At 42.6% G+C, this 71,589-nt stretch overlaps 2 protein-coding genes across 4 annotated transcripts; one reads left to right on the forward strand and one right to left on the reverse strand.

The window, feature by feature from the left end:
• Window positions 1–3,739: 3,739 nt before the first annotated feature.
• ZDHHC7 (zDHHC palmitoyltransferase 7) lies at window positions 3,740–26,387 on the reverse strand. 2 transcript variants are annotated; one of them, XM_082320231.1, is made up of 9 exons: window positions 26,289–26,387; window positions 20,150–20,235; window positions 17,568–17,823; window positions 17,026–17,348; window positions 14,080–14,204; window positions 8,941–9,037; window positions 8,391–8,472; window positions 7,035–7,165; window positions 3,740–5,970 (listed from the first exon to the last, which is right to left on the reverse strand). In XM_082320231.1, the coding sequence occupies exons 4-9, from the start codon at window positions 17,329–17,331 to the stop codon at window positions 5,794–5,796; spliced, it is 918 nt and encodes a 305-aa protein (XP_082176357.1). In that variant the 5' UTR covers window positions 17,332–17,348; window positions 17,568–17,823; window positions 20,150–20,235; window positions 26,289–26,387; the 3' UTR covers window positions 3,740–5,793. The 2 variants fall into 2 exon arrangements, with proteins under 2 accessions (XP_082176357.1, XP_082176356.1); XM_082320230.1 differs by lacking the exon at window positions 17,568–17,823.
• Window positions 26,388–31,194: 4,807 nt separating this feature from the next.
• On the forward strand, window positions 31,195–42,921 carry LOC309594680 (uncharacterized protein). 2 transcript variants are annotated; one of them, XM_082320913.1, is made up of 11 exons: window positions 31,195–31,469; window positions 33,872–34,006; window positions 35,305–35,429; window positions 35,736–35,804; window positions 36,272–36,385; window positions 37,219–37,334; window positions 38,242–38,297; window positions 39,787–39,839; window positions 40,495–40,622; window positions 41,145–41,301; window positions 42,409–42,921. In XM_082320913.1, the coding sequence occupies exons 1-11, from the start codon at window positions 31,266–31,268 to the stop codon at window positions 42,509–42,511; spliced, it is 1,260 nt and encodes a 419-aa protein (XP_082177039.1). In that variant the 5' UTR covers window positions 31,195–31,265; the 3' UTR covers window positions 42,512–42,921. The 2 variants fall into 2 exon arrangements, with proteins under 2 accessions (XP_082177039.1, XP_082177040.1); XM_082320914.1 differs by lacking the exon at window positions 31,195–31,469 and adding an exon at window positions 33,190–33,243.
• Window positions 42,922–71,589: the final 28,668 nt, after the last annotated feature.

Genomic DNA, 71,589 nt, shown 5'->3' on the forward strand with positions numbered 1-71,589 from the left:
CACGACCCTTTTAAAGCCTCCGGCCGCTATCCTCATAAAACCAAATGCCTTACACAGCTCCTGGTAATCGTTAATGAGTACAGCGTGTCTCGAATTGTCAGTATGAAAAGGTCTATTCCCATTAAAAATTTAATTACACTCCCATTTCTCCTGCTGCACGTTAAGCTTTAGGAAGAATATCTTCATAACCCTTAGCAGCCCAACGCTTTCCTATTCCACACAGATGGGTCTTGTTCCACATCGAGCAGCTACATTTAATGCTGGTCAGTTATTATCTGTCATCAGGAATGCCAACATTTGGTTATTTTCCATAATTTCCAGTATATCTAGAGTTGTTTGACGCATCCTCTGCCTGGGGTGCACATCTAACGCAGCTCCAAGAGGGCAGCAAGGATCTCTGCATCAGACGGTGGCTGCCGGCTCCGGTAAAACCCACAGCTGGCAGCTCAAGCAGCTCTTGACTCACCACATCGCTGCTTCGTATCTTCTGCAAACATATTTAGAAGAAACAAGTCATAACAAAAATGCCAAAAAAAACTTTTCCCAGTACACAGATATGATTTTGCTGTAGTTTTAGCTATCTTTGTAATGTCTGCAACCTGAACTTCAAAAATGAGAAAAAAAAAGGGAGAGGCAGGTCTCCTGCGAGGCATGTATTTTTAAAAATGTATTTAAAACACGAGGTGCTTCTGCACTTAATGTAAAACTTCATCAGCAGTAGGTGACCAACTATTAACCATGTTACAACTATTTAAACCCCCCCCCCAACAGATGACCATACAACCTCAAACTTTCCTAAAGCGCGGTCACTGTGGCACGGTGTTTGTTTTGCGTAAATATTAGAAAGCGGACCGCTGGACTTCTCCAAACCTGCGCTCATCCGCATACAAGTCCAACGACCTCCGTCAGGCACCTCTTGAGGGGCTACGGGCGGCCGTACCGAACCGTAGGACACGGTGGAGAGCGCTTAGTTCTGCCACGTGGCACAAATCTCTCAACCCACGTGCGTCCCTGTTCGTGGCAAAAATGAGCTGAGGGTGCCCAGCGATGGCCCTGGGAGGCTTATTTCACTAAGGCTCAAGAAGCACTTTGAGATCCTCGGATGGAGGACGCTATGGAAATGCGATCTCGTTGACTGAAAGAGAAGTTGGGAAGAGCATCTCAACCTTCATCAGAAGGGGAATACTTTGTACTCAGGCTACCTTCCATTCCTGGGGGAGATATTTTAGAGTTGCCATTGTACAGCACAAGAGAGAGCTGAAAACCATTGAAGATCGGGTTGAATTTCACCTAGGAGGCCAAAGTTTTATTTTTCTACTGTCTATGATGAATTTGATCTGACATTATATGCTGATAACTTTGATTTGAAACAGCTACATCTGGAAACCAGGTTCCCCTGCAAGCATTCCTGCTGCATGGCAAGTGCAACTGTACTTTCCTAACATTGCTTCCAGTTGCTCCATCGTGTAGATTACCTTACTTTTCTAGAAATTAAATGTACATTTATACTCATTAATGGTAAGAAAATAAATCTATGGGGGAAATAAAGTCCATATTCTTATATTTCATATGGACAGTTTGCCTTTTTTCTTTAATTCAAGCCCAAGTTTTCAAGTTTGCCTACGGATTTCTCCAATGCAAACACCTCAGGGATTTTCACCTTCGGAATTTATTTTTCATAAAAAAGAATCATCTATGGCTGCAAAGTCCAGCTTTCACCTGAGACTGTTGTAATTAACAAAGATATTATCTGATAGAAGAAAATAAAGTTGTCCAGGAACAAGTAGATATCGGACTCAGCCTCCAGTGTTTAGCTACTCTGGTGAAGGTTTACAGCAAGAATAATTTACTGTCCTACCAGGGGCCTGTATTAAGGGCCAGAATAGCAAAAATCTCTTTCTGCCTTCCTTATATCAAACCCCAGTCTAAATTAAACCAATATTCTTAGACAAACATACTTGGGAAGAGACTATGTTATTAGATTCCTGCTTTATTGGAATCATGATTTTGTTAACAAAAGATGTTCAAAGCCATGGTTTAAAAATATTCTCGTTGTCCGGCAAGGTGCCAGCTGCTTTGTCAGAACAACGCGGATCGCGCACCTCAGGGAATACCACGTCTCTGTAAGTTATCCATTTCCTGGCCAATTATAACATCGGCTTTATTAACATCGAATCTAGGTCTTATTTTAACTTTATCCTGCACTACGGGATTAAGAGAAACTGCAGAAATATTTTGGAGATGCAAAGTTGCACTTATTAAGAAACCGAGCCTGTGATTGCTTTGATGCACGCTGGCTCTTTTGCAGAGCTCTATCTGGGCGCGACAAGGAAAGCGTGCCTTACGGCAGCATATACGCTACCGCAATACAGTCAGGGAACGCTGCAAAAACTGAACGATAGTATTTCTCCATGAAAAAATTCAGAACAGAAAGAAAAAAAGAATAAGTGACACAAGCAAAAAAAATTCAACCACCTCATCATTCAAGAAGCACCAATCCATATTCAACCACAAAGTACACCGCATGAACTGAACCGTTACTGTGTTCAGAGGAACAACGCTTTAAAAAAATACACAGAACTGTAACGCCGGTGCATTTTAGTGTTATTAACAGATTGAAGAATCATTTTACAGTCCGATTTCTGTATTTCAAAACCTCTTATGCCACCTTCTTTCTCCGATAGCACTGAACACATCCACGTATTAACACAGCGTCAATAGAAAGAAGCGAGAACCATCACAGGAACGCAACGCTTCGGCACAGGACAGGCATAAAGGAGTCCACAAATGAACTCTCGCTTGTCACTGCTGCTGTCTAAGACTTGAGAGAGGGTTCATGAAACAACCTGACATTACCAGCGGAAATTAGACAAGAAAATAAAAGGAGATAAATTAGCAGGATCCATCTGCAGAGACATCTGTTCCATTCGGAGAGTAAACAAGCTCTTCCCTAAAATATATGTAAATACAGCACGGTCTGGCTGTTGTGGCATACAAATATAATCAAATCATTAACCTGCTTAAAAATGCAAGCAGCAGTGGCGCAAAGTTTACATGAATGTATTTGGAGCTATTTTCTCCACAGAAACAGCAGTGTCCAAAAGTGTGATATCACACCCAGGAAAGGTACCACAGTATTTTTTTAAGAATTGTTGCAAATGGGAAATAAACTGCTTCCAGTCTCTTCGCCCTCGACTGCTTTTATAAACCTCGTTTCTTCCTCACCCTTGTTGGGTCAGTTGTTCTGTTGACAACTGCCTGAACTGCTGCTTTCTAGGCTGCATAATTGGCTGTCTTTGTACCTGAAGCTACAGAATCTAGTGCAAAAAGTCAACATTTGCACAGAGAAACCAGGGAGTCCACACCTGTATTTTACACAAACGCCTTGAAGTCGCAAAGCCTGAGATACCTACCCTGTTAAGAGTTTTCAAGTAGGAATTATTCACCGCATGTTTTCCCACTCACCTTAGACAAACAGGTACTAGTAAGATAAGCAGTTACACCAGAGGATGCAGAAAAGGAACTGCCTAAGAACAGCCGAGCAGTTAGCATAGCTTAAAACCCTTAGGAAGCAGAGCAGCATCTTTAATTTGGAGCAGTATCATCTGTTACTTGATATACATGTACATATAAATTACAAGCCAAAGTTGTTACCCTGAAGTTGTCGTAATCTAAATATATGCAAATGTACACGTATATGTGCAAAAAAAGTGACATATCAAGCAGAAGTTAATCAACTAAGACTTCATTACTTTATTTTCTTTACATTAAAAAAATTACAACGTAACAAGGGTTTGAAAAGCCAAGTAAACCTGATTCCACACACGCACACACTTGCTAAGTCACAGGGTTCAACCGCTTGAAGTGATATTTTTCTGATTTTCATCAGGATATTTTATTAAACAATATACACATTAAGAGCCTCATGACAAAGCCAGACACATTTTTTCCCAACCTTTAAGATGTGCAACTGAATATGCAAAGATTCTTGTGGAACTGCCAGCTCTCCCCTCAGTTACACGAGACGTAGTTTTGTTCATTGACCGCAATTTCCTTGGATGTGTCCGCCTAGAAATCGTCCAGCGTTACACACCATCTCTCCCAAGCAAAGTGAACGTATTACATAGTATTGCACAGTTTTGTTCGCAGGGCCGTAAATAATAAATGGATGCCTTAGTAATTTCACCCACCCAATGGTATAAAACCTGATGGAGCTGGAATCAAGATGCCACGAACAGTTACAAAGAAATGGAGAAGCAGGTCACTGCAAAAAGAAAGTATAGCTTCTGTAGTACGTAAATTTTATAATGCAGGGTTCTTCAGCACGTTGAACTGCTTGAGGTGGGACAGATCATCAGTGCTACTGGCAAAGCAAAAGCAAGAACAGGACAATTTTAAGGCAAGTCCCAGAACAGGGAGCTATTTACTTTTCTAGGCACGATTTCAAGCTATGCATCAAGGCTCCTGCTTTATCCTTTATATTGTCAGTAATTTATAGAACAGATTAACAATACAAAAAATAGTCTAAATATAATTTTTAAAGAATTCACTTTTAGCTGAATTTCATTACCTGCAGCTTGTATTTCATTACTTGCAGATTTATAAACATTTCTTAGCACTACTGTAGTTTGTCAGGCCCACATAAAGCAGTTCTAGATCTATATTGCTCTCATTTCTTGAAAGTAGTTTTGCCTGGAAAATGGTCAAATTCAAAATAATTACTTCTACCGCAGATCTACACTTCAGATCTGTCGTACTCGAGAAAAAGGCAACCGCCCTCGTTCCTCTGCTGTCTTTGTTCAAGGGATTGTTAAGTTAACAGCTTTTCTTCTATGAAAAGTCTGTACAATAAAAAACAGGGGGCAGAGCAAGACCTTACAAAGACAACTGTTTTCAGTCAGTTAACTCCAACCTGCAGTACATTCATTTTAATCTCACACAGGAGGATACAGTCACTGGTCCCACTTACCCCTGCACAGGGAACTAGATACAATCCTCAGACACCTACACTTAAGTTCCCCCAGAATCAATGCATTAAGAATTGGAGACGCGTATCTGAGGGCAGAAATTGGCCCACAGCCGTTAGTTAAGTGTGTTGTTTACTGAAGATTTAGAACTTACCTAAATGCCACATGAGATTAATACTGCCAAACACAAGACATGCTTTTGTGAGCCTGGGAAGACATTTGGCAGGGGTGTAACAGTGCCTCTGATGTGTTATGCTGTTGTGTGCACCAGTCCTTTGAATCACTTGCATATGAGGAATGTGTGCCTGAAGTGGGACACAAGAGTACAGCTCTGTTTATTAGGACAAGCTGAAATATAAATTAAAACTGAACGAACCACTATTCCCTGAAAACTGGATTTAGAAGGCTAGGTCTCATTTGAGATCAACTTTCACCATAATGCTCCTCCTTATGATTGACAACTGCACCTAAGTATATACTTTTTATAAAAACACACAGGTAATTCCCCAAACATTTATCAAATAAAAAGGGTTTAACAAAAACGGATAATTAATCTCATAAAATAAATTACAGTAGCATGACATTTGGCTTCTTTAGTGTGACCACGTGCTTTTCCTTTGTTATCTTGCTGTTAAGACCATAACAGATCCAGTTTGCATCTCTGAAAGTTAATGCGATGTCTGTGACGATAAACGTATAAAACTCTGCTTGCTACAAGCAAATGTCTGATATCAGTTTCACCTGGTCACAGATTATATGTAGACAGCCTTCTCTGGCCCCAAATAAATATTATGTAGTATTCTTGCAAGTTCCAGCATAATTAGACTCAAACAGAAAACTCAGGTCCTCCTTTCTTTGCTCTCAGTAGAAGTCGCCTGATTCGAAATCCTGCAAAAGGATTGATCCACAGGAGTGAAGGCTGACCGCCAAAAACTGATTTCATTCCTTCCCAACGTAGTCTTCGCTCCCATGTTGGCTTTTCACTCTTCAGTCTTTCAATCTCCTGTATATAAACAGACATGCAGTGACGCACTGTTAAGTCTGAAGTTTACTAAAGTCTAACAGCAATTATCAAAACTGACGACTATTTCGCATTCTTTTAATTTATAGCTAGTGAGCTGATTAGTGTCTTACTGTTATTTATTTAGTAAGGAAGAAGTAAGAATGGCTGATTTAGCCCTGTGGGTCCAGGGCACAAGACTTAGCACACAAAATGTGTAAAGAAGGTTGGTCTACCTCTTCCCCCCTCAAACCAAAAGACAAAACGACCAGAAAAGCTGATGTTACAGTAGAGGATCTGCAGGCACTATACCTACGCTAGAAGCTGTTTACTCAGTTAATGAAACCAGACAATAAGGCTTCCAAGAAGGCTCTGGTACCGCAATTACTGAAGCTAGGCTTACTCTCCCAAATACATTATTTTGATGATCATTTTTTGTACTTCCCACTAACGAAGGCTGGATATTTACCAATTGTTTTTCACAGCTACTCTTCAGTACAGAAGTACGCTTTTAAACAGCCTCACATGAGAAAATTCTCAACAGCCACAAGATTCAAATTCCTTAGGTTTAGTCAATTATCTGTCACAAAACGGCCTCTCAAGGCTTAACATTGCAAATCTACGGGCAAGGGAGCCAAGAGTCCAGACTATGGTTATACTCTAATAAACTGTATTGAAGTAGAGGACAGTGCGAAGGGTTGATACTAGATGGCTAGTTTAACTGTAAACCTGAGAAAAGCAGACATTTCTTCTCATGACACTTATCATGAGTTTGTGAGAGTTGAGAAGTGCAAGTCCAAACTGAAGATAAAAGCTGTGCAATCCTTGTAATTGAAAACCTAATTATAAAATTTATGTTAGAAAAGCAAATAATGCAAGAATTTCTGTTAGAAAGCAAACCCCAAGAAAGTATTTCAATCCTTGCAACTCTAGAAAATATAAATGGTAAGCTATTTCAGAGTTGCGGTTTTCTCCAAAATAAGAGCCTCCCCTCATGCAAATAAAATAACACCTAATCACATCTTCCTAGAATAACTGTTATAGCGTACAGAAGTAGAGGTCTTTACCGTTTCATCATTGCATATTGAGTGGATTTGGGTGCCAAACATGACTGCAGTGAAAGTGAGAAACAGAAAACCCTCAAGGCACAAGAAGATCATCAGGATCACAGTTACAGGTGGGGAAAAGTCACTGCATTCTGTGAAAACGACATACGTAGTTATCAAAAAATTCCATACTGCATGTTCATACTGAGACATCCCCTCTCCAACAAACAGCTATAAAAGCTAAATATCTGATACCTGAAACAACATTGCACAATTAGAATAGACTTCTAATTTCTAGCTTTATTTGTTGCCCAAGGAAATAAAGAATTTTAAGGAAGTACCACTTTTGGATTCCTATAAAGCACATGGTACTGCATTACTGCAATCCTGCTTCAACATTTCAAGGATATCAAATAAATGCACGAGACAATTTAAGTACTTGGAACTGCACGTGTATAAAGATGGGAGCAGCTTGAAGTTTCATGCATGACAAACGTAAAAGCCATCACCACTGTCAGCTCTGATGTGCTCGTTAATCCAGATGTTCCATTTTGCTGCAATTGCTTTGTTATTTTTTTTTAAATTCGCCACACAAAGCAATCGGGTTCTGACTGACACTTACAGTCACATCTCTGGAGATCCTCTGATCAACTGATTAACTCAATTATAGTTAAACAAAGAAGGAATGGGACAGTACACAGGAAGCAAAATCTTTCAAGTAAAAAAAAGGACTAAGATTCCATCCATTTAACGGAATATTCAGCAAAAACCAGTCACACGGATTCCCCTGTTGCTTCAGGTACCAGGAAGAACACATGATCAACCATCTTCTCTCAAAAGCACAAGAGCAGAATGAGCTCTGGCACACTGGAACATTAGGAACTGCAAGTCAGAGCCCTAAACAAACAACTGGGACAGTTTAGGAAATGTCTTTTCTACAGGAGCCCCACAGTTGGCTGCAGTAACACAATGAGGGAGAAATGTGTTTAAGTTTCAGCTGTCGTCCACAGAACTGTGGTGGGACACACAAAGCCCAGCTGGCAGCTTCAGGTAACATAGTGCTAAGGCGGTCTGAGGACCAGCTATCTGCTTCCTTCCTATTACAGAGGTGGTAATTTTTTACTCTGTGGAAAGGGAGGGAGAATGCCCTTGAGAGCCACAGCTCTTACAGTGAATGACTAAAGGGAGGGAGGGGGGGGGGGGGGCGAAGAAAAAGAGAGAGAGATGGGTAAACAGGTATGAAACATTTTCAGGACCTCACTTTTAAAAGATCAAAGTCCTGTAATATTTCATACATGGGACTGAAATAGGGGGAATGCTGTGAATTTCCCTTAACATCTGCTAGATTATGACAGTGAAAGTTAAGTATTTGCTTACCAGTCCACTGCCCTCGGACACAGGAGAAAAACTGAAACCCACACAGTATGAGCGCATGAGCTGAAATTAGGGCTATATACATCTGGAAATAAGAGAGAGCGCTTACTTTTGACTGCTGCCAGGTAGTAAACGACACATTCCTTTCAGCCAGCCTTCACCACTGCACAGCAAATATACTTTCCTATTTCAATTTTTAATTCAATACAATGATATAAAACCAAATTCTAATTAAACTTGAATCTAAAAACATGGGCAACAATGAAAGTTTAAGGATTAGCTCCCTAAATCACAGTACCATTTCACTAATTGTTTCTATATAAAACACAGCAAAATTAAGATAGTTTAAAATAACAGCACTTTACAAAACAGATTAAAATGAGTATGAGTAGAAATATCTTCCTGCTTGGAGAATATCTTGCATAGAAGGAAAAAAAAAAAAATAAAATCAACACAAGACATTTGTGCCATTAGTCACTAATAAGCACAACGAAAATGGTTATAATCAAGGTAGATTCATACTGAGATCAAGCTGCTGTTGATTTTCACTTACCGTAAACAGAACAAAAAATCTCTGATTTTTCTCCCCCACACAATTATTCACCCACGGGCAGTGGTGATCCATCTTTCGAATACATCGTTTGCAAATACTAAAGGGAAGGAGAAGAGACTTCTGTTCAGAAACAATACGTTGCATTTTAATATAGAAACAAGGGTATCCAGTGGTCAGAAGATGATGTGCTGAAATCTTCCTTGACAAACTGCAGTCATTTTATTTGCATTTCTTTAAAGAAGCTATTTGCTCACTTGCAACTCAGCTTTTGGTTGTTACAAAGCTGACTGTGTAGGTAAGATCTTCTTCACATAAGAAAAACAGTATTAATATGAGAGTGATTGCATATCCAAACACACAGTCTGTGTGTGAATACAGTAACTTGTTTTAGACACTGGTGGCACTGAATGAGCAAAGCTTCAGTTCTTTCTAGATTAAGTACTAAAAAAAACCCTTCCCTTCTGGAGAAGCTTTTTCAGACAAAGTAATTATTTCAAGTTTATAGACTTTCAAGTTGTAAATTTAGTTTGTGAATCAGAAAAAAGAAGAAATTCACATCTTCAAGAGAGAAATTGTCACTCTTGAGGTTTCAACTGGCCATACAACTCCAAACGTATGCAATCAAAATCTCAACTAAAGAACAGCTTACAACCTCGCACCTCACTGCCTCAACATAAAACAAAAATATTGGAACTACAGGCAGCACACCTTCCTTGCCTACTTGTTAATGAATACTGAGACACTACTGTTCTTTGCTAGTTCTGCAATTAATTGCTTAGTTTCTGCCCAGTTTTGAGTCAAGGTTATTTCCAGAAAGAAAACTCAAATATTTCAGTAAGTCCATTTTACATCTGCTTGGCCGCACAGCGCCAGAGGGATCACTTCTCTTACATTCAGGTCCATCGGCAGCCAAACATGAAGTTATACAAGAGAAACAGAACAGTCGCAACACGTGTTGAAGTTCTTCTGTGAATCAATAGCTTAAATAATGCTGATATTTCATTTTCCTAGCTTTGCGCTTAAGATAGCCACACACTCAAAATGTTCCAGCTTTGCCTGCAGAACAGCCAAAATATTAAGCATTTTCATTTCAGCAGTTACAAAGCCAAATAAGCCTAAAAAATGCAGGCACTCTTATTCAAAACCCTTTGTTTTTAACACAGGCTTATTTATGTATGGTATCTACGAGTGCTGCAGTGACAAGCCACGAAGCAAAGCTCGATGATTGTCACTAGAGTGAAGAAAGGGGTGGGGAGTGAGGGGAGGAGGGGGCGGAAATCAACGCTCCAAGGCATAAAATAATTTTGAAGTCATTGCATATGCATGACTACAAGGTAATTCAGCAAGAGGCAGAGCATACTCCTGTGCAGGTTATATGAGAGAATCCCAAATCTCTCACTGCTCCTCCGAAGCTCCCTTTGCCCTGAGCTATCATAACCCAGGCCCTACGTTCCCACTGCCTCTTGTTTTATGGACATTAAAGACGATCCATCCTCCGATGCAAATTACTTTTTAAATACTGCCAGTTACACATGAAAATCCCAGTATCATAACTAAACCCTGCAACTATTCTCTAGTGCAGAAGAAACGGGCATCATTCAAGAGAAGGCATTCAGAAGGTTCTCCAAAAGGTTTTCATTTCACAGCCTGCTGCCTCTAGGTTCAGCCCCTCATTAATTTCCCGAGCTCTGTGGGAAGGTGAGCTAACTCCAGTCACCACAACCACGCAAGCCTCCTAATGTAACACGGAATATATACTGTCACTCTAAAAAAGAATATTAATGTGAACTACTGAGTAAAATCATATCCAGACTCAATCAAGCCAAACACTGGAGGATGTGAGGTGGGCAGGACACACTTCTGCTCATTCAGTATTTCTCACAAGCCCACACAGAGCTCTCCAAGACATCAGATGTCTGGAACCCTGCCTTCATTTCTAATCTCACGTCGCGATTCAGCCAACACTTCCAGCCAACAAACTCACAGCAATGCTGAAAACAGCGGTCCTGCCTTCTGCCTACCCCCGTCGCTTGTATTCTTTTCCTTCCCTTGTCCAAGCACAGATGTTCATGCGGCAAGAGTTTGGGGAAGTCACTCCATAGCTGCACCCTGGGTCATTCCACTGTGCGTGACCACGCACGCCTACGCAAGAGGAAGGAGCAATATGGCCGGGAGAACAAAGAGCTGAGGACAAAGCAAGGTCTTCTCCAGCTTGCTGAATGCACTCAGGCAACAGCAGGTGCAACTACAGTTTTGAATGCCAAAGACAACATTCAGAAAGACACAGCTAATGGCTTAAGAGAAGTTGGTCTGGATAACAGAAATTTCACAGGAAGACTGATGCAAACATCTCAGTGACTTGGTTCTGAACAAGACCTCCCCACACACAAACACGGGCACTCAGAATAGGCTAGAAATAATGACAGCTGTGCTCCTTCAGTGAAAATGAAATCGCATTCACTCAGGATAAGCCTCTTCCTTATGCCGAAAGTGTTAACTGCTTAGCAAAATCTCAGTTTCATGTATTTCACTGCGGCTAGATATTTTGCTGTAAATAAAGGTTTCTTGTTCTTTTTCCCATCACTAATGTGTATTATGAAACTATTTTTCTTCCTCAAGAGAACTTCTGCTGCAGTGTTGCACAACAATTTTCATAACTACATCATAAGAGCCTCTTCTGTTAATAATTTACTACTCAAAACACGCACTGTGGCTTTGAGCGTAACTATTTCCCAACAGGAATCAACTTCAATTTCCATTTTCAAGTCTCTTCTACCAGCAAATTGCCACTTCGACTACTTGGGACTAGACCATCCTTTTAATGGGTTTGTAAGCCAATAAAATGTTGGCAGTATAATCAAACAAACCTTTTTTCTGTTCGGTACACTTCTGCAGTGCTAAATCCATGGCAAAGAATCAGATGCTGGTAGCTGGTCTATGCGGTATGTATTCAACATTCAAAAAATTACAGAAAAATCCTTTGTTTTACTTACGAAAAGTTAGCAGCAACTACTAGTAGCATGTATTGTATAAGTAACAGAGACAAAGGCAATTAAACCAGATATCCAACTGCTGAGAAAAACAGAGAGGAGGCTTACAAAAGGATAGCACATACACTTTCAGGCTCTGGCTTTCTCCTTCAGATGTTCTGTGAAGCCAGTCATGCACCGTGCAAGCATTAAAATGCATCCTTTGCCCTTATGCGGAACATCTCACTGTGTATCTTACCAAGGCACAGAAAACCAAAACAATTCACAAGAAGTGCAAAGCTAGGTCCCTGAACCAGTGGTTAGTGAAAACAAACCCTTTGAAAGTTATCCCAGATTTCCTTCGCTGCAGACACTACCCATTCTTGCTCTGCTTTAACAATAAATGTCACTCAAATTCTTGCTATAAAAAAATGTATTCAAAGTCCCTACTTAGCTTATTTTTATTCTTCTTCCACAAAGAAACAATAATTTTTCAATCAACACCACCTTATCTGGGATCACAGGCTACTGGAGCATCCAAGATAATACAGTGCCTGCTGGGGATGATGGCCCAGATGTAGCCAAGGGACTCTGCAGGGCACAGAGCTGCAGTGCCGCTAGGCCCTCCAATACTCCAGCTTCTTTACCTGTATGTAGAGTTCAACATAAGAGGCCTTCAATTAGGGCTACTTCCAAATTAGTAAATCACATCAGGACCGAAGATGTGGGAAACACTTTACAAAGATACCTGCGAAGTCTCTGTAGCAGCCAGCCTAAATCCAAGATGAGAAAAGTAGCAAGATCCAACCTACGCTCAGCAGCAGCTCTCCAGTGCCCCTTCATCACATCCCATGAACACAATGCCAGGATATCTGAACAGACTGCACAAAGCTGTTTTGGATCCCCAGAGATTAACAGCTTATATTCTGCCACAAGAAAGCAGCTGCACTGCTTCCACCCCCCGGCCCAGCGAGCAATCGGTACAGCTGCGTTCCTGTAACACTCTACTAGAGCTAATAAAGCCAGCCAGAACCAAACTCATTGCACACGAAGGCAGGCCTGGTATCTGCATCCATGCAAAAGCTAACTTACAACACAGATAAACTAACTGAAGATAATTCTATACTTGACTATTTATACATGAAACTTTTCCCTTCACACTCCAGATAAAAAAAACCCACTCACATCTGAGAAGAACAAGATTTCAGTGCCAAGGCTGAGTATTTATAAGGGAAATAACTTCGCAGCCGTAACTTTCACACAGATAAGTGACATACACTGAGACATTTAATTTAGAAACCACAAATTTACAGAATAATTTGAGAGTCCTGACAAGACTTCACTGTGTTCTTTTGATGGGCCCTAGCTCAGAGACTTAAATTTAATAAGCCACACAATTCAATACACAGCACTCCTCACACCTAGAGAGAGCCACCAGAAACATTTACATATTTATGTAAGTCTTAATTATGCAGGCATATCTATTTTCAACTCTCACACAATAAACATTACAAATGCATACCCACAGTGCCTGAAAACTGAAAAAAATGAGAATTAACTAATAATGGATACATTTACTATCTCTTCCATAGCATGCTAAGTTCAAATTATCATCACTTCTGTCCTTATTAAAATGACTCTTCAATAAGCAGAAGTGCATTTAACCAATTATACATACAACTTTGGGAAAATTAACTGCCAATTCACCTATAACTTCAAATGATGCACTATGAAGACAAGACGACACAAATTAAAGTGATTAGTTTAAAACTAATCTATGTTTTCTTAACTTAAAATTGCAGGAGTTATTTCTTAAATCAGCTTCTATCAGAAATTTCCTTGAGATTCTTCCCTTTGCCCTGCGTTATCAACAGTACAGCACAGTAATCAGAATGATGCACATGAAAAAATATTCACAGATCAAAAAGTATTGAAGACACCACAGTATGATTATTTTTAAAAACTCTTCAGTCTCTTGCTTCTTTCCCCTCATCCACATTAATTTTTGGCCATGGTATATTATATTTATAAAATACTCTGCAATGTGTGAATTCGACAGTTTACTGGATACCAAAAGAAATTTGTGGGGAAAAACGTTAACGCACAAATATCAGGAACATTATTCCAAGACTCACTATGCATAACTGCTTTAAAGAAAACTATGGCATACCTGCAATGGTGCGCACGTTCAGGCTTGATACTACAGCACTTTGGACATTTGTAGATCACTTCTCCTGGTTTCAGTTGCAAATTATCCATGTATTCTTTAGTGGCATTTCCTTTGGGTACAGCCCCCTGAAATCATTTCAATTAAAGGAGAGAAAGCTTCTTAAATGGTATGAGAGCGCTTAAAAATACATTTTATAGACTTCATACCAGTAATCTCAGGATAACTGCTGAAATAAGTTCATCTACTCAAAGCTAGTCTGCCATAAGCCAGAATCACTTCCAAATGAATAAATTACCCCTGCTTGACCTCAAATTCAGTTTCATTTCAGCAAGCCTCATCTATGGCCAAGTATTAGCAGAATTCTGATAGTATCCGCTCTCACCAGCATACATAAAATGAAGACACATCTTTACATGCAGGCACAAGCACTACAGGTACAATATTTGCCGAGAAGTCACTCTGAATGAGCACTACTAAAAGAGACATGCTTTCTTACGGCAGCATATGTTAATTGTCGTGATGTTCAATTATAAGGCCAAGCCATCCACAAAAATTAAATCAGCAACAACTACTTGAAAGATGTTATTTCAATCCTCCGAATCCAAGATTTAGCCACCTGCCCCATGTACACAAGTTTTTGAGAATGAATAGTCATTCTTTTTTCCTTTATGCTTAAGCTTTCAGCTTGGACACTGTCACCATGAACCACCAGTGGCTTCTTTATTCTACATCTTGTATCCTCTGCTGCTTTCTGCTACCGTGAAAGTTTGTGTAGCTACATCGTAAACAGTTGAAGGAACTGATCCAGAAGAAAAAACAACCCATCAGGAGAAGAAATTCTTTTTTAGTGATTAGTTCTCTGAGTTCACCACAGAGCTGCATTAGCAGCTGTTTCAACACAATGAGGAAGATGATGAACAGACAGGAATAGCAGGCAGGATTGCTTCTTCCAGTAATGATATTAATCTAAAGCCTTGTAAGATCAGAAACCAACTTTGGATTAGTAAGAAGAAAATAATGGAAAGTACCACTGTCACCTTGCTTATTTCGAGAGCTAAAGGCTTATCTGTGACAGGAAGCGCTTGTGAAATAAACCGGGATGTGAAATGAAAGTGCAATGGCCTTTCCGTACCACCTCCTCCAGGCCAGCACTTCACCCAGGGATAGCCTTCTCCGCGTTGGCTTAAATCATCTGCAACATTCTATAATGATTTCTCACTCAAAAAAAGCTCTCACTGGCAATATCATCACTTTACGCAGACACCTTAAGGAAGTTTTTGGGACAGAATTGACAAACCAGCAGGCACTTCAGATTCAATTGCAAAACACCTCTCTACTTAGGCAGAAAGTTTTTGTTGCCTATTGCCTGGAATAACAATCTTGTGTTTGTATTGCCCGAGACACAGCCCAAGTTCTGCCCCAGATGAACTCTCTGGCTAAGTGGTGCTTCAAACTTGAGCCAGCTGGCCTTTGCAGGGACTCGAACTGAAAGAGAGTTTCTCAAACACTCGTGTTGTATTGCTGAAGTGTTGTTTTGCAATATGAAAGTTCTCATTGAAGTTAATACCTCAGTGTAAACACGGAATTATCTCAGAGAGAACTCCTAAAGCACAAATTTATCTTGTTCCAGGTAAATTGATGCTTATAAAACACATCTCACATTCACCTATCCACCCATCACTAAGGACGACAACTTCAGGCCATGCTTTTAGCATTTTGCTGATAAAAATATGCTCTATTTCAAAAACATCTTTCATAGTCTCAGATGGTCACCAATTCCTTTCGATGAAAAATCAATTTTTATAGTTATAAGAGTAAATTTAATTCACATATGTTTTGAGGCAATTTATTCCTTTTTTCCTTCAATCTTAGTTTTTATCACACAGTCATGTCCTCCATTCTGAGAGTCAGCAGGAAAGGAGAGGAGAAAAAAAAGGTAGTGATTCATCTCAATTGCTATCATGTTCTATCATAAAGAAAAACACAGGTCTAGAAAGACACACAGTTTTACCAGGACATATTTTTGAGCAATCTGTCCTTAAACCATTAACTTTCTTAACTGTCACAGTCTGTAGAAGTCATAACATTTCATCACTGGGTGTGGGCTCAGAAGTAAATCAAAGACCTAGAAAACCATTAACTACAACACCCTGCTGTTTTTTTGAACACTCCCATAACTTCTAGATACGCTGTTACTGTCTCAAAAATCCGGAGCAAATAGATGTTTTTCCCCTCACCCCTCTCTCCCCAGACTTATTCCCTAAAGAGAGTAATAGATTTTAGAACAAAATGAACAATTTAATCTCTTGAACTCTTGAACTGAAGAGTAAAAGTCCTAAGAAACGAGTACTTTCAAAACTTCTTATACCTACACTGTTCCAATGGGGGTTCAACTTAAATCTTCCTTCCCACTGACTCCAAATACCTAAATACAATAAAGCATGAATCATGTAGGACAATAGTTCTTACTTTATGTCAATATGTGACTGAGGTTTTTCAGCATGTCTACCTCTAGAAGTTCTTTCACGTGCCATAAATGGAAGATACATTTCCAATAATACAACTGAATGAAGCTACATCATCTTATGAAGTTTTGAAAATATATCTGACAAAAAAAAGTATGGAAAATTGGGAATGAAAAGACTAAAGCTTTACTAGCTTCTTCAGAACCTGGGTTAATATTTAACAAATAAACTGTATTTCTCATGAGCCTACCTCTCCCTTACAAATTAATTTTATACTGCCTGCTCCTCAAGTCAAATTATTTATGGATTCATTAACAGAACAACAGGAAAAGTACAGATATCATCCCTTCAACTTGAGGGTTCTGCATCTAACACTACTTTTCTTAGCAGGAGGAGACTGATACCACTTCTCCAAATTTCTCTGCAGACGATGAGCTACACGAGAGAACAATCCAACGTCAAGGAACGATCGCATACTTACTGGATCGGTTAGCATAGTTCTCAGATGCGATGACAAAGCTAGTACTGCCAAGCAGTTAAAGAGAACACCGTTGATCACAGAGTACCAAAAGTCTTTGGAAGGCAGCAACATGACAAAAGTCACTACGAAGTCTGCATAGACAACCAGAAGCCATGTCATTATAGCACAGACCATACCACAGCCATCTCGGATGAACCAAACCCTCTCTGCCATGTCGGCCTCTGAGGAAGAGGAATCGTAGCTGTCATTTTCAGCAAGAAGCGGGTGGTGCTCAACATCACGGAATCTGTGCCCTGATGACTGCATGGTTTTCTGGCCTTGCCCTGCAGGAAGCGAAGATACCATTATTACGTGTGAGGAAACTGGAAATACAGGTGGATCTTGTTTTTTATTTTGGTAAGATAAAACATATCCAAGTTCAAAATAGATTACTGAGATTTTTTTTTATCAAAACCTGAACAATTCTATGACTACCTAAAGACAAAATATTTCTGTAATCAAAAGATACTCATTTACAAAGTTTCATCAACAATTTTGCAAACCATTTACTGAGTTCTATAATCCCATAACTTTTTTTCTTTATCATGCAACTTCAATGCTTGACAAAGGGATTTTAGAATGGTTTCATTTCCATCTTGCTGTGTCCATAAACCATTCTTCCCCTTTTGTTAAAAATGCAACGTCTTTCTTTTATCTCAAACTAAAATGGCAAAGTCTTCTTTAAATTACAGCTCATGTCCCTCAGAAAACAGCAAATTATGGCACCAGACTGTTGACTTTTCATACTGCTCCAGCAACCTAGGGAAGAGCAGAAGGAAAAACCAGAACGGAAATAAAGCTGTTCTAGTACATTGTTCACAACAAAAAACGGAGCAAGTTAGAAAGCAGCTAAATTTGTTGACAAAAGTGCTATTGTGTTGAAAAAAACCCCAAACCTGTTACAAAGATATACTGGATAACTTACAAAATGGTCTCAGATTAGACCAAACTTAAGGGAAACAAATGGTAGTGGTTAAATCAGCATGGCAACGGATTACATGAACCAGATTTTCAAAAACCACATTAACTAATTTAATTTAATGAAAACTTTTTCAGGGCTTTGTTGTTGTTCCAATGTGGAGTAAAAAAACCAAGACTTGAAACCTTAATAGTTTTCATAAAACCAGAATTACTTTCCAGAAATCTCTAACAGGCAAAGATAGGGAATGGCAGAACTGAAGCGCTATCAACAAACAGGAGACAAATTAAAGCTTAAACGTTATGCATCAAGAATAGCCTGCTACTTTAAAAGTATATTGTGTTCTAAAAATCATATTGATTCATGCTATTAAAGGCCACGTCTGAGATAAACTTGAAAGCATTACATTGACTGATGACAGTCACGCAGAAGTCTCCATTTTCCCCCTTATTAATGGTCACCTATATATGACTGGTAGGAATTATGGCACGTCCATTTACATCCCGAGACCTTGAATATAGGATCGCTTTATTAGTCTAAAAGTGCCCGTTACAGAGAGACTCACACTGAGATAGGTTTCAGGTGAAGCTATGTGTTTCTAAACCCTTTAAAAAAATCTCAGTCCTATCTACTAGGAATCAGAGAAACATATTCCACCCAGTAAATCTTTCTGATTCTTAAGCCTTAATGCTAGAACTAGGCAGGAATAATCCAAGAGACTAGAAATGAAAATAAGTATATGCAGATTGCAGTGTAGAGATCCCAGAGCAACAGTTAAAATAGCTAGCTGAGATAGTCATAGGACACAGTTAAGTGTGGGCTTCATTCTCTGGTTGTGAAACAGAACAAATTGAAATACAGCTCTGGTGCTTGCATTTAGTCACTAACAGTGCAATATTACAATTTCCAGTAGTTACACTGCGTTTTCTATCCACGTTGGGGGTTTTTCGTTTGGTTTTTGTTTGTTTGTTTGTTTTTTTTTTTTTTTACACGAAAGTCCCCTCTCTTACCAGAATGTGGCTACTAAGCCATAGATGAAGGTACTCACATACTAGAAAAATACCTTAGAAAAGAATAAATTTCACCTCCCTTAAAAGCAATTCAGGCTTAACCTAACATAGATAAGGCCGCTTTAAGTTATTCCACTCTTTCTAAATGTTTACAGTTAAAATTACAATCTATGCCAATCAATTTCAGTAGCACTTTGGGACATCAACCACCCCTTGCAGTCAAGACTTGTAAAAGAAAAGTCATGTTTCATGAAGCCTACATAATTAGCAGCTGGAACATGAAGATAACTAGGCAGATCACCTATTATTTATTTCACCTTTTTCTCTCTCAAAAAAAGGACCCACAAAAAAAAGTTTGTACAATAAACTTTCAACTAAGCCTTGAAGTGTGTGAAGAGCTGACAGCCAAGCAAAGTTATCACACACACACAAAATACTCAACAGATGCTCTGAAGAGCCAAACTTCTTCTAAAGACATAAGTGGCCGTACTCTAGAAACAGTCAAATACAGTGCATTCACATGTTAGTATTTTTGTCAAAATATTTTTTCACTGGCAAATTCTGGTTTTGTTAACTCAAATTTAGGGTAAATTCAACCAAATTCACAATGGCAAAAGTACTAGCTTTTTCCATTTTTTTCTTTTTTCCCCAATTTTATCTTTTTGTTTAAAAAATGTCAGTACATAAGTAACTTGGAACATTTTGTTTGAAAAAATGTCTTCCCCCCCAGGACTGTTTAGAAACCCCACTCCTTCAAGACCGCCTGCTGCACAGATGTTTTGAAGTGTTTGAGAGGAATCAATGAATCAAAACCAACCTCCCAATTCTGAAACTTCCTATAGAAGACAAATTTGAAATTCCTTCCAGCTAAGGTGCAATACCTCAGAAGAAGAAATATACAATTATTTTTCAATCAAGGCAAGTTTTCAGCTGCTTAAATCAACAGGTTACCTTAAATCAGAACAGACATCAAGATTCAAAAAACAAAAATCAGTATTTGTGTATGTCATGAAAAATGTGAATTTTAGATCAATTCTGCAAGCAACTCCTTTAGCATACGAATGAAATGGCATAAAATTACTGTATTCATTTTGTTTAACTGTATTAAAGACAACCAAGAATTTTTTTAGCACAACAGGAAAAAAAACCTACATACCTCACAAATGTTTTGTGTGTTATTCTGACATCATGTCCTTCCTTTGGGCTATCCTAGGCTATTCACATAGTCATATCTGATGTAATCTGAAAAGACATCATCAACAAACTGATCAGTAAAGCATTCTTGCTTCATCAGGAAAATAGTGTTAAGCACAAATAATATACATAGATAGTAGTACTTTGAAATACACTGCATGTCCTGACAGCAAACAAGCTTCTGATCAAGAGGAAAAAACCTTTAGATTAAGCTATCAAAGAACAAACTAAAAGACTCTGAACAGTGTTTCAAGTAACATTATATCTGTCTTGCTCATTGTTTTTTAAGATGAGTTGGATATCCAGATTTTAGCATTACAAATTAACGTATCCAAAGACCTACTTCTTTTTCCTGTTTGCCACTCCTGTATGACTAAGAGTATGCAAAAAATAATAATCTTACTTGATTGTCTTTAGAGCTTACAGCAAGGTTTCTGGTAGCAGGTAATTAATAACAAGCATGCATGCCTACACTATTTTTATAATTGTAAGGTAAGATACAAAAAAAAAATTGTCTTCACTCTAATTATTAGACCAAGCTATGGACAATTTAAAATAAAGAAGCTACTCATTCCAGAATCTGTATATAAAAGAAAATGGCCCATAACTCTCCAAAGGCAATATGCACTTAGAACGTTCTCCTTGCTAGAGCTCCACCATATAGGCAAATAATTACCACATGACTTGCGATATACAAATCAGTGTAAGTACTGAAATGCTACCATAAGCCATTCTAACCGTGTTTAATTTTACAATACAAATATTCCATGATCTTGAATCACAGTCCTCCCTTTTCACAAGGACATAATACTCAAATCCAACACAGGCTGTGCAAAGTAAGAAAGCATCAGTAGTTTTACAAGTGTAGATTTCCTTTTTCATAATGAAAGAAGAGGAAGAACAACTTATTTTATTTAGAAAAACAGGTGCTTCAAAGCTTGAAAATTTTAGCAGTTAAGTTTCGGAAATCACCACATGATATGTGGAGCAGGACTGCAGCACAAAACCTTGAGTTAGATTTCTGTTTGGGAAAGAGAACAGAAGAGGTGTGGGCCTGAATTTCTGACTGGAAAAGTTAGTGACCACGTGCACGCTGCACAGAAAGCGCTGCTGCACTGGTTTCTGGCAAATTAAGTTGGGACCGCTGTTCTGCACAACAACATTGACTGCCATTGCTGTGCTCTCACCCGGTCCTACTGCTGCAAACCGTAACATCTGCCTGGCAATTAAATCCCCAACACGTGATCAAGGAAGATTTTCTTGCCTTTTTTTTATATAGTACAGAATAAAATGACTAGCTTGGAATATGAATTTCAAATTTATGTCTGATTAAAGTTGGCTAAAGAAGTACCTAGGTATATTTCTTCAGTTGTTTTACTTTCTAGTATTTAAAACAAGCATTGTAACATGCAAGCTTCACTCTTTTATTTGGAAGGTTAATTTAAATTAATATATTTTAAGAGTAACGTAAGGATTCTGACATTTAACAGCTATAGAAAATATGAAGCAACTTACTTCTAAAGGAAAGCTTCTGAAACTAGCTTGTTACCAAAAACTATTCCAAATACAGCATCACTCATGGAGTTCTCCAGTACACATTTGCAAATTTTCCCAGTTCAAGGGGAATGATACCAATGCAGACTTCCTCTGAAAACAAGAAGCCTCTTGTCTTATTCAAACTCATATATTCTATTGCAAGCCTAAAAGGTAATGCAAATGCTTATTACGCGCACATAACTGCATGAAGCTACTGATTGCTTTCTGTTTTGCTTTATAAATAAGCTTTTATACTTTTGTTAAACAAGTTTTCACAATATTGTGAAATCCACAATCATTAAGTTGTCATTGACATGGCATTTTGTGGAAGCTAAGCAGAAACACACAAGAAGACGACAGGTTGAGTGTATCACATTAATTTGCAATGTCACCCACCCATTCTCTGAGCCGAAGATGACAAGCAATAGAAGAAGACATGCTAAGCCTCTGCAGGTGAAACATGAAAGTCAGAGTAATCACTTGAAATTGTCAACAGAGAATTCATGGACAAGACAGGGACATGATTTGTTCAGTCAGTTCTCTAATCCTAAATTCAATTCTGTGCAAAATTTCAGTGTTTACTGTAGCCTCCTCACTTATTGGTTTACGTGGAAGTGCCACCACAGCTCAGCTTTGGCGCAAATACTAGATTTAATCATTCTCATGTGATTTCTCCCTCCCCTTCCATCTCCCCTGCTCCTGTATGTTGTTCTGCTCTCCAGCTGCCTACACCATTATCCCCCACCTCGGTCCCCTTCAAGGGGAAGAGGATCAATGTTTGAAAAGCACTTAGACTTCATGAAGAGCTAAGCGTCCCCACTGAGATGCTCACAGCTTTCCTCTAGACTATTAATTTATTTGCTTCAATGCCTGTCCTAACCAAATTTACACCGAGTGTTTGTTGTATACGTAAAGCACAAGCTTCCAGGACAAAGCGTGACGCTTTCATCTCTAATATGCCAAGCAGCAGTTTTTAATTTGACTGTTTAAAAATTTTTATCTAGCATTGGAAGATAAAACTAAATTATTCAGTGTTTCATGCAAAATGTCATCTGTTTACACTGGTGATTATATTAAACCTAATCCGATGCCATTCTGGTCTTAGGTGTTATTTGAAATCCTCAGCTTCAGAGTGTCTCATCCGACCTGCACCTCATTGTTAATGAAACGTAGGCCCAAAATGCAGATATATTATTGGAATAAAAAAAAAAAAAACTTTTGAAGAATTTACATTACAAACTCACGATCACTGCAAAGATAGACTTGTAAAATGACTGTCCCGAAGATGTTTGTAGTTTTCTAATGGGACTAAAGAAGACCCACTGCAACAGCAAATCTCCCTTCTCTAAGTTTACTGGAAGAAGGTTACCAGGGGCATTAGGAAGATGAATGATACAATACAACTGTTGTATAATGAGGCCCCTGCGCTGTCAATTAAATAAAAAAAAGGGCACTTCAGGGTTAAGCACAGTCCTTTTCCCTGCTATTTTTTTAGGAAGAAAGGAAAAACATTGTTGTAGGAAAAAAATCTAATTTTTTCTTTATTTTTTTTTTTAAACAGATATACAGATACGAATTTATATGCAGGCTAAAAATCCATCCGTTTTCAAAGCCTAAACTTCTTTTGGTTGCTTTTTCCTTCAAGCTATACAATGGACAGTTCCTAAGATTCCTCATATTTCAATTACAACACAGTAAAGAGAATGCCTTTATTCCAAAATTTCTGATTTACAGAGCCTAGCTCTGTACAAGGAAACTCAGCCAGCTACTAGGGCATCAAGGCTGAACTTTCTCAGCAACCATAACACGTGTAAGAACTGCCAGAGTAGCACGTATTCAGAAGAACTCAGCAACCATAACACGTGTAAGAACTGCCAGAGTAGCACGTATTCAGAAGAACCAGTCCATCAACTACATATCCCAATTTAGCCCTGACAGACTCAACTTTTGCTATCTGTTGAAATCGGGCATATCTCTTTGTAGTCACAATCTGGGACATATGTAACACGGTGCACACAACTCTGAAAAGAGCAGCTGAAATAGCTTGTGATGGCAACCCATGATACCACCCCAAAGCGTTATTATTAACTTATCCCCAAATCTACCCCACACCCTCAGTGACACAGCTCATCATCTCTCTAAAGCCGTTTTGCTTTTGCTCTAACTTAATATATTTTGTACCATATTTATCTCATGAATTTCCTGTTTATGCCTTGTAGCCCTTCTTTGTACTGACCCTTATCTGCTCTACTGCAGGCACACAGTGACACTTTACACTGGAAACACGTAACTAACGTGATGCTTTTTACATACAAACACCTGGCAACAAATTCAAGAGACAATCTTCATAAGTACATATTTAACACAGTCAAGTTTTAAGCTATTGTAGTGGTTCCCCTTATGCCCGTCTCTTACTAAACAGCAAGTGCCAAGCCATAGAAAGACACTGGAATTGTTTCTCTGAAAAGGGAATATACTTCTTCTAAATAATATCAGAAAAATGGTATATAGAAGAAATACTTAAGCATAAGTATGGATGTCTTACTGGGAAGCTGGTCATCTAATTACTTGTGTCTTTATGCCGGTAGCATCTTTATAAACATCCTCAAAAATAAGCAATAAGAATTCAGGGTAAAACAAGTTATGCAAAATGAAAGAAAAAAAACCTATGCATGTCTAAAGAACACATATTTATAAGAAGTATTAAAGAGTTTTGCTAACAGCAATAAACCAAATACATTTGTGATACCAAGTCACTTTTCCATAAGCACAAAAATAACATCCGAGATGTTCAGCAAGATATCTTTTCGATAACCAATCTTCTCCCCCACAGATGTGGAAGTCAAAGAAAATACATTTCACGAGACTTTGGTGCCCAGCAAAGACACACGCTACCCGATACACGAAGAGTTCACTGAGCTACAACAGCAAGGACAGAGCACTTCTGGATTAAAGAACAACCTTGACTTCAGGGAAGGACGTGAACACAATCTATGGCTGGGCTTTGTATCTTACCCCTTTTGGAATAGGGCCACAAACTCAAATTCAGATTAGATTCCAGAAAGGTACATGCTTAAACCAATATTGGTACTGTTGTGTGGAAAGTAAAAGTTTTACTCCTTTGCCAACGGCAATTGTATGAATCACGTTCTACTTTAGAGTATATTTTTTTAATTCTAATTTTTGCATTCATCAATATACGTTATATCCTCACATTCAATTGAAGATAGCTTGGGTATCACATTTACTGATTGCACTGTGATATCAGGCTGGTAAGCACATTTTTTCCATCAGTTATTATACCCATATCCACATGTGATTCTTCCTTCCCGGTTCCAAAAAGTAATGTTGTAGATCAAAGATGAGCTATTTTCACTAGCCATTTTCAATATCGATTAAAGGAGTGTTAAAGTCTTTGTTTCAATGGTTCCCCACATCAGACACATATAAAGCCTCACATTTCCACTACATTCTCCATCTTCAGCCTTTCGACTGCTACAGAATTCTATCAGTTTACTTCCCTTAAAAGTTCTGCCTTCATAAAAGTCATAAAAAAAGAAATCCATCAGATATATACAATACAAAATATACTGCTTTAGAGCAAAACCAAGTAAGTTCTAGAGAGGTGAAAAGTATTAACAATTTCTTTTAGCCACAAAGAGCTTTCAGCTACTTAACGCGAATCTAAAACCGCTGAAATTTTACATCAGTTTCATCTACTAATGAATCAGTACAGCTCTGCTTTATCTGTAAATTTTCAAAGTCAGAGAGCACCCACTTCAAAAGATCTAATTTAAGTCTGTTAATGTGAACAGTCACAGTGACTTCAACCTAATTATGTCTTCAGCAAAGCGAACAGTTACATCACGGTAATTCGGCATCCCGATACCATTATACAACTCTATATGTAGTATAGAAAATAGCCAATGATTTCCCGATTCTTTTTTGACGGCAGCGATCACATACGCGCTGTGCCGTACCGATCGACCCTCTCATTTTTCAGAGTGTGAACTATTTGCATTCCCACTTCCCGTAAGCGCTGTTCTTCCCTCCTGGAAATAAGGCAAACTGGCACCACATAAATCAGCAAAGCTCCCTAGAGCAAGTGCTAGGACATCGCTGAAAAGCCCGGCGTGTCAAACGGTCGCTGCTCCCTTTCCGCTTCCCACGGCGGCAGCTGAGACCCTACAACACAACCGTGCCGGGGAACAGGGACGTTTCCATGCGCTTGTTTCCATGGCTGCTGACAGATGATTTTTATTTTTTTTTTTTTAAGAAGCAGGAGCAGAGCCAAGACCTAGAAAGGCCCCACTGAGAACCGCCAGGGACGGAGACCGGCGGGGCGCCCAGCCCGCAGCCCCACCTGCCCCAGGAGCGGAGGCTGACCCCCGCTAACCTTCCCCGCTCGTCTTTCGCCGGGGCTTCACCGGGGGCTCTCCCCGCGGGGCCGGGCCTCCGCGAGGGCCAGGGGGAGCGCAGGGAAGGCCCCAGGCGGGCGGGCGCCCTGAGGGGAACCGGCTCCGTGCGGGGAAGGTGGCCCGGGGAGGGAACGGGGGTGGATTTACCTCAGCGGCGGCGGCCCCGCTGCCCTCAGAGCTGCGGCCGGCGCCGTGCCGGCGGGACGGTGGGGCGAGCCGGGGCCGAGCCCCCGCCGCTGGACCGCCCTCGCCGCCGCCACCGTGCCCGTCGCCGGGCGCTCCGCGGAGCCGAGGACTCCCGGAAGCGGGAAGGGCAGCGCCGCGGGCGGCGGAAGCCGGGCGCCCCGCACTGCGCAGGCGCCGCCTCGGGCGGGGCCGGCCCCGGGGCGCGCCGCGCAGGCGCCCACCAGCGGAGGGGGCGCGGCCCGCTGCGCGCACGCGCGCCCCGCGCGGGACGTCCTTGGCGCCGGGCGGGCGGAGGGGCCCCGCCGTGCGCGTGCGGGCGGCCCGCGGCGGGAGCGCGCCTGCTTCCAGTCACCGTGCTCCCCCCCCCCCCCCCCGGCCGCCGCGGCCAGACGTTGTCCCCCCAGATTTTCAAATAATCACGATTTGAGGGTAAAACTGGGCTCGTAGGTTCTGAGGTGCTGCCGCCATCCCTAGCAGCCGTGAGAAGAGTGGCGGCGTGCGGCCTGCTGACGGGGCGGCCTCTGCCCCAGGCTCCCCGGAGCCGTCGTGCTGCTGCTGGCCTGGGGGAGCAGCCACCCCGGCACCGTCCTGCCTCCACCCCTTTGAGGCCATGGCCGCCAGCGCCTGCCGTAACGCCGTGCAGACCCAGTGGGTTTACCTCGCTTCCAGGGCTTTTGCTTTATGCCCACACGCGTTTTCGTGGTGGTACTTCGTTACCGTCCCTCGTTACTTCAGGGAGTCTCGGGAGGATGACTTGGCACCTAAGTCAAGAGCCTGTTCTGTGGCCGCTCACTAAACTTGGTCGACCTAGGCTTCAACATTGGTAGTTTACAATTAGACATTGTTCTATACAGAAATAGTACCGCATCACACTCATTCAGAATTCTCCGCTGCGTATTAAGAAAAATACATACCCACTAGCTTCAAAAGTGAGATGCAAAACAGCAAACCTTGCAGCGTGTGAGCTGATGGTACATTTAAAACGCATAAAGATAAAAAAGCTGAAGGAGGACAAACGGATTACGACAGCTCGGGCACGCTTCTGCACCCTGTTATTTTCTTGGAGCATGACCACCATCTAGTGGGACATGGGCAGCCGGCGCCTGAGGGCTTGCGTGTGCCGAGAAGTACAAAAAATACAGCTGCCCACATGTCTGTGCATGTTTCTACCTTTTTTTTTCGGCATTTCCTTCTGCTCCTGTGCTGAAGTATTAGCGACTTCAGAAGAGCTTGCTTTTGTGCGTAGTCTTCTACTTCCCAACAGCTGGGTTTCACACGCTGCAAGAAATTAGTTAATCTGATGCCAACCTCTCTGCTATTCAAATGGAAGTATGTAAACATCTATAGACATGAAATCATAGGAGCTGATCTTTTCCCAGAACTTCCTTCTCCCTCCACGTTTTCCCTTAATATAACTTACATGTCATTTATCCAGGAATAAAAACAAAATGAGGAAAAGCATTTTTTCTTGGGTACATACTTACGGGGGCACAGTGCTGATGATGGCAACCTTAACCCTTGAGTAAACTGAAACAAACTGCCTTCCTTGTGCCTTTATCTCAGGTTGGCTGATATATGACAGTTACCCAGACATTACAAAAAAGTTAAGTACTGTGTTGGTTTTTTTTTTTAACAGTACCAACTAGACAGGACTCTGCACGTTGTCACGCCCAGGATGTTGTATACCCACACATGCTCGATCAGTGAGACCTTCTAATTCAGTGGAAGTTTTGCAATCGATTTTGGGTGAGCTGATGTTTAATAACTTGTCACCACAGTGTAACTGGCGCCCTTGTCCGCTGGATGATGCATCACTTCTTTCTGCAGCTCTGGGGCAGCCCAACCAGTGTTAGTCACACTGGCCGTATGGCATCGGCAAACAGCGAACCTCCAGATGCAAATGCAGGGAGAAAAGGTGTCTAGACAAGGCAGTTATCTGACAATTTTTTTAAGAAACATCACATATAATGACATGTAACTTAAATATGGGCTGAAACTGGGAAATTCTCTCCCAGATCCGAGCTTTCGTTAGGCACAGGCATGTCTGGGTCTCATACTACAGATGTGAGTCTAGCCATTATTTCTGGATGTAGTTCTGAAAATCCAGTTATATTTGCAGCTCTCTGAGGAGGAGAGGCCATGATGCATTTTTTTTTTTCTCATGGCTTTGGTTTCTGCGCAGACACTGCCAGAGAGACTGGATAGCTTTGCACAGCAGATACAGTTGGTGCTTACTGCAGTGCAAAGATCTCGAGAACCAGTTTGGATCGCAGAGCTACACTTAATCTGATTTTGCAGGCCCTTGATTTCTGAGGGTGCCGAGGTATTTTTTCTGGTGGAATGTAGTCCTAACATACCAATTTCCTTCGCCAGTCAGCTGGGTTTAAAAGAGGCAGAGCTGTTTAAAGTGTTCACTATGCAATGAGAAGTTTGATCCTCAACATTGCAGATGGTTAAAAGCAAGTTAGCAAATTTATGCTAAGCAGAAATTCTGAAATTCAGCTTGCTTTGTTCGCTGTATTTTTAGCACCGTGCATCAGTCGCAGGTTCCTGATTTCCTCCTGAACTTAAAACAAACAAATCAGTTGAATATATTCCTCCCCACATTTTTGCTAAGCATGTGGAGTAGATCTTAGACTTGGTCTAATATTTGCAACATTGGTTTTGCCATGCTAAAAACATTACCAGACATGTCAGGACTTTGGTTCTTCTGCAAGTCCTGCTGCTTTGGAACCCATTTCCACAGCAAACAATACTGCCAAGATAAATTGTTTGCCAGAGATAACTTCAAGTCCTCAAACAAATTACCTAAGAAATGTTGAAACATAATGCTGCATGAAGCAAATTGTTTCCATGCTCCCTGTCCTCGTAGGAAGGAACAGAGCTTATCTCTGTTATAGATTCCATAGAGACAGGCACAATTCCTTAACCGATGCGTTGTTTAGACTGTGGGAGTTTTTGAATACCTCACGTATCAGAGGAACATATGAAATATTCATGCGCCAGTTATTCTCTGCTCAGAAATGCAAAGATTGAAATTCAAATGATTTGTAGAAGGACTCCAACAGTTTGGCAAAGCGCAGTAAAGCTGCTCGTGGATTGCATCGGGGAAAAAAGGAGGAGTTTGCAAGAATACGTCCTGTGCCGTAGGCCCTTACAGCTCGGGCAGACTGGTGCTGCTGCGGGTTTAATTATGCGCATGTTTGTAAAGTCCCAAAGGTTCGTCAATTGTGTGGATTTTTCGCCATTGAGTATTGCTTTGTGTCAACGCTGTGTTTAAACTGTAACTCAAGAGAAAAGCTGTTTTTCATAACCCCTTCCCTTTGCAGCCTTTCTCCGTACTGAACCGTATCAGCTGTGCTGCAGGTGCAGGGTCATAACATTCTGACACATCTCCTATTTTTAGACCATTTTCAGTCCCTCCACGACAAAATCTGAAGCAAGGAAATAACCTTATTATCCCTCTGGCTCCCTGCCTACTCGACGTGGTTAACTTTAAGAGGTACCCCTTGAATATTAACTGAAGCGATGCTGATTTGCAGAAATCAATTTCTGAACCTCATTGTCTTAATCTCTGGTGTCTTCTGCTTTTTAGTTCCTGCCCTTCTACTTTTGATTTGGTGTGGTCCACAGATAGCAGTAAAGCAATACAGAACGGTTGTGCCCGGTCTCAGAAAAGGGGAACTGTGTATAAATAAGGAAGCTTTTTAAGAAGAAGGTAAAAGGAACATCTAAGGCACTAAAGGCTTTTGAAGGCTAGCTAGAAACATGATCATAGAGGCAGAGTAAGCGCACATCAGTATCAGAAAAGACTAGATAAAGGGCAAAAAGAAGCAGCGGAGCCAAGGAGGTTATTAAAAACAAGTTGCATTCAAAGAAGAAAATTGGAAGAACCGTAAGCACGGATCGGTCAAACACAAACCACAACAGAGGTGGTTTTATAACCAAATGGGGGGACAACTGAGGCAAGGCATAAAAATGTACAAGAAATGCATTTTCAAGGAACAGGCAGTCCGCTGAGAAGTCTGTAGAGCTCACAGGGAGTCAAAACACTTGGAAAAAGAAAGAAAGCAGGGGTTCCCAGAGCCCCATCTTTCTTCAGAGTGAGAACAGCTACCCTTCAACCACTCCGGAGAGGCTGGGTGTATTTTAGTGGAGGGAAATGAGACTAAATGCTTGGTAATTGCAAAAGGAATAAAAAGATCTATTGTGCGGCCAGCCAAAAGCCTTCAAAAACACAGCTTCTAGAAAGGGTACCTACACGAGGTGCTGAAGGGATGCCGGCTGCGATTTTCTTTTTTGGTGCCTTGGACGAAATGGGCTGCCAAGCCTTCTCCCTGCCCGTTGGCTGGAGCTGGCAGCGGGAGCAAACTTACACCGAGAGCCCAATAAAACAGGGTCAGAAATCTACACCAGATCCGAATCAAAGAGCTGGGAACAGCCCCAGCCTTCAGCCTCGGGGAGGAGCCGCTGGTATCGCCCTCATCGATGGTCCCGAGGGGGGGGGACACCCCAACACCCGCCTCTCCTGCGCTGAACCCGGAGGATCCCCGAGAAACTCGGCGGTGCCTCTGCCGGGGAAGTGCCCGAGCGCCCCTCGGAGCGCTCCCATGCGGCGCGCTGAGGTCGCGTTTCTCGGGAGAAAAAATGTAAAAGTTAAAATAAAAAAAAAAAAATAATTAAAAAAAAAAAATAAAAGGAGCAAATGCAACTTCCCAGAGTGACCTCAGCGCGCCGACAGCCGGGACAAGCCCCTCGCGGAAATGACCGCCGCCGCCGGGACACCGCGGGGAGCGGCGCCGAGGCGGGGTTTGGCGGCGGCCGCAGCCAGCGCCGAGCCCCGCGCCCCGCTCCGCGCCCCGCTCCGCCGGCGCGCAGGCTCCGCGCCCCGCTCCGCGCCCCGCAGGCTCCGCGCCCCGCTCCGCGCCCCGCTCCGCGATGCTGGGGCCGCTGGCGCTGCTGGCGGCGGCGCTGCTGGCGCTGCTCGGGGCGCGGCGGGCGGCCGCCCCCGGCGCCTGGGCCCCGCTGAAGCGCTGGGTCCTGGGCTGCCTCCTGCTCTTCCACGGCGCCTGGAGGCAGCGGGCGGCCGGCGCAGGGCCCGCGGAGCCACGGCGGCCGCGCCCGCTCCGCCCCGACCCCCACGTGAGTGTCGCGCCGCCCCCCGGCACCCCAAATCCTGGGATCCCCTTCCCCGGCAGCGCCTTCCCCGGGACCCCCTTCCGTGACGCCCCTTTCCCTGACGTCCCTGTCTCCCCCATCCCTGGCACCCCCATCTCCCTGCTCCCTTGGCACCCCGCTGTCCCCCTGGTTCCCCATCCCCACCCCCCCAATCCCTGGAACCCCCATCCCCTGGGACCCACGTTCCCCCACAACACCCATTCCCCTTGGACCCACATCCCCCGGGACCCACACCACCTCCCTTTGCAGAACCCACATCCCTCAGGGACCGGCACCCCTCTGCATCCCCTGCCCCCCAGCACCTTGCATCCCCCCTGGGACCTGCACCCCTCTGCATCCCCTGCACCCCAGCACCTTGCATCCCCTCCGGGACCTGCATCCCTCAGGGACCTGCACCCCTCTGCATCCCCTGCACCCCAGCACCTTGCATCTCCCCTGGGACCTGCATCCCTCAGGGACCTGCACCCCTCTGCATCCCCTGCCCCCCAGCACCTTGCATCTCCCCTGGGACCTGCATCCCTCAGGGACCCCCATCCCCTGCATCCTGGTGCCTGGCACCCCCCACCGCCTGCCCCCTGAAGCCTCAGACCCCACATCTTTTCCCACTCCGCCTTCAGCACATCCCAGGGAGGGCAGGGTGGGGATGTCGCCTTGGCTGTCGCTGTCCTTTGCAGGGCAAAGGATTGCCTCAAATCAGACCAGCTGATGTCAAAGGGAAAAAGCAGGCACACTATGGGACACAGAAACCTTTTCTTTTCTCACACTTGGTGAATTGAATTTAGTTTTCCAGGTGTACTTGTCTGCTTAATAAATAATAAACCCTCTGTCCACAGCCTGTACCTTGCCTGTAGCATCCTGTCAAAACACTCACTGTGCCCGCCAGGGAGATTTGGGTGGACTTTGCTCTGTTATTTGGCGAGGGGGGAAGCAGAAAGGCTGATAAGACAGGATTTCCCTCGTTTTTCCTTGCTTCATCAAGATTCAGCTTGCAGATGCCAGCTGAGATTTCAGATCCTAAGTCATTTTTGTGAAAAATCAACTTCTTGCTAACGTTTCCTGGAGCCTTCTGGGAATCCTGAAGTCATATTATTTAAAAAATGCTTTGAGGCTTCTGCTTAGCCTTTAAAAAGAGAAGCTGTTTTCCCTAGCTTTTTCTTTCTGCTAATTAAGCTGCTGCTGGGAGCGTTTTGAAGTGTTTTGCCAATCTCAACCGAATTTGACAGGGCAGGAGTGACACCGTCTTCCAAATCGAACTGCCATCCAGGGTGGTTTGAGGTATGGCCAAGGGGTCTGTGATTTCCTCGCTGCTCCCTCAAGCAGCAGCACTGGAGCAACACTTACAAGAGAGATCTAAAACCAGATCTGGAAAATACTGCCAGAAATGATGTCTCTGAATTTTTGCATTGGCATCCAATAGGCTCACTTGGTGTGTATTTCCAGACTCTGTGCCCTCAAAATCCCCCCTTATCTGTACACACAAAGGCAATAATCATCTGATTTTAGTATTTTCTTGCGTTTTAGGATGAATAATTTTTCAGAAGCAGAACTTCATCCGTGCCCAAAAATGCATACCTAAATCTTAATTTCCGTGTTCCAGCTTTTAAAACTTCACTTTGAGTGAGTTCTGCACAAAGACGTGAAAATACACATCTGAATTTGAAGATGTGGACTTCCGTGCCTAACAGTTTTTGAGATTTGAGATGTTCACCGGCCCTACAGCAGCCCAGCTGCTGGTCATGTTAGTAAAGTGCTGGGTTTCCTATGGCTGACTGTCTTTCTCTTCCTTTTTCCTTTTTAGTTCCATGTTTCCCCTAAGTATAAGTTGTCCTGCGGACAATTTGGAGCTAGATGGGGAAACAGCGTGTTTGTGGCTCAGTTTCTTCCTTGCAGACACTCTTTTTGAGGACACATTTCATAAGGATTTTGGTCAAGGGCACTTCTCATTGCAAAATAAATCATCTTAATTCAGGATAATATTTTACCTTGTCCGTGGCTATCATGCAAGATTACGTTCCCTCTCTAAAGCAGCTTCTCATCTGCTCCCTCTCTGCTTTCTGTCTCTGCCCTGACGAGCAAATGGGCGAACAAGCGAGGAAAAATGCTTTTGTGTCAATGAAGGCTGTGAGTGTTGTGTGCCAGACCAACTAAACCTTTTCTGAGCACAGGGACTGTCCTGTCGTATGGATGAGGCTTCACTGCTGCTAGCAAAACTCTGTCTGTTTGCTGGCGTGCTTGCTATTAAATATAAAAAGTGAAAGTAAAATGGCATTCCTGCGAAGAAACCTACGGAAAACAAAGAATTACTCACCTTCTCCCCCTCCTTTCCTGCCTCCAGCTGGAGCTGAAACCCCTTTCCCTTTCCCTAGGCGCTTGATTCGGTTTACTTCACCGGCTTTGCCGAGAGCGACAAGACCTTCGTGATTGCTCGCCTTGCCAAGCGTCCTAACGGGATCTGCGAGATGTGGCTCTTCCTGAGGGTGGATGGAATAGGAGAGTTTGAAGTAAGTAAGTGGTGGATGTGGGATGACATTCAAGATCAGTGCTTAACTCCTATCTTGAACCTGTGTTAGGATCCCAAGCAAAAATTAATGCTCTCTGCACCTTCACTACGTGAATATCCTACCAGTAAGACATTGGTGCTGTGACTGCAGCCAGTGGTAGAACTGGCTGGATTACTGGTTATGCCTAATTTTTTGAGTAGATATCTGACACTCGTTCCCTTTTTCTCATAATGTGCACAAAACATAGCATTGTTTCTAAAAAATGTCTTGGTAAGTCTCCCAGGAGGAATCTGAGCATTCAGTCTTTCTGATAACTTCCAGCATGTGGCTAATAGTTACCTTGTATGGTTATGGTTGATTTTTTCCCCTTTTCTAATGACTGAATGCTATAAAAACCATTGTGGAATTGCCTCTTTTCAAAGAGAAAGGAGAGCTTTTAGAGAGTTGTATGTACATCTGCTTCACTCTTGCTAAAAGGAAGACAGTATTAATAATATATTTTAATTAATCAATATTAATCATATTTATTTTATATTATTTATAGAATCATATATTATCATAATATTTATATATATATTTTTTAATAGCTGACTATGTGGTAAAGAAGGAGGGAAGATCTGACATGAATCCCTTTGCACTCAGCTGACTATCCTTACGTTCACAAATCTGTTTTGCTAAGTAGTCACGACCAGAAAAAGCAGACGTCCTGTTTGCAGAAAGCCACAACAGAGAAGACTGACGTGCATTATTTGGTTTTCTAGTAATATTTAGTATAACGATACTGTTTGTGGCTTTGTCATTTAGAACTGCCAGCCAAGTTCAGGACCTTCTTAGATCCTTCCCTACAGCAACAGGCATAAGCTCTCTTTTAGAAAGGTGGCAGCTTTAGGAAATGACATATTTTTCAAAAGGCAGCTGAAGAGTTTTGGGAGCTTGCCTACACTAGAAATTTAAATCATTTTAGAGGTTCATCAAATTCAGTCTAGGAATAAATGTACCCCCAAAGCCCTGCTTCAGTGTGGCTGTAAACTTGACAGAGTCACTAGAGTAAGGAGCTGAGCTCTTGCAGTGACCTCCCTTCACACAAGTAATTCAGTTGTATTACCTGAAACAATAATGTATTATCTTATAACTCAGGTGTTTTAGATGCAATTTTCCTTCTCTAACAATCCGATTACCAGAAGCAGGTAGAACTGAACAGCCAATTCCTCCTGCAAAGGACCATCAGAGCAGGAATTCACCCGCGTTGCATCCCCGCAATGGAATTAAGCAAATGTTTCCCTTACATGTCTTTTTAGCACCCACAACATCCAAACATGATGGTGAGTGATGAATCTGAAGAGATTTGGAGTGGAGGAGGGCTCACTATTGAATACATAGAGCCCCAAACACGCTGGAAAATAAGTTTCGATGGATTACTCAGGTATTGCAGCACTCTCTAGTTTCATTTATCTACACTTAAGACCAAAGCTTTTTCAACACCATCTGGAAACATATTTAACTAGAAGCTATTTGGGAGCAATAAGACGCATTGTTTTTTTATGGAATGAAAATACAGCTAGTAATATCTGTGTCCGGTGTGGGCTCGTAATGTAGCATTAATATTCTCCCTTAGCACACAGTAGCGTCATTCTTCTGCAGTCTCTTATTGCATCCACTTCCAAACACACAAGAAACGTTTTGCTGTTTGTTTAGGAGTGATACAAAATTGTAGTGCTTTGCCTTACAGAAAAGGACCCTACCGACAGCAGTGGAGTGAAGAGGAAGGCGAACTTGTACCGGTTAAATTCTCCTTCCAGTAAGAGCATTTCACTCTTGCTTTGGGATGCGTAGTGAGTTCACGGTTACTGTTTTCAAAGGGTCATGTGCACAAAGTAACGCAGGAAGCCCTTGCCTCTGCTTTCTGTTTATGGACTGGATTTGCCTGATAAAAAAGGATTTGCTGTCAAAGTAGCACAGCATTTCTGGAGTAGTGCTGCCGTTGTACCTCTGAACAGACTACATGAGAGAAAGCAGCGTGCTTTCGCTTGCGGCTCTGCCCTGCCAGCTTCCCTTCCTAGGTAATCTGTTGACTCTTGCAGGCCGTTGTTGCTCTTTTGTTTGCTTCCTTGAAAAGTAGTAACGTATTTAAAATGATGAAAATCAGAATTTTCCAATAATGATAAAATACAAAGATTGCCATTGTCAGAGTAGCGAGTGCACAGCTTAGCCTAGTATGACCTGAAAGCTATTAATGTCTTTTATTTCTTTCCCCTCTTCTCCTAGTTGGGAGAACTTCACAGAAGTCTTTAACTTCAGTGTCGACAGTCACCCCAGCACATTTGCACGCGCTTTTGCCCAGGAACCGTGGACCATTGAGTTCTTCCAGAGGGTCAAAAAGTGAGAGGCGAAATGAATTTCTTCTGGGGTTAATAGTAATTTTTCTACAGATCTCTTCAGGGTCTGTCCTGTGCTGGCTTAGGTGATTTTAGAAGGTGGATTTAATTTGAAGTGAGCTAATAAAGGACATGGCTCCTGTCAGGTGTCTCCTGGTTTCATTACTACATCAGACCTGGCAACCTCTAAGGAGGATCCTGCACGTGGACAGGATCTTCCTGATATGGGGGTGGAGGGACCTGCCCACAGTTTTGGTCTGTAAAACCTTGAGCATTAGGAATATTTCTTATTCTGTCTTTTTTTCATTGCTAACGACCTGATTTAGGCTTCTTCCAAAACCAGCGGTGCAGGTATATCTAAGCAAAGGATCAAATATAATGGTGTGAAAGGAGGGCTAAAGTGGGTGTTTTAATTACTCTACAGGCTTCGGAGAGCTGAAAATACAGGAACAAAATATGAGTATCAATAGTGTGGTGTTTAATACAAGCAGAAAATATGTATATCAACAGTGTGTTGTCTTTGGTCCTATCTGCTGACTTCTAAGCAGCAACTGTTTGGTAGTACAGCATTTTTTTCAAAAAAAGGGCATTTTTATAGTCTGCCAGGGTGGGAATCTGCTGCTGTTTCATTCTGAGGCGCCTTATAGATGTTATGTAGTAATAACTGGGAAATGTAAAAGTGGTTGCTAACGTGTAAAATCTGGCGTGGCCATGATGCAGATGCTCTGAAATCTCTCCTTCATTTTGGGATATAAGTTTATCAGATTGGCATTGGGGCCACCTTGATTTTGCCTCGTTGATTTTGTTTGTGTCGATTCACTCTCTTCTTTCTCCCAGACAAAGGGAACAACATTTCCGACATGAGCAGTGGGGCCAGTCTGTTGGAGAAATTGAAATAGAAAATCATGAGAAAACTGAACTTTCCCTCAAAGGCGTTCGGAGCCACTCTTACGGTAACAGCACCAGAAACAGTTCACTCACTTGGCCACCTTCGCTATAGATGGTACTGACAGGACAGTGGGACTAAAGATTAGCTTTAAAAATAACCAGTTCCATGACTGGGCATAAACTTAAGACGTTTCAGAGGAAATACCATTTTTATGGCTAAACTTCACATGTCGTAACGCTCTGAATTGAGGCCTTGCAGGTACAGTTTCTAAATGAAGAATAAACATGACGGCTCGTTTTTGAGACACCCCCAGTCCTGGGATCACTCCCTCTTGCTCTTACAGTCCCTAAAACTGAGCAACTGTGGCACAGGGGCTGAGGACCAAACAGTTTGCCTTTCCAAGTTCTGGGAGCCTATCTGGGCAAAGAGCTCCTTTTATCCTTGTTATCCATCAAAGGACAGGTACCAGAGTACCTAGACCCAAGTACGCATGAAGTCTCCCTGAACCACAAACCTCACCTTCCTCTCTTCACCTCATTAAAGGTTGATGTTCCTCGAGGCAGCAATATTCCTGTTTAAGGAGGAGATAGGATATAAGCTCACTGCTGGGCCAGGCAAGTGCAGAGATTCACGATAGAGAGAATTTGGTCCATTCATGTCTGGTAAGCTGCTGCAAAGGCATTGACACATTTGAAGCTGTTAAAATGCTTTTGTGACATTTTGCTGGATTTGGCCGGTATGTAGACCTGTTGTCAGTCTGACTTGACGTATTACTCTGTTCCCCTTTCCATTAGGCCTTGAACTAATGGGAAAAGAGGAACAATTCCATAATTGTTTTGGGGACACGCTTAGCCTGTTGTCAATTACTGGAGAATTTCTTTACTCAAAGTTAATGTCAAGTCAGGTACCATTATTTCATTTTTTCCAGCAATGGTTAACTTTAGGTTGGGTGATTTTTTTCTTTTTTGCAGGTATCAGGAACTGGTCTGAGATTTACCGCTATGTCATGATTTTGGCACACTTTGCGGTAGGTATTTACATGCCAATAAGCTACTTAACCATGCAAATGGAGGTGTTCTGAACATCTCATATTTAAATATCCAGAAATAAGGCATTGGGAGCATCCACGGCGTGCGATCAGAAGCGCTAACTGGTGCCATCTTTAGCACATGTCAATGTTGGAAGCAGCTCTCAAAAGCAGAGCCATGTATGTAAAAACTGAGATTTTGCTTCACTGGTTGAACCTTGAACCAAAAGTTGTTTTGGTAACTTGAAACTGTTTGTTCTGGCTTTTTTAAGAAAAAAATAGGTAGGCAGCTTTACAGGACAGATTCTCGGCTGCCGCAGATACCCAGCGCTCAATGGAGTCGATGCAGTGCTGATTCACACTAATTGAGAGCCCGAGGTGTTTGAAGGCATCCTAAGCCTTCATGACAGCAGTCGGCAAATATTTCTGCCTGTGCTCAGCTCTAATCTCTGCTTTGCCCTTGCGGCTGTGCCAGAGGAGCGTGCGCTGGGGCTGCTGGGAGCACGCAGCCTGGGAAATGCTGAGCGCTGGCGTTACAAGCTGGCACGCAGCCCGAACAGATGCTCCTGAAAAGGCATTTCCTTTTCCAACACAGGCGTAAAGAAATCTCAACTCTCTGTTATAGGCAGCATTACAGGAGTTAAGACTGAATTCAGAACAAAAATTCTTTTCCCAGATATATGTTGGCCAGCACAAAAACACACCTTGGAAAAGCCCACATATGTGCAGGTCCGGTAGCTGCTGTGATTTAACGTATGCCTGTGCTCCTTTTCGTAAGACTGTGCTTTTGCACTGTAATGTCAGGTAGTAACCTCTCCCTTTTCTTCGTAGTTATTCAGGACTCAAAATAACTGCGGCTCTTCCTCTGTTAATTAAAAGGCACCTGACCCTTTGTTAAGAAGGAATTAAAGTTTATCACTGATTGAAGTTTGGAGTCCTCATACCCTGAGTGTCTGTACATATATAACATCACAGCGTAGGCTTATGTTTGCCCCAGAGCAGCCCAAGTGGAGCATGAAGGGATTCAGACTCAAGGATGGAAGAGAAATGAATAAAAACATGAGATTCCAGTTCCTTCTTATTTAACATTTTTCCCATATGCTGCTCTCATGCATAGAATAATATAGGGTAGAAGAGATGTCTGGTCAAAGCAGGGCCAACTTTGATAGCTTGCCCATCACTTTTGAACATGGCTAGCTGACATCTCTGCATGTATTGTTTCCCTCCTCCTCTTATGTCCACTTGCTGTGGACTTTCTGTTATCCTTAATGTCCTTAATTTGTCCTTAATGTGTCCGGCTTATATTCTCGGACTCTCATTTGCAGCCAGATTTTCATGGAAGATGTATTGAGAAGATTTAAAAGTATAAAGTCGTAGCACACCGCATAACCTGAGTTATATCCAGTGTTTTCTTGGCCAAGTCAGCGTATGATCCACACAAATGAGTCCGCACAAATTAGACTGCTTTTTCTTTATTGCTCTCTTACAGGATGGGACTGCGGCACATTTAACAGTTATTAATATGCCAGCTACCACAACTAAGTAAGTAACCAAGGAAGTTTACGCTGCTGAAAACATACGTCTTAAAGTTGGCAGAAGTTGCTCTGCGGGACGCCTGTGTGCACATTCCTGCTTTGAACTTGTATAGCCCGATTTCCATCCACACCCTCTTGCTCTCCACTCCCTCCGCCCACTTCTCCATTTGCAGTTAGTCACAAGGATGGCTTTTACCTTCAGTTACTTCCTTCCCATTCAATTACTGTTTGGCTGATGCAGCTGCCTGTCTTGCTGTCTAGATGATTTAGAGGTACAAATTGAGCACTTCCAGCTATTTAAGAAGGTGTGTCTGTCTGTAATGGGGCATTACGCAGGGAGCCCTGCTTTGCTGACTGGCGCTGTCTGCATCCAGAAGCTTGAAGACCAGTGTTTATGGCCCTGTGACCAAGTGGGGCCAAGGGACCTGCCTGTCCCACCTGCCCGCCACAATCCATCCTGCAAGCCTCATCTCCTTGCCTGGATGCGTGGCTTCCCCTGCTCAGCATTTGCAATATCCCACAATATAACCTTTTTTATTTATTCCTGCTGCTTTCCAAGGATGAAGGCTATGCTCAACGTTGAGCTCTCCTGGAAGGCCAATGTGCTGGTCCATTTGAGCTTTGGTTGAACTTTAATTCTGCTCCATTTCTTTCCCCTTCAGCCTCACTGTAGGCTATGTCTTTTTCCCTGACGGGAGGAAGGCTGGCATTGAGTGGTCCAATGCCTCGCTGACTGAGATGGCTGATGATGGTGTGATCAAGGATGAATACGGAGTCAGTTTTACTGCCGGTAAGCTAAATGTAGCCTGCCTATATCTGCCTTCAGCTTTTTGGCATGCAGTTAATTTAGTGGAGGAACAACTATTCAGTGAAATTCCATGTGATCCTTGGAGCAAATTTGGAAGCTAAATGCATCGTCTTACACCCTGAGAAATTTACTTCTGTGCTTAAGCTCAGTCGTATGTGTGGGGTGTCATCGGTGAAACGGTGTGTGTCCACTGCAGGATCAGGGCTACAGGCAGCTGTATCAGAGGGAGGGCTACAGTTTCTATTTGTCGTGACTGTTGCGTATGCTAATCCAGATAAATGATGTGATTTTCGCTTTTTGGGTGTCAAAATGTGTGTCTGGTGGATTCAGCTGCTCTGAAAATAGGGCTTGATCAAAGATTTTACTTAATTTACAAAGCAGTCAGGAAAACTATTGCTCTTTAGAAAAGCGTAACAAGAAACCATATGCAAAAATCTTGGGATTTTTTGAGATGAAATACTACTGAAGGTTGGAGACATTCTTCCTTTTTTACTCTTATCGAAGGTGGCAGGTACTTTGATGTTTCTGCAACGCTGGATAAGCAGGCTTGCCCCGTGGTGTATAACGGCCTGACTGGAAGCGGCGTTTTCCACGAGTGCATTGCAGATTTCCGACTGAACGCATTAACACAAGGCTGGGGCTTGGTTGAGTTTTATTACAGGTAAAATAATGACAGGCAAGAAGAGGTAAAGAATTCCCATCCTCCTATATTGATTCATGTGGCTACAGCTCCATAGATATTTGAAGCAAAATGCACAGGTTTTTTATCTGATGTAAAGAAATGTTGTTCATTTAATGCTTAATGTGCTTATTGAATTGACAAACGTGATATATATTATTTGAAAAAGAATGATTGTGCAAGCACTTCATACATGCAGACAAACCATGGGCACTAGTTCAGTTGTTTGTTATATAGGTTTATGTAGGATTTTATATAGACCTCCATATAGGTTTATGAGTTGGTGGATGGTCCGTTCTGGAAACTGTCTTATTTGGATAATCTATCACATTATAAAAATAATGAGTCCTCTACCCCAAACAGCAGGCTAACCATTTGCAGAGTGAAATTTGCTCACACAAGTATTTGTCAGACTAGAGCACAGAAGAGAGAAATGTTCAGAAAATCAATACAGGAATGCCTCTTCTAGCGGAAAGGATCATATCAACAAAATATGTGCTTCTCAGTGAAGTGCTGTTTCTCCTGCCACATGACTGTCACAGTCTTTTACTGGAGCCTTTTCCCTATCGAGTCTTTTCTCTCATGAAAAATGGCAAGTTTGGTTGTTTACATTTCGTTTGCGTTTTAAAATAAACACCAGTTCTTGGCTGTCAGAGGAAAGGCCATAGGTGACTTTCAGAAGGCAGAGCTCGGCTTCTTCTGAAAACCAGACACATTTAACGCACATACAATAGTCTGCTAAACCCCCAAACGCCTGCTGGTTGAACTTGAAAACCTTGGCCTGTAGCTGCTGCCAGGTATCTGCTCCACTCCCTTCGCTGGCTGTCAAAACCTGAAGGGTGGAGGAAACGACCCAGCACGGAAAGTCTCTGCTAAAACCCGAACAAGGCACCCTCTGCAAGTCCGGACAGTCCTGGACTTCTCTAGATCCGCCCCAGGAAGGCTTAATTTGGCAATGCTGACAAAATTCCCGTAGGCTCCCATCTCCTATCTGCTTCCAAATCAAAACCGTGTTAGAAATTAAAGGGTGGGTGTCTGGTTATCCCCCTCGCCGCAGAACACCACTCAGCATCGCTGCTCTTCTTGCAGGGACGAAGCCTCCCAGCTGGTTCCGAATTTGCAGCTTGGTTCAAAAGCCGAAGGATCCGACCTTTCCTCCTGGCGCCCTGTGACCGATGGCTCGCCCCCGTGAGCGTTTGCAAGCTTGTCCCAGCAATGTTAGCAAGCAGCAGCTTTAAAAAAAAACGTTATTCCCCGCAAAATGCAGAGTTTTGAGTGTGGGACTCATTGTCACAGGATGCTGCGGAGGTCGAGGGTATAAAAGGATTTGGAGAGAAATGAGATACATTTTAGTTGTGCAGCTCTTAGTGGTTGCTAATCATGGTGGTCTGGAGGCGATTTAAAGGAAACGTCTGAAGAGCTGATTGCAGGAAAAGTGCACTCGGAGGGATTGCTCTACGCTCTGTCTTTTGGTATTTTTCCTAAACTGCCAGCTGCTCCCCACTGTGAAGACCAGGACTCTGGGCTAGGTGGATCTCTGACCCAATTTAGCAGTTCCTCTGTTCTTTCAGATTTTTTTTTTTTTTAAATAAAAGCTCTATCTTTCTGAACCCTCTGGTTGTTACAGTCATTAAAACATGGGGAAGAGCTATTACAGGAAACTACACTGGTTTGATAGTCTTGCCTGTGACTGTATGAGAGCTGAACTGGAAGATGTAGGAGAAAGCACATCTAAATGAGGTGTCCTCTAGGAATAGCATTAATGTCCAATGAAATAAGTGATACAAACACATTCTTCCTTGTCTGAAGGAAAGCCAGGGTCTGGTACTCCTATTCAGAAGACGTTCTCATCATTCGCTTGAACTTAGATGCCATATTAATCACACCATCCGTGTTAGTCACTGACAGCTGCTGGCCCAAGGCAACCTACTGTGTATTCCCTACCTCGATGCATCTTGCCATTAAATACTGAAAATTAAACATACCTACGATATGTCAAGAAAAAATAGTTATGTGGAAGATCTGGACAGAAGGAATTAAGGAAAGATGTCTCATTCTTTATACCAGGCAGCAACGCTATGCAACTGCTGGGAGCATCGTAAGGATATGTTATAATAGTACCTCTATCCCATTGAAGAAAGTAGTGAAATCTGGGTGCATATATATATTTTTATAATCTCTGCTTAGGTTGAAACTAGAGGAGACTTTAATAGACTTTAAAGAAGACTTTCTCCTTTTTGAGGTAGTTCTTACACTTATTACTATAACAGCGTTATATGCAGAATAGGTGCATGAACGTAAAATTATTCAGCCTATGTATATCACGGCAATGACTGCACGTTCAAATTCGGGATGCGTTACTGAACAAGGCTGGGATGATGCAAGCAACAGCCTGATATGATGTTACAGGCTGATTTTATCAGCAGTGTCTTCTGCAGCTATGCAGTAGGGTAGGGAGATTCCCACTCCCGAATTTATAACATTGTCCCTATTCTGCATTTGTGCCTGTGAGCTGTACCCCATCGAACGCAGAGATTTGGGGTGCAAATGCCATGCCCCTCCTCGCACCCCAAACCATCAGCTGTATGTGCGAAGCGGACTTACGATTGCATTTCTTTTGGGATAGTCACTGATTCAGAGCTTTGGGTTTTAGCCGGACTTCTCCTATAAATACTTCTCTAGTTACAGCGGTATTAAGAAGCACATTCTTGTGAGTCTTGCACAAATTTAAAGATGTCTTAAATCTGTCTGCGTGCTGGAAGTCTCAATGCACCGAAACAGGGAGCCTCTAAATTACTCAAGACAATGGTACTTTGACAGAAGGGAAGGCCTTATGCCTCTTTTTACACATAAGAAATCAGTCAAATAGGTAATTTTAGAAAGGTTAGAAAAATAACTATGTTATACATCACAGTTTGTTCCTACTAAGTATGTGGCTTGTTTTGCTATGATCTCAGGAACATCTGTTCCTTTTTTCTGTGGAGTTTTTGTCATCTCTTTCCTTTTTTCTTTTTTTTTTTTTCCTTGAAGACTAAAACATTAACATTTAGAAGAAGGAATACAGGCATGTAATCAAGCAAGGTCTTTGGAGGTGTCAGAGAATGTAGATAATGAGAAAAATTGTTAATTATTGCTCTGGAATGATAGACAAATTGCTGTAAAAAATTCCCTGTCTGGGTCAAAAATTAAAAATCCATCCCATCAAGGAAGGTACTGGTCTGGCTGTTTCTGACTCGCAGAAACTGGGCTACAGCTAGGGATGCTGTGGGGCAAATGGGAGGCATCTCCCCCAACTCGCAGCCTCTGAAGGTCATGTTCCTGCAGTGGAGGAGGCAGAGGAGGATGACGTAGCCTTCATCTCTCTCCTTTTGTCCTCTTTACTTGTTTCTTTTCGTACCAGTGGATGGAGAATTAGAGCACTCTGGAGTTCAGTTTGGAAAAGTTCAAGCAGGGTACAGAAAATGATTAATAAAGTTTTGAGCTGGCAGGTTTATTTGCCAGGTGATGAACTACTGGTACGGTATTTCAGCTTGAAGGACTGAAAAATTGACTGTTGGGGGTTTTCTCCCTGGATTTCAGATTAGTTTATAGTGAGCTTGTGTCCGGGACACATGGAATAACTTATTTAATTTAAAATAAATCTACCAAGCCCCACGCTTTGACCGTATGAAGTGGTCCTTCTCTTGCGGCTCCTTTCTCGGTGGAAAAATCCATCTTGGGAAGTGCTTCTGCAGCCCAAAAGCATTAATTTTGAGGAAAAAAAGCAGTAAATGGAGGTAAGTCCTGGCCAGAAGTGAAATGTAGCATATGATCTGCTCTCGTCCGGCATGAAGGGAGGCAGCTGGAGCCTCGTCGGGATGAGCTGCTTTCCAGCATCTGCGTTTTGCACGTCTGGGAGGAACTGAACACCTGTAATTCCTGCTGCTGTCAATGGGCCAGCGCCTGACACGGCAAAATACTTGCACAAAATACTTGCACGTCCCACTGGACCTCACATGCATGCTGAATTTCAAGATTCAGGCACTTGTAAAGAGGTCATTTAAAGGCTGTCAGCCCCAAACTAAGCATTTCCCATCAATCTGGCCTTGGCTACTGATGTCTAGAATGGTAAATATTTTACTAGGCTTATTTATTCTCCTTCCTTTTTGCAATCTTTCATGTATTCATAGCATAGTTATAAAGGCCATTTTCAGTGACATTGTATTTCACTGGCAGAAAGAAAGGAAGAAAAAAAATCTTTTTTCTGTTTAGATTTATGTCCTAGCTTTACAGTTGGTGAAGCAAAGTGTAGCCCAGGGAGTTCTGTAATTTATCAAAAAAATGCACTATATGGCCGAATTATCTCTGCAAAGCAACCAATTATTTCAAAAGCAGACTTTTCCCTCCATAAGAAGCAGCTCAGCAGCCAAATGACTCAAAGACATTCCAGACAAAATGACTGATAACCACCCACTCCCTGCTCCCATTTACTGGAACGCCGACGGCTTCATGCTCCCTCTTGTTTACCAAAAAAAGCCACACCAGTCTTTCTCCATCCAAAATTGCTCTTCCCCAAACTGCGGCTTTTTTATTCTTGCTGCTCTCCTAACATACTTAGACTCGGAGCTCAGGTGTCCGAAACAGGGCCTCCAAAGGGATCTGTTCTGGGGGGCTTTTCGGGCCCTCCCCCCCATTTTGAGGTATTTTCCTTTCCTGGTTGAGGCTGTAATTAGTTACAGCATTGATTTTTGCTTTTATTCAGCACAAAAAAACCTTACTAAAAACACAGTGCAAGTGAAGTTCATTCTAATCTGGCCATAAAATTTTACGAGGCATGTAAATCAAAGGGAGGAGTGGCAGCTAATGCTCTGGAACAGTTGAGCCCTGTTCGAGCTTTCTCAATAGAGCTAAATCCCTCCAGGAGCAATTAGCCTAACAAGCTGTTTGGTCCACTTATAAATAACGTCACCGATGGAGACGTCTGGAGGTGTCTGCTCTGTGCACAAGAGACTTTCCAAATATGCTGAGTGGTGAATGACTTTTTTTCTTAATCCACAGCAGGGGGGTGGAGATGTATATCTGACATGTCCCAACAGCTTTGCTCACGTATTTATCATGTTTTCCAGGAAAGATATAGAGGGGAAAGTAGGAGTGCCATGCTCTTCTGGCATGTCCTCCTACACTGCTTGGTAGGTGCGCATGGGACAGCATGTCTTAAGTGCTGACCCCAAATGCTTTGGTCAAAGTAACTTAGAAATGGCCCTGTGCACGATAAACCTGGGAATTGTTCATGGCTGAAGTCCTTGCCACATCCCCTGCGACATCTGAGACTGGTCAGGGACTTCGGTTTGCTATAGGTGTTAGAAATGTGATTTGCAGGAGGTCCATCGGATGCTATTTGAGCAAGAAGATGCTGGCAGGACTGAGGGTCTGGGGGCAGCCTGTGGCTGTGCCAGCCCTGGAGGTCTCGGGCATGGCGGAGAGAAGTTTTACCTCTACAGAATGTCTTTTCTCCTATTATTATTTGTCTGGAGGGACACAACAAGGTGGAGATTTCTTTTGCATGTGACTAAGTGACTTTGGTTTCTGCATTCAGGGGCATCTCTGGCACATCTGGGCCCCGTCACCTCAGCTAACTCTATGGCCTCATTTTTCCCTTCTGCTTGAGAGCTGACCTGAATTTTCCCACCCGTACCATTGGCTTGAAGCATCTTCTTGGGTTTTGGGGTTTTTTTTAATTGTCATCTGTTTGTCCTTTCTTTTTCTCAAATATGTTGTAAATTTCTAGCCTTTGTGGTCTTATGATTATGGAGGAACCTTCTGCAGCACGTAGAGAGCTCACCCCATAAAACTGGCTTTATAAAATGTGATTAGATGTTTCCAATTGCAAGGACGAATAACTGCCCATATCCCTCTAAAGTCTGACTTTTCAAAATAAGGCTGAAAGCAGCCCTTAGCCAATCTCTGCCACAGCATGAACTCCAACATTGGTGAAAAAACACCCACACAAGGAGAAAACAGCACTGAACAATTACAGTAGCCTTAAGGTGGTGCCTTTAACCATCAAAAATGGAGACTTTCATAAGCAAATAAACCTCAACACAGATCCTGCCTTGATTTCAACCCTCATATGACTCTCTCGTTTGAGTTTGTTCACCAAACCCAGTGAATTTCCATGTGTCAGGAGGCATGAATGCTTTTGGATGAAAGGGTGAAAAAGATGGGGAAGGTCTTTGGTCTCATTCTGTTTTCACCTTGAAGGAACGGACCTGCATTCTGCGTATTGCATCCAGTGCAGAAAAAGTGCTGTTGTGGGCAACTAAATACGCTGATACCTGGATGCGAGTGAAAATGACGATTATCTCTTTCAGAAGGAGTTCCACCATAAAATCTGAGTTGATTGAGGCCAGGTTTGGTCAGGTCCCATGGCCAGGGGGATAGGATATGACACATCCAGACAGGACTATGCAGCTCAACATCAGCCAGATAAAAATTGGCCTACCCAGAAAGCCCAGTGAGCCAAGGTGCCCAGGCAGGGCCAAGAGCAATGTTATGGTTGAAGGCATGGTGCCAAGTACACATCTATGGTGACACCAGCCAATATTGTGTATGTGTCTATAAACAGACAAAAAAGTGACCATAGGGACATCTGGGAGCTGACTTACCCCTTTGTGCAGGTCAAAATTCATATTTTTTCCCTCCTCTTAAGGCCAGGAAAGTAGTAACTATTCAGGCAAGGAGACAATGGTGGTTTTTACTCCCATCACCCCTTTTCCTTGGAAATTGCTATTTTTCCCTTCTGCAAAATGACCCAAATTATGCATACTTGATACATTTTGATTAACTTTTTAAACCTTCCTTTTGGATGAAGCATGGGGAATTCCACTGTTTGTTGCTTTTGTTGTCAATCTTAAATGTCCTTTGAGTAAGGGCTGGCTAATCAGTTGATAAGAGATTAAAAAAAATTCATTACAGGCCCCCAAAGTTTAAGAATATTTAATAGCCTTTTGCAGAGATGAGGAGTGGGAAAAGGTCTGAGATTACACAATGTGCTGTGCGGCTGGTTGTCTTTACTAAAGCATCCAGAACTCAATGTTTCCTTTCCCAGTCTTGTTTCTGCTGTTATTCTAAGGCATGTAGGCTTGTACCACATGTTTATAAGCTGATAAAACCATAATGCCAGGAATGTTTTCCTTCCTCTATTAGATTAACAAAATAAGTGACTTTTCAGATACAGCCCTGTTTACCATACTCTCCAAACCAAAACAATAGTTGTGAATAAATGTCGTAACTCACAGAGAGGTGAAATCAGAGTTGCTCAGCGTAAATGCCGATGTAAGATGTAGCTGTGCATCTCAGTGCTGGTGAGAAATGTTCTGCTCTCCTGACGTGCTCTCCTCGCGGGAGCCGTGGTGTCGCACCACTGCTTTGCTGGGCTGGCAACCCTCAGCTGTGACAGGAGGGGTGACATCATGTTTAGTACAAATATCTAAGAATAAGTCCCATCAGACATGACTGAGTTCTTCTGCAGCCGCTGTTGAGCAATTCGTAATTGTACATGTCAGGCAGCTTTCTGACGACATGGGGTTTGATTCCTATTAATGCAAAACAGCCATACAAAACACTTTTCATAATGAAGAAGGAGTATTTTAAATTATCTGTAATAACCTTTTCTCAAAGCCATAAATACGCTCCTCTTGATCTGTCGTGTACTTAGTACAGCTGTGTGCTGTGTGAGGCTTTCAGAACAAACACCGACATAGAGAAGTTTTGGGGATAGGGAAGAGCCTTGAGCCATCACAGCCAATTACGCTAAACTCCCAAAATACATAAAGCATTTCATCAAGGGAGATCAAAGTGCCTTTCATGGGAAGGAAGAGCTATGGTCTGTCTTTTACTCATGGGAAAACTCTGGGGAAGAAATTGTCTGGCCAATTCTATAGAAGCATTCTTTAAATGTTAACCCAAGAGTTTACTTTACATTCATCGCATCTTCCCATACGCCCTCGCAGCCTCTTGTGAGCTCTGCCCAGACCTACGGCAGCCTTTACACATTTTGGGGCGGGACATGGAGCAGGCAGGACGAAGAAGGGGGAAAAGCCTGCAAAAGAAACAAAACGCAGTCAAACCCGTGAACAAAACACGGTAGCACCCGCTGTAGATACCTCATACGTGTTGCATCACGTAAATGCTGTGCAATCACCCCCAGTAAAATACTTAAAACTGTGACTGCAAAGAATGACGAAATATTTTTGCAGAAGTTGTGTTGCATGTTATTGGTTGGAAATCGTTGCTTCGGACTGTGAAGAGCCCAATGGCTATGAAGAATCCTCAGTTTAAATATACATTATGAATATACCATGATGATAATACCAAGGCTTTTCCTTCAAATCACTGCTAGTCTTTGGGTTTCGTAGTGGTGACTGGATCAGCTCAAGCAGCACAGTTAGCATTATCTGGATATTTAGTGGAGCGTCTTGTTCCTGGATAATTTGGTATTCTGGAAATGATGGAAAAGCACAGAAATGAGTGATGATTAGCTCAGTTATCCCTCACCTTAATGAACTGTGGATAAAATGTTCCTTAAACATTATTTCCGTGTTTTTACATTTGTCTCAGAGAGAAAAGGACACAGTGGCAAAGCACGCAAAAGAATTCCAGCCCTACACACAAACAAGCAGACATGGAGTGATGCTCACAAGACGACTCAGGATCTGCATTCACACTTATGATCTCCAAAATATGGTCGTTTCCCATGGACAAGCCAGTCCTGATATAACCAGAATACTAAATGGTTCTGCTGTGGGAAGTGGTTATGGAGTTTGGTTTCGGCTCTTGGATCCTGACTTCGGCCAACGCTAAGCCCTTCCAAGGCTCATGTAACATTTAGGAAGTGCTGGAGCACAGAGAAGCTCTGCTGATGTTTGAGGCTCTTCTGTAACTGGTATAAGCTGGACGATGAAGACCCGTTTCTAACCATCTCTTTCCCTCTCAGGGTTTCTCAACCTCATTGATGAGCTGTGATTCTGCACCCTCTTTTACATGGACTTGACCGAGTCTGTCTCAAGGAAAAAATATCAAATCATTTCATGGAGATTCTTTTCCGCATTTATTTTATTTAAATCCTTCCTCACTCACACCAGACATCTGATTTAAATGCTATTTGTTAGCATTATTTAGTAATATTTCATAGAAAATGATATAGTTTATGGCACTTTATTAGTTCACACTGACTGCAGAGCAAGGACCCTGGGCAATTTTGTACAAATACATGGACAACTTGTGCCGGGAGCAGGAAAGCACCCAGACGTGTTCGTTGTCTTCCACGTTAGCTGGAGCTGTGTTGACAGAGCACGGTCACTCCTGGTGGAAAGCTCCTCTGCATCTAGCAGTGATGCAGTCCCACAGAAAAGCATCACCCTGGCCGCCTCTGCTCGCTTCACGTTGCTGCTTTCTCCTTTCATGAGTTCGGGATGGTTTTGCTGTCTCTCCCCCTTCAGTCTGCTGGGACTTGCATTTCCAATTTGTCTTCTTGAGCGGCTCCGGAGGGTGTTTCCGGGAGGACCTTGTCTCTTGAATTTGTTTCCCCTGTCTGATTCACAGAGCCTGAGCTTGTTTGATCTCCCAGGGCCGGCGCTTCCAGCAGCTCTCTGGGGCTCCATGAAAGGGGAGTAAGGAAGAAGAGTTCACATATGCTACACAGAAATCTCCATATTTTAAAGGGTATCCTGTATCCCCGCTGGAACATTTTTAATGGTCCACAAATCAGGAAAAAAAAAAAAAAAAAAGTTGAAAACTACACTTAAGGCATTCATTGTTCAAAGCCCAGATCTTCTGGGGGCTGCCGTCGTTGTGAAGGCTCCACGGGGCCATGATCTGAGGAAGTCTGTGCTCAGATCCGACTCGGAGACCCCGCTCGCCCGGGGCTGGGTGGGGGTGCCAAGCGTACGCTCTCAGGCACGCAGTGTTTATCTTTCAGGGAAATGTTTCCATTTTTGGTAAAGGAAGCAAGAAAAAGATTTCCAAGGAAGAATATGCAAAGGTATTAGCTATGGAGATTTATGCCCTGCTCATGACAGCCAACGGGGATTTGGTGAAATGTGTGTTAGAAGAGGTAAAGACTTATTTTATTCCTCTTTAAAACTCCTAGAGCAGAATTCTGCTCTCCTCATGACATCCTCTGATGAGACTTAACAGTTACCAAGCTGGCCAAGCCAAAAATGGTTGCTGGGATTTTCAAAAGTGTTTGGTAAACCCGATGTTAATTCAGCCTGTTGCAGCTTCTGTCTTCCCTTCATGTTCTCCATTCGTACTCTCTATGCGAATCCCAGTCCCCGTGACTAACGCAGAAAAATGAGGAGCTCCAAAAATAAAGTCTGCTGCCTTGAAGTGAGCTGTTTAATGCCTGTCTTCTGCTTTAGTCTTTGGTCACAGCGTGGTAAGAGGAATCGCCAGGTGCTGAGAATGTCCCAGCTCTTCAGCAAGGAGATCTATTTTGTGGGAATGATATATATAGACTGGGTTTTGTTCTTACCTGTACTCCGAAGAGCAGTTACTGAGACTGAAGAAACAATATCCCACAGGCAGTAAATGATGGGCCTGGCCAACAATTTGCAACTTGTCTTTTAGTCCAACAGAAAGAAACATCGTCTTTTCTTGTGAAATTTTGAGAATAGATTCTACAAATGTGTCACTATCGTGTATAAATACTTTCAGAATATGTTTGTTCTACAAAGTCTTCTTAGAATGGGATTTACATATAAAAGTGTTTGCCCTGTAAACATTTGGTAATTCTTCTGCCTCCCGGTCAGTAACTGACTAAAGCAGAAATAGTTGGTAATTATACAACCAAAATGTAATTTCATTTGATTTCTGAATGTTCCAAACCAAAATGCACTTGCTATAACTACTCTGCAAGAATAGGACAAATATTTGTAAGGAGGCCAACAATCGATATTCATGTTTCAACAGTAAAGTTGTGCAAACTCTTAAAAATGTTGGCAATCTAGAAAGGTCAACAGCTTGTAGGGAATTCCCATTATTTCAGCAGAGAAATTGCTGAAGTAACTGCTCATTTGCTAAGATAGCATCTTTTGCATACATCCTCCAGTATATTAGAGGTCTCCAGTTAAAACCATTAAAAAAGAACTTGACACTTTCCCCATACTCCCCCCAGCTTGCAGTGCCAGCAGTGCCACCACGGACCGCCCGGTTGTTTGGTATTAGCTAAGATGTCTTCACAAGGAAGAATACCTTTTCCCCCGTTTATCTACAGCATAAGCAAGCAATAGTTGCTCTTCTCCTTAGCTGCGCTCATAAGCCATGGGCCAATGTATATTTTTTCTGCCCAGGGAGAGCACGGATGCAACCCCTTGCTGCCAGAAATTATTTCTTTCTCTCCTTTGGAGACATTTGCCCACCCCTCCTGCAGATGCCCAGTCCATCCTCCTCCTCCTCCTGGCTGAGGAAGGCCAAAATGTGCTGGATCCAGAGGGGGGACACATGGGGGTCCCCCTGAGCTGGTGAGGGGACATGAGCATCCAAACAGCCATCTCATTTCAAAGCAGGAAAAGAGGAATACATGGAAATATCCTGTGATTATACAGGGCTCTAGAGACCTCTCGTGGACAAACACATTTGCGTCTTTCATGTTACATGTTTGCATTAGAGAGAGCATGCAAACATGTTACATGCAAACATGTTACATGTTTGCATTTATTTCCCCAGCCTTAACCCAGTTCAGTATTATTAGCAGTCCATGGTGATGCAGAGGCTGATTCCGGTCCTACGGTCATGATCAAGCAAACAACATTTTGAATATTTTTTATCGACTTCCTCACTTTTTGCCTCGTTCTGCAATATCTATTTTTATGTTATGATCTTTGTATTCTGAAGTGGTATACGGCAGTGGAAATCATTCAAATTCACATAGCTGCCTTCTTGCTCTTGACCAAAACTGAGCTTGTTTTTTTCTTAATATTTTTACTTGTTACACAATATAGATACTACAGGAGGAAGAATTAAGACAGTGACACTAAATTGTATTCCTATGTACTTATTTTTGACCAGAAATTACTTGGAATGTGCTATTTTTTCCCATTCTAAAAACCTATCACGATTCATCGATTTTGTTGACTTTCCCCCCCATTTTTTATCAACAATTTTTTCCTTTGTCACAAAGCAGAAAATTTCCTTCAACCAGAGAGAAATCTGGGGTTACTGAGCATTTCTCAGGCTGGCAGGAGGTGTTTGATGGTTGAAAACCACCACTCTTAAACGAGAAATAAATCAATGATTGAATTTTTACTTACTGATGAAAATAATACAAAATTTTTCCCTGAGAAATGTGTCAACCTGGTTGGGTCCAGGCCCTGGGAGGTGCCTCCTATGAGATGAGTGTTATATGAAAATCCACATGTCCGTACCCATCTGCCAGCGCAGGGATAAATTGCTTTTTCTCCAGAGATTATTCGATTTTTTCCATGATCCGCCTCATTTTCCAGTTCCATCCTTTCCTCACTTAGGTGAATTATTGGTGACCCTTGATGTTTTCACTTAATGAAAAGCATAAGGAGAAATGGCTGTTTTCTTCACTGCCCTGGCTTCGCATGAAAGTGCCGTAAAATTAAAGGCAGACAAAAAGTTTTATATTAAGGAGATGATACAATTAAAGAGTGCACTCAGTTCTCAGTGCTTATCTCCAGCCTCTGTGAGCAGCCCACTGTGTGGAAGTCAAAGGCAAGGTAATTTTTCTTTTTAATATTGCAATAACTCTAAGCTATTTTAAGAGAAAATCTGCTGACAATTTTGGACAGAAAGCTACATTTCAAAAATAAATTAAAATCTTGGCAAGAAGTGCTTGATTTCGCAGGAAAAATTTTGATGTACTGGAGAGCTGAAAACCAAACGCGCAGGACATATTTCAACTGAATATGCTTTGATTTTTGCCAGGGGGAAAACACAGATTGGGTGCTTCCTTTTTAATTCTTTTCTGTCGTTTTCCTTCAGGGGAAAGGACCCGGCAATATTTTTTCATCGTCCTTCGTGGCTTTGGGTGTTGGTGCAAAGCACTAGTGGGGGAATTGGGAAGAAGAGGATAAAGCTGTTGAGGTTCAGAGCTAGCTCTCCTTTTCCCAAACCATGCTAGGAATGCTTTAAATACGGTGCTCTAAGCAGATTTTAAGTGGATTTTAGAGGAAAATTCTCTCTTCAGCAGATTGCTCTACTCAGCTCCTACACCTGTGTAATTTTAACACCACTTTTTAATTTATTCTTGTCTCTGTGCCGACTGTAAACCCGCATATTCTTGCAATAAAATTCTGGGTATTTTTCAGACATCAGGGAAGGACTGGAGCAATGTGGTAGTGGGTTTTTTTATTTTTTTTTCTGTTTTTTCTCCCTTTTATTGCAATCCTGGATATCAGCTGTATCCAGGCCAAACATGGACCTGGAATCCCAAGTTCTTGCCCCATTTCGCCTTCTATCTTTGCCTAAAGCTTTCTCATTTCAGTTTGACAAACCACCAAGAAGTTTGAGTCTGGATAGTATTTTTTGTGGTACATCTTATCGGCTAATTAGTGTTTTAATTTAAATGTACAAGTGCCTATCTCTCTGTTCACAGTTATTCTGCCTGATATAAAACAATTGTTTGGTTACAGACTTCATGAATCAATGTTATCACGACTCGTGAAGTATCTTATTTGCTTTGCGATATGAATGTTTAGCGTATTTTTAAATTCTATTTTCTTGGTTTTTACTTTTATGTGCCATGAAAACCAGAGTGATCTCAGCAGGCTATTTTCCTGTTGTTAAGCCCTGAACCCTAATCTGAAGGAAACAAACCCAGCTCCTCTTATTTTCAAACAGATAAGATTTGCGAGGTTATTAATCACAGGTTCAAATGGCTACACTGGGAATTGAAAATGATATACAGTTTTATATAAAACTTGTCAACATTTATTACAGAGACGGACCATCCGTCCAGTGGGAGCCTTAGAAAGTCATTATGTGTCTGGTGTATGATAAAGAGCGATTTAACTGCATAAACAGCCATGACATCATGCTGAACTTACATGTTCTTTCATCTGCCCCTAAACGATACCGTTTCTTTTTGGTTATTGCCCTGAGCTTTGATTTTGGAAGCAGGAGTTCTTTCTTCTCCCATGTATCATTTAATCTATTTATCCTTTTTTTTTTTTTCTTTTTTTAATAGAGCAAATAGCCATTGTTGATTTTATTTTTCTCAAAGATCTGAAAAAGCTTTCTGGCTGGATTAGGAGGATTAGCTTCTGGGCAGGTGTAAATCAACATCATCCCACAGAAGTTGGCTTCCGTCAGACAAGGGTTTGGCTCGTGGTGTTTAATCTTGGTGAATTTGTATGCTGGAAAACATGAAATTATATCCTCCCGCACATGAGCAGATCCTGGTAAGCGCTGAACACATTGAAAGAAGATAATTTTCAGATCGCTTTATTTCCTTTCTCAGCATTGCTCCTCAGGCATTAAACCTCGTTCATGAGTGACTGATACGTTAGGGCTACCCAAGCCGCTGGCTATGGCAACAATTAATGACACAGGTAACTTAAAAAGGAGATTAATTTCTTTTTGCTGTAGCTGCCATAACCATTACAAGTTCTGAGCGGTCTTTAGCTGGAAGGGCTTTCAGCATGATGTGTAACGTCACCATTACTATGACAAAGTAGGTTAAAGCCTTCATAAATATCCCATCAAAATCTTCCAGTGACCATTTGGTGCTGAAATAAACTGCCAACATTGCTTGAAAAGGATGGTGTGTATATATATATATATATAGGTGCAGAGGTACTTTGCAGAAGCTCATGGTGGGAAGGTTCCTCTTGCAAGGATGCCACGGTACAATCACAGCCGCCGCGGGACACCCCGGACACCCTCCCCAGTTACTGCCAAGGACTGTGCTGGAGTAGCTGGTGATAAGATCACAGTATGCAATAAACCTCCCAACTCCCTTCCAAAGGATAAAAGATGGGAGGCGAAGTGTTTTAAGTGCAGCCAGATTGCTGTCCTAGGCTGGGGAGAAAAAAGAAAAAGCAATGAAACTGGAATTTGGAAAAGTGGTCTCTGAACCGTGTAAAATTGTGTTTGGCACTGAGAAATTATAAGTTATGTGGAGACTAATAAATGTAGCTTTTTGCAACTGGTGGTGCTGCAGCCTTGAGCTGGCATCCCAGGAGCTGCGGATGCTGAAGGGCAAAGATGTGTCAGAAGTGAAGTGGAGAAACCGAGATAAGAGTCTTGCAGAATGACAAAGATTTCTCCCGTTCCTTTCTGTGATTCCTCACTCCAAGAGGAATCACTCCAAGAGTGAGGAAGTGCAGGAAGACTGCTAGAGAATTGATGGATTTTCCCTCATGTGTACAAGAAGGTTGTTAGAGCAGAGAGGAAGAGCAGTGTGTCTTAAAACAAAGGTGTCAGGGTGGTTTTTGCAAATTCACAAAGGAAAAATAACAACAGATTTTTTTTTTTTAAATCCCCTATTTAAAAAAATAGTCTCATCTGACCACCGACCATTCTTCCCTTATGTGTATGCTTATTAAACACTGCTTAAATTGCTGCTTGGAGCTCCTGTACTCCACTGCCATCCCTAATAGGGCTTGTGTCACTTCTAAGTAGAAACTTCTTCAGAAATCATTCTGTATCATCCTTCAGAGCAAAGGATAGTCTCCATTTTCCATTTTTTCTGGAGAAAAAAAAAAGAGTTTTCCATTGCCCTCTGAACCTGATGAGCATCTAGTCCCTCTTCCCTGCATACCTGCTGCAATGGCAGAATGCTCTTATAAGGTTCATTATAATCTGGCAGAAAATATCCCCAGTCTTTAAAAATCCAAAAATATCAATAAAAACGATGCAAGGAGAAGAAAGAAGATCTTATTGGAAATGGAGTTTCCACAGGGCATTTCTCTGTCTTCCAAGAGATGGATGCTCAAGTCCTCTGAGATCACAGTCACAGAAGAAGTCCTTGGGGTGTGACCATGGTGTAGTTAGCCGTAACCGTGTCAGCTTTGAACTGGTCACTAGCTAAACTCCAGAATACGTACCCCACATCTCAGAGGAGTTTTAAAGCTTGCCCTGAGCTTCACATTGCCATAGCTAAGTATAGCTGAAGTCCAGGTGTGAAACACTTGTGCAAAACATGGACAGCAGAGTAGCTCTTCCCCGCAGCGTGGATACTCAGTGTGGATGATCCTCCTTGCAGCCATCAGCAGCGTTTTTCCTGTTACTGCTGTTGTTAAAGTATTATACTTGCTGTTATTTGGAAGAAGACATTTTCATGAGCTCGTTGCTCATGAAGTCGCTGGTGGTCATAAGTAGCTGAGATGGCTGTATCTGAGGATAACATTTTTTGGGAATAGGAATGATTTCCATGAGTAAAGCACCTACAAATGGGTTTTATCACAGTCACATGCTGCGTTTAAAGGGAAAAGAATGTATGTGGGAAGAGACATTTTGTTAAGGCTTTCTGTTACTGTTTTAGTCTTATTGTAGCTATTTTCTGCTGAAATGGGCTTATATTTTTGAATTTCAAGATTTTTGTAATGCAAAAGACAACTTGGTTATTGGCTAAAGCTGATGCTCTAAAATGCTCCGGTCTTTGGTAGAAAAAGGTTCGCTGTTTATGCAATTCTAAATTCTTCCTTTTAAAATAAAATTTACAGCCTCCTGAAATGGCTTGCACAGACCTCCCAGGCTTTGATTTCTCACAGAGTTTTTGAAATGCATATTAACCCCGAGACTGGTAACAGACTGAAATAATTACACTGAATGGTAGGTGTTAATGCCTTTGACATTGCTTGCCAGTTGTCCTCATGCTTGTGAGAAATTTATGTACCAACTGCCCAGCATTTTACTGCCACACTGTATTCTTTCCATTCCTCTTAGGAATTACCCTCCATGCCATGAATCTACTTGTTCTTTATCATAGCAGTTCTTCAAGTCAGATTTATTTCAAAGAAGAAAACAAGGCATGGGCTACAAATTGCTCAAATTGTGGTGAGGTTTTCAGAGGAGGTTAACGTACAGCGCAGGGCACCCTGCACGGGCATGACATTGCCTCATGTGTTTGCTGTGCATTGATTGCAGGACAGAAGAAAAGCTGGTGAAGACAGCTGGGGTGTGCTGTAACTTCAGGCAACGTGCTGAAAAGCAGCCTCCAGATCTGCTGAGACATGGATTTGGGAGGACGTCTAACAACAGCTTGGTAAACCTCCACCTCTCAGTCTTTGTCTTGGCTAGGGAAAATGGTGTCATTGGTTTTCCAATTCCCTGGGTCAAACATTAGCTGTCCCACTGCAAAAGCATAATGGGGATGAGAAATTTCAGGGTTTCTGTGGAGTAAACGCAGCTATGGTGGCACTCGGTCCATCTCCCAGATGGAGCTCACAGTCAGCACACCTGGAGCCTCCCCTCTCCTCGCTCGATCTTATGAAATGCATTTTTTCTCTCCACAAACCCTACCTCCTCCACCTCCATTTCAGACTTTACAGCATGATAATGCATGTGTTATCTCAGTGTTTAAAAACAAAACAGACCAACAGGAGGCTCAAGTCCCTGTGCCAACACATGATGGTCTAGGTGTGCCTCTGCCTTTTGGGGTCCTCTGCCCCCAGACCTCCACAGTAAGAATTAGGGAATGTGCAGCTGAAAACAACTCAGAAATCAGTTTTTGCCAGCTTTTCAAATGCTGGAGCCTAAACTTGCCTCTTGGAGGTCTTCTGTGGCCTTTGGAGAAGGGATGGGGAAGGTCAGCCTGGAGGGAGGCAAGAGGGGGACAGGTAACAGAGGACTGAAACCTCCACCCCAACCAGGCTGTGCATTCATGGGCAGCGCTGACTTCCTCTCCTCTCAGCTTGCTGCTGGGTCTGTGGTAGCTTTGTAAAGACAAAACGATGAGGATGTAGTTGCTAAGGTGCAGGTCATGCCCATTGCCTGTGCTTTATTGGGTTTTCATCCAGGCTTTAGGTAAAAGGTGGACCCAAGGTGCCACTGCTGTGTGTCCTCCACCCACTGCTCCCAGCAGTGCACTGTGGCAGGGTGTGACATCAATCACAGCACCTCCCAGGCACAAATACTGCTGTGGTTTTATAGCAGGGTGGGACCACACGTCCTCTCTGATGCCCTAGGAGTGCTGAGCCAAAAAGTCATGACATGAAGCTGTATGATTTCACCGCCCTTTTCATTCCTGGCACATGAGTGTGTGCACCATGGTGCAGGAACATGTTTAACCTGCACACGTCGGGTGATTTGATTCTCTTCTTGGGACTCTCTTAGTGGCTTTGCTTCCAAAAGACGAATATGGAACTGCACTGGAGTCACTTCCCATTTGATCATCTAAATAGGGGCAGGGAAGTGATGTGTTCACTTCCAATAACTGACTTTGAAGGGAAGGTTGTTGATGCGGGTAACTGACCTTCAACATAGACAAGTCACCTCGCTTGGAGAAGTCAGAACTTCCTGAGGCTTTGCATTGCATCCTGATTCCAGAAGAGTTGAAAAAGATGCTTTTTAGTCCATGAAAACGAGCATTGAGGAGTGGCAGCATCTGCCATCCCGTGTGCCGGAGCTGCAGAGTGCAGCATGAGGCACTAATACCTCTGCAGGAAAGGCTGATTTGTGCTGGGTAGGTTGGATCTGGGCTTTATTTTTCCAGGTGGTTGTGGAAGAGGCTGGTTCTGTATGTTGCGGTGATGAATACAGCAATTTTCCTATCAGGTTCTGACACGTTAAACTCTTCTGGGTGATGCTGAGGAGACTGTGAGAGGATTTAAACACCTAAACAATTATTATTATCTGCAGCCAACACACTGCTCTGTCGATACCAATGCTCGAAGCGAAAGCGTTGAGTGAGAACTGAATGACAAGTAGAAAAAAAAAAAAGAGGCACGGAGGAGGAGGTGCAACATCTCCGCACTTTTTGTACTTATCAAAAGGGATTTGTTGGGCGTATGTGAGTGTCCTGTAAAGCAGCATCTGCAGCCCAGGTTTATTGCTCTGGCGTGTTTGAGGACGTGCTCTCCAGGAGCCAGCCTGGCCTCTGTGTGCAGCCTACACAAACTAGCTGCAGGGCTGGAAAATAAATACAGCATGACGGAGCATTTGTCACCTTCCACAAGTGTTTCACCAACTGCCTTACGCCTTGGTAACATCTTGTTTTGACCACTAGCTTAAAGAAACCTGATGCCTCGTGAACGCCTCGAAGGGCATGTTGTCTTCTCCAGGGTACACTGGTTCTCTTTTCTCTTTTTAGCCTGTGTAGGGACTTTTCTAGTCACCCTGGGATTTAGTTATTTCAGCGTCTACTGTTCATGTGCCATAGGTAACCCAAACAATCTTTTTGTAGACTATTTCCAGAACTTCAGATTCATTTTGAAGTCCAAAAAATTGATAACAAGTATTTCGTAACTCTTACTTTTAAATTCATCAGAAATGAGAAAAGGGAGGATTGGTGGAAAGCTATTTTCCTCTTGGTCCAGGGAACTTTGAAGAGTTTTGCTAAAACAGTAGAGTACTTTAATAATGTTTTCAGCTACACTCCATCAAATAGTGAGGCTAAACAGGGAAATGGCCAGACCTTTGAACTATTTTTGTGGCTCCTCATCACTCACTTCTGCGCCGAACTCTCTCATAACAATGATCCCGAATAGAAAAGCAGGAGACATACTTAATACATGAGCAGTGTTTCCTGCCAGACCTCAGCTGATCTCAAAGAAACTGCAAATGATCTACATCTAGGCAGAACCATGGGTTGCATCGCAGTCATTTTATTTTCATTAATACCTTAGTTGGGTGTAAACCCTGAGGAGGTCCTTTGGCTTAGACCTCTGCGGAGGATGCGATACAGATGAAACCTCCCTATGGGTTGAAAGAGACCCTGTGAACCAAAAGCTATGGGTTTTATGTTAAAAAAATGAGAACTATCCTCAGACTCATTTATCTCCCCCTGCAGTGAAAGTGCCACAGGGATTCGGTTCCTTTGAAGTCTGAGTTAAGAGAGGAGTGGGGAGGTCGATATCTGGGGGAAGGCATTGCTCCAAAGAGCGGTCTCTCCTAGGTTAAGAACAAAATAGCAATGGGTGAGCTGGTAAGCAGCAGCTCTTTTTGGACATGGGGCCCACAGGGTGGTCACGCAATGCTGAGAGGTCTCCAGGCTCCCATCTCACTGTGCAGCAATCTCGTGGAGAAAACCATGGTGTCCCGGTGGCCACCTTCCACCTCCCCTGCCAACTTAGCACCAAACAACCTGTAAGCCTTCCTGGACAAAGGAGAGCCAAGATATTAGTGATCCTTGAGTTGAGTTTACAGTCCTCATCCTGAGGTTGGGAGATGCGAGTCCCCTTTTGGGCACGTGGGAGCTGGAGGGCAGCCGCAGCCATGCTGATGGGAGACCCCGGCTGTGGCTGGGCGTTTCAGGTCCGGTTGTTGGCCAGGGGTGGGATAGCGCGTCTCTCTGTTTAATACCAGATAATCAGCTCTTGTGGGATGCAGGCTAGCAGGGCCGAGCCGAGAGCAGCAGTCGGCACCGCTGTGGCATATTTCCTCTTGCAGATTAAAAGCCCTTTCTATAACCTCAGCAACACCCGCTGCCAAAAGCATTGTTTTACAGAGTCCTCTAGATGCTGCCCATTAAAGAGCAATTAGTCTGTGCTGGGTGCATAGCCTGCTCTCTCTCCCAGATGGCTAGTTATTAAGATATTTATGGTTAATATGAATTTCCCCTGCCATAAATCACCAGCCTTTATACCTGCAGGGAAGTCGTGGCAATCAGTGACCCCACTCAGTCGGCCTGGCCAGTGAGCGCTGTCTTGTAAAATAAAGATTGTAACAACTTATCGTCATCGTAAAAACAACAGGAGAGGGAAAAATCCCAGTGCTGGTATCTGATAACGTGCTGTAATCAAGCGCTTGCATATCCTCTTCGAGGAGGCTGGTAAATGGAAAGTTACACAGATTCATTTGTCACTCGGGGACTTCTGGACAAGGAGCCAAATCCTGTTTCAATTAGCTGGGTGGGAGGATGGAGGAGCAGTAATGTGGAGGGCTTGCAGGAGGACCGGGTGCCGGCAGGCGTGGGGTGCACCTCACCCAGCACGGGGAGATGCGGGAAACGTTGGATTTAAGGAACTCTGCTGGGAACTGGGACACCACCCTCTGGGACATGCTGCTGCAGGTGCTGCAAGCTAAAGTTATCCCCAAGTCAAGGCTGTCCTGAGATGTGGACACCTTTTCCATGCAGTTTACATGCTCTGAAACCCTGGGTTATATGTATATCTCAGAATAAACCCTCCTCAGCAGTATTAGGTATGCACGTGGCACATTGTTTTTCTGTCATGATTGGCATTTGGGTGTAGGGCGGTTACGAGCAGCGTGAAAGTATGCAGAGTATTTCTACCTTTGGGGCTGATCTCATTTTTACCCTGTGACTTCGGTGTTACCAGAAACTAACGTTCATATCAACACCGACCGCTTCTAACCACAGATCTCCAAACCAGGGAAATCACGCTCCCTTTCCTCTTTTTTTTTAACCTATCTAGGAAACGTTAACTCTGTGAAGTAACCTTCTCTAAAGTGCATTAACTGACAGCGGATGGCAGGAGACGACACCTCCTCCTCCGCAGGTGTGCAGCTCCCATGCAGGCTTTTTTTTGCCCATATTTAAGACACCGGTGGCCCCGCTCATGTTACTGCCGCAAGCCACATCGCTTTGTCTCTGGTCCTTCCTTTCAGGTGTTTCCTCTTGTCTTAAATAACGTGACAAGTGTTGTGCACCTCGCACAACAACATGCCTTTTCCATAGGAGCTTTTGAGCATTGCTGAAGACAGCTAACCATCCTGGCATTCCCCGTTACACCTTCCTGCATTTTGCAGAGGGAAATCCAAACCTGCACAATATCTTTGCCTTATTATTAGGGTCTCTGGATTGACACCAGTAGGTTCAATCCCTTGCAACAGCCCTGCTAGCACTAGTATATTTTTTCTGCTATCAGTTTATGGCTGGTTTAGTACCAGCTGAGTAGCATGCCCCAGTTAGAGAGTTAATACAATGATGAAGGGATAGAAAAATCAGCTTTCAAGGTCTTGTGCTGAGTACACGGGAGTTGTTTCAACCGTCTGGGGGGAGTATTAAAATGCAATGTCAGTAGATGGCACTATTTTATACTTTATGAGGACGCAGTACAGGTAGAGAAGGAGCGGTAAAGCTCAGGAGATGTAAACCCAGATTTCCTCTTTCTCACTCAATGCAAAAATACTCCACCAAGATCAGTGCAAAAGAGGTGAGGGCTTTGCTCCGTGAGATTTCCTCTCTTCCCTTTGCTTGTCCTGAGCCTTTTGCAAAAGTTAAGGTTTAAGGACGATCTCTGTCATTTACAGCTCTTGGGATGATAAACTCCCATTGCCACGTGAAGGCAGAGATGTGTTTGTGTGCTTATTAAACATCTCTAGCTAGCCCTGCTCAGAAAATATTCAGATTGCTGCAAATGGTCTCATTTGCTCCCAGAAACTTGCTAAAAGCGGGGTAAAAGGGGTGACATTTTTATTCCTCTGAGGCCCAGAGTTTCTTGTGGAGTGACTGAGAACAGCTTTTTTTTCAGCTGGGCAGGATTTAAAGGTCTCTCTAATGTAAAATGGCTCTGGGTGTTTATAACTTGGCATAAATTATTCCGTGATTAATACTGTGTTGTAACCTCATTCGGGCAAACTGGAGGAGGGAGGAAAGGTGCAAACTGGGGCAAAATGTGACTTTTCTGGTATCCATTGTAAAGCAGAGATACTAACAGTCTGTCTCCCCAGCCTAATTCTTTCACCCACCGCTGTAATGCTGGGATAATCCTGGAAAAATCCAGCGGGTCACTCCGCTTGGAGGCTGGGGCACAGGAGCAGAGTTTGGCCGCTACTTGTCTGTCTGTCTGTCCACAGGAGCCGCTGCCACCACGGTGGCGCTGGACGCAGCCAAACGATGCCGCGGGTGTGCGGCTGAAGCCACCCGAGGGACCGACTCTGCTGTTTGTTGCCATTTCTTCGCAGTCAGCTGGGGCTTATTTTGGAGGCTTTAAAGGTCAGAGAGTTCAAAGTTCAAAAATGCTCGTCAGAGTTAACATAGATTTTGCCTTTAAGTTAAAAAAAAAAAAAAAAAAAAGAATCTGTCCTTCACTTCTAAATCCCTTATATTAGGAATTCCTGTCATCCTCTGACAGTGACATTTTTATTCCCTTTAGTAATTGATTTTTTTTTCCTTTCCCCAGAGCCTCCCTTGTTTTGATTCTTGCCATTTATTACTTTTCTTTTTACTTGGCATCTCGGAGAACCGTCGCCATTCCTCTAGCGTGCTACTCCGTCCCTTCGTACGTATGCTGTCTCTTCTGCTGTACTGAAAACAAATAAAAGACATGCCTGCAGAGCAGTAAAACCTCCTGGTCTTTGCTAATGGTGGTCAGCAGAAAGACTAAACTGTGCCCATTTACACCCAAGTCATTTCCCCCTCTCTGCCCTCCCGCCTGGTTCCTTTCCGTTGCTGATGCAATGCTAGATTTGTAAAAAACCCTGACTACTATACTGTTTTTATCTTGAGGAACATCTAAATCACTTAGAAGTCTGTTGGCTGAACTCAATAAACAAATAGCAGAAAGCTCACTAGTAGCAGTGAGTTATGGCTTTTCTGTCACTGCTACATGGGGTTGTATACAGCAGCTGCACTAACAGCAACCCCTCTATTAGCATATGTTTCTTTTAATCCAGTTCAGAAGAATTAAAGCAGTGTTCCCCGCATTGGGGAGCGTGGCGTTTTATAAACTAGCCAGATTAAGGTCTGCCCAGGCAGCGCTTTGCTGCCTGTAAATAGTCACAAGGGTTTGTCCGCAGTCGCCTCTTGCTGCGAGCAGAGGAGATGCTCAGACCTAATCACACATGGAGCCCCACTTTGATTTGATGGAGAAAATCATCTGTTATCACCAAAATCTCCAAGGAGTTGGCAAAGCCCAAACCCAACCAGAAAGTAAGCAATGGCCTCTCCTGCCAAGGAAGTTAGGCCAGCTTCATGAGCAAAGGCAAGTAGAGTCATGCCTGATGCTCTGAGGTTCTTCCCATGTCTCTGTACGTGTGTGTGTATAGTCGTACAGATGAAAATGTTGGTACAGATGTCGTTAAGTCTGTAGCATAAAGTGAGCACAACATATATTTATTCCCACTATGAGGGTACACAAAATTAAATTATATAAAAATAGGTATAATCTCTATCCTCGCACATCTACTACCTGTATTAGCTATATCACATCTTTACAAGTAATTCAGTACGTCTATGTAGGACAGAGATCCAGCGTAACCTGTGTTTGTATGATATATTGTGTCAAAAGTACACACAACATCTGTGATTTAAGGAAAGAAATAACTCATTATTCACTTGTCTTCTCTATACTGGTTACAAAAAACTAGTTTTTAGTTATCTACATTTTTAATATGTTTTCTGTGCCACTGAACAGTAATGGCTTGGTTTTTTTTCAATATTCTGAATTTTTGCCATGCAAAAAGCCTACTAAGATATAAAATATGCACTTTTTTGTCCAGGATAGCAGCATGGCTCGATCCTGTTCTCAACTTTTGACAAAGCTTACAGTTTTAGGTTCATTTACAGGTTGTTTGTTTTTTTTTTTTATTACAACCTCATAAAAGTATTTACAATATTTCATTGTATTTTAAACCAAAAGCACTGAGAGAAAATAGTTTAAATAAAAATGCCCATAATTTTCCGGTTCCCTTGTCACTGTCTGAAAACCTTATCAGTGTTCCTCATTACTTTAATGGTATAGGATTAAGGGTAATGAAGAAACATTTAAGGTTCTGCAAATCACTTTGATTTCATTGTATAATGTAACAGCACTTCTCTTTGATTTACTACTCAGTTGTTTGAAATAGCCTATGTTATTTATCAGTCCTGGAGGAAACTCTTTTTCCCTGAACAATTAACTACTCAGACTAAAGTTGCATAACTCTTTTCTTTTACTCTTTTTTTCAGAGCATTTGTGGATGAGAAATAACAAACCCTCCACCTTGATGTTTGGTGGAGTAGAGATGAGTATTTTTCTGGCGAATTTTCTTGCAAACATTTTCCTTGTCTAGACACTTTTTCCCTTTTTGAAGGTGAAAGTAAAGGTCACTGATCACTATTAAATTGGGCTTGCTTCTCTAATTTTGGTAATTTTCTTTTGCTCATTTTGCTTCTCATTTTGCATTTGGTTTTCAGTTCAGATCTGTTTTCCTCATTGCCCGCATGGATTTCTTAGTTTCCTCACTGAGGGGGGTGTTTCTCAAGTTAAAAAAAATGTTTTGAAATAAAACACTCGCATTCAAACAGAACAATAACATTTCTGACTATTACAATGCTCGTAAAATAAAATAAAAAATCCAAAGAACTCTGAAATCACTCATATAAAAAAACCTTTTAGAAATGTTGCAATATTCATAGCAATTAATTCTGATCGTTCAGCTTTTCCTATTCATTAGCTACTGAAGAACGAGTCCTTTCTCCATTGAATTTGCTAACTTCTGCAGGCAGATGCCCTGCCTCGAGGTGAGTATGGTGGTATAAAACCAAAAAGAGGTGGCTGCTTGGCTTATCTTTCTGTCAGTTCAACCCCTGGCACATGGTTTCGGAGCTGTGCCTGCTCCTGCACCCTCTGCGAAGCGATTTCTTCCGCTTGGGATTCGGATTCCTCTGCGGTCCGAAGTGATGCTGCTGCCTGACCTGGGTATTAGGAACGCCGAAGCCACCCCGAGTTCATGGGTAGTTCAGCGCATGCGGCGACACGCAGGGCTTCAAACAAATTGCTGGCGTCGTGTCTAAAATGTTTCAGAGTTCCCCAGTGCAGTAAACTCCTTTAAGCAATTTAATAATTGAGGATTAAAATACTGTATTTGTGGTTTTGCTTTTACTAAGATGAGATGAATGTGTAGCTGGACCAGTTCTTTAATTCCCTTTGACGGATTTTTCCCATGGTACGCGCTAGCCAGGTAAAATTTATTGTCAGTTTGAAAAGCCTTTATGTAAGCACAGACTCACTTGAGGTTTAGCTCTTCCCAGTAGGATGATCGGGAATTGGCCCTGACATAATTGTGATTGCAGAAAATGGACACTATGGGATATCCCCACCCATAAAGCGCTGATCGATGCAACATCTCCGGAGCTGGAGATAACCAAGTGGAGCAGGTGGGGAAAGAGTACCCAGAGGTCTAGGAATGGCTCTGAAGCCTAGAAAGTGGTGAATATTGTTAATAAGGCAGGCGTGTCCTAACAGGCACAAGAAATTTGGTATGGAGGAGAGGGTGCTGGACACGACTCTCTTCCCGGTCCATTTTCTTAGGGCACGAGCTCATGTTCTAATTCCTCCACTTCCAAATTGCGTGGGGAAGGCATCCATCATGCGGTTGTGCTTTGAGTCCTGTAAATTACTGGATAGATATACACCGTGAAACAACTTGAAATGCCGATGTGATTAAAACACAACTGATAATATTGATTCAATAGTCTGTCACCTGGCAAAGGCACCATAAGGAACAGCCACCCAAAGCTTTCAAAGTAGCTATTTGCAAAAGGCATCGTAAGCACCTCATGAAATTTTTTTCCCTTGAAAAATAAGGAATATAGAACATAATGTTAAATCCAGCAAGACCACTGTCAAAAACATATAAACAATGTAAGAGCTTACACCCTACACCGAGTCTAGCTTTCTAAGAGTTGGAAAAGTTTAATCCCATGTCTGTTGTTTGGCAGTCTCTTCACTGAATTCACTGAGCTCGGATTAGTGTCTGTTAGTTTCTAGCTACTTGCTTTACAAATTTTCAACGGTTTCTTTTTAATATCCCTGGTCTTGTAAGCAGAGAAGTAGCATAGGAACCATAATATATCATGTGCTATATTATACCAGCAGTATAATCCTATATTGCTATTGGGAGATAGCAATATACTTAAGAACTTAAGGAATCACAGAAGAATTTTGCAGTGTAATCAGTGCTACCAAAACCCCTCTCCCAACATTTTTGGGGGGGGGGGGAAGGAGAAGGGAGAGATTTCAAGCTAATTCTTTCCATCTGGGCTTCATTTACGGATTATGTGGGAAAAGGCGAGATTAATACATCGGAGGAATGAGCACACATTAATTTGCCATCTGTGGAAGTAAACAGGAAGCCCAACACGTTGTGCCTTAATGCGTGCTTATTGGTTTAGTGAGGAAAGATGAGTTGACGCCATGGGTCTTATGCTGAAAATATTTTAGTAAATTCTAATAAGATATTATAAACAAATGTCAGTCCAAAGCTTTTCCAAAAAGGGGAAAAGAACATTGTCCTTGGATACAAGAGCAGCTGATAGGAGGGAAAAAATCCTTTGAATGAATTTGGCAAGAAAATCTCACTTGTTTGAGATTATTTTTCTTGAAGTTTAATTTTTTTTTTTTTTAATTTTCTTTGAATTGAGCATGTAAATGAACCCCCATGTTCAACTCCTGAGCTTCTGCTGCCCCTTTTAAAATGTAATAATTGGCTCAAGGACTGACAATGCCTTTAAAGCATAAGTTTAAGAATAATCCTTTTGTACTGTGGTGGCTGAGTGAAAAAGGAATGATTTTCTCCCCTGGCCTTTTCTTTTCATTTCCCGTGTATTCATTAAGATTGGCCCAGACCACCTACGTGATGTGTAACCTGGAGGTCTCCCTGCTTTGCTCCCAGGTGACGGGATCCCATCTCTTTCCACGGTTTCACTCCCTGAATTACATATCCCTGTCTTTCCTGAGCACATTTCTCTGGAGAGATGGAAGCTGAGTATTTAAACAGAGATGACATCGATTCTTCTTTCCCAAGACCCGTAGCTTAACTCCCACCTTCCTCTCCCGCGGCAGGGGGTGGCTGCTCCAGCCCCACTGCCCCGTAACCGCAACCGAAACGCCGCGACGCGGTTTCCCATCATCTGCACGTGCAGGATGCCAGCAACACCCAGCGGCAGGGCAGGAATGGAGGCTCGGCAAGATCCCTCTGGAGCATCACACCCGTGCAAAATTATGGAGGGGTCCCATGAGGTCGGCAGTGTTTCATTTCCCTTAGGCTAAAAAAGTCTGCATCAGGCTGTGTTTGCTCCCAGATTATCCAAAGGATGATATTTGTCTGTCCGGGAAGCGGCTGTCACACTGGGTTTCATAAATAATCCCAGGGAGAAATACTCAAGTCTCTGCAGACAACTGATTCTTTCAAGCCAGGAGTGTTTATTTGCTGTCCCTGATTCGAGACAGTGATCAGGGCTGCGGACAATAAATGTCAAGCCTTGGCATTCATCGCTTCATACAAAGTTCATTTGAGAAATTAGGACAGGTTGCTTTTACGGCTGGCTACAGAAATGACACAGTCTCTCCTCATTTTAACCCATCTATCCAGCTCTCAGGATCTGCTGTGGCTGTGGGCATTCCCATCCAGCAAGCTTTGCAGGGTAGGATGCTCCTCACACTTGAATAGGACGCCCTTCTTTCATCTCTGTGCACCCCACATCGCTCCTTGCCCAGGAATCTGCTGCGGGGATGTGCTTGGTGGTGGCACGGCATGAATTTCATTATTAGGGAACACGTGAGGCTCCTCGAGACTGCTAGAATCCCACAAACCTAGCAGATAACTCATGTAAACCTCAGAGCAGTCTCCTTTCCTCTCCATATCCCATAATTATCCTCTATATGAATATTTTTTCAAGTACACATGTGTGTGTGTGTGTATGTACTCATCTACCGTTAATTGGGGGGGGGTTTATAAATTTCCATTCGTGTCTAATGACTTTTTACAGGCTTTTTACCAGTTCTTTTTATTGCTATTATAATGATTCAACCATCCACACAAAAAAAGGGTAGTCCAGCTAAAGAGATGGCTGCTGTAAAATTCTATATATATTTTCTCCACATAGCTTTAAATTAATCCATTTTTATTAGGGTGCTTGGCAAAAAAATTAATCGGAAACTGAGTCCAAACAGATTAGGATTTACTGCAGCTCTATAACTCTGAAGAGTGACTTGATGGATTTAAACCATTTTTACAATGAAAAAAGAAATAAAGCAAACAAATTATCCTGGCTTAAAAGCTGGAAAACCATTCTCCGTCCTTGTGCTCTGCAATTTGAACCAGCTGAGATGATAAACTCCAACTTTTGAGTCTTTCAGCGAGGAAGACTGATGAACTCGGACCAAACGACATTTGGGAACTTGGCTCTCAGAGGCTGCAAGTATTCCCGATTTCCCTGCAGATGCCGCTTCGTGTCACAGCGCGGCTGCCTCCAGCCCTGCGGTGAAGTCGGGGGGCAGAGCTGGACGCTCTGTGGGCAGCACCTCAACCCAGGAGGAGATTCATTGATTTCAATTTTTGAAGGTGGTTGTTAAGCAAATATGCAGCAGGATATCAAAGTTCAGCAATAAGCACTCTAAGCCTCAAGGATGCTAAACTATATCCTCATCTCTTTAAATATGACATCAATTTGTGCACCTTTTATTACCTTTTGAGTTCTTTATGCAGAAAAGCAAAGCCAGTTAAAGCGAGGAGATGCCATTATGTCTGCGATGCCCTGTAAGAGCCAGTGCCTAGCTGTACCCTGTCTTGATGAAAGCTAATCCTGGTGGCAAGTCAGTGGGTGCTGAGGGCTCCTAGCACTGCCTGTGGTTGCAATGGGCTGGGCAAGTGTTAATTAATCCTCCACTCCTTTGGAGGAATGTTTTCCAAGACTCATTTTACATGCTTTAAATCAAAGCACAGAGAGTTTCCTTTGTATGCTTTGATAAATGCTTTCTTATTATTTATATTACTGCGGTGTTCTGAGGCCTTAGAAGAGATTGGGGTCCTGTTGCAATAGGTGCTGTACAAAACCTCTCTGAAGAGCTGACAATTTAAACAGCTAAGGCAAAAATCAGAGGTATGGAAATACAGGGAAGTGATTTGCCTAAAATATAAGGAGACGGGGAGCAGCTCTCCTTCCCCATTGCTTTGGTCACCCAATGGTCCAGCTAAAGACAAGACCCAGCTGCCACAGGTGTAGCTGTGGCAAAAATCATTCCTCTTTCTTAGATGTTGACTTTAATACTGCCTTGGGATCCCCTTGGGAAAAAACAAGGTCTTGCAATGTTGTTCAGCGTGAGTCGAAATTCAGGAGCTGCAGGGACAGAGCATATTGGCATGCAGCAGCAGAAGAAATGATTTACAGCAAACTGGGAGCCACCCTGCTCATCCCATTCCTCTGAGTATCTCATT

The sequence above is a fragment of the Platalea leucorodia genome (genome assembly GCF_965183815.1).
Source record: "Platalea leucorodia genome assembly, chromosome: 8".
Lineage (NCBI taxonomy): Eukaryota > Metazoa > Chordata > Aves > Pelecaniformes > Threskiornithidae > Platalea > Platalea leucorodia.

What these genes read in the sequence shown, in the direction of transcription:
- ZDHHC7 (XM_082320230.1), bottom strand. Translation starts at nt 17,331, where the DNA reads ATGCAGTCATCAGGGCACAGATTCCGTGATGTTGAGCACCACCCGCTT. An exon ending in GAACTATGCTAACCGATCCA is followed by an intron (nt 14,205 to 17,025) that starts GTAAGTATGCGA and finishes AAATGATTTCAG; the next exon opens with GGGGCTGTACCCAAAGGAAA. An exon ending in GATTTTTTGTTCTGTTTACG is followed by an intron (nt 8,473 to 8,940) that starts GTAAGTGAAAAT and finishes TCTTATTTCCAG; the next exon opens with ATGTATATAGCCCTAATTTC.
- LOC309594680 (XM_082320913.1), top strand. Translation starts at nt 31,266, where the DNA reads ATGCTGGGGCCGCTGGCGCTGCTGGCGGCGGCGCTGCTGGCGCTGCTC. An exon ending in TGATTTTGGCACACTTTGCG is followed by an intron (nt 38,298 to 39,786) that starts GTAGGTATTTAC and finishes GCTCTCTTACAG; the next exon opens with GATGGGACTGCGGCACATTT. An exon ending in CGGAGTCAGTTTTACTGCCG is followed by an intron (nt 40,623 to 41,144) that starts GTAAGCTAAATG and finishes CTCTTATCGAAG; the next exon opens with GTGGCAGGTACTTTGATGTT.